The sequence below is a fragment of the Juglans regia genome, chromosome 6, assembly GCF_001411555.2.
Source record: "Juglans regia cultivar Chandler chromosome 6, Walnut 2.0, whole genome shotgun sequence".
NCBI lineage: Eukaryota > Viridiplantae > Streptophyta > Magnoliopsida > Fagales > Juglandaceae > Juglans > Juglans regia.
This window is the reverse complement of record NC_049906.1, coordinates 24,147,081-24,219,169: the sequence shown is the minus strand read 5'-3', so window position 1 is coordinate 24,219,169 and position 72,089 is coordinate 24,147,081. Positions and strand designations below refer to the sequence as shown.

At 37.4% G+C, this 72,089-nt stretch overlaps 3 protein-coding genes and 1 pseudogene across 5 annotated transcripts; 3 read left to right on the top strand and 1 right to left on the bottom strand.

Annotated features, from left to right (window-relative positions):
• Window positions 1-18,119: 18,119 nt before the first annotated feature.
• On the top strand, window positions 18,120-19,397 carry LOC109021373 (annotated as a pseudogene).
• Window positions 19,398-26,066: 6,669 nt separating this feature from the next.
• LOC109014547 lies at window positions 26,067-33,543 on the top strand. 3 transcript variants are annotated; one of them, XM_035690559.1, is made up of 8 exons: window positions 26,067-26,426; window positions 26,506-26,652; window positions 26,747-26,896; window positions 26,981-27,229; window positions 27,351-27,563; window positions 27,653-27,713; window positions 30,991-31,876; window positions 33,207-33,543. In XM_035690559.1, exons 7-8 carry the CDS (start codon window positions 31,001-31,003, stop codon window positions 33,234-33,236), a joined length of 906 nt encoding a protein of 301 aa, XP_035546452.1. In that variant the 5' UTR covers window positions 26,067-26,426; window positions 26,506-26,652; window positions 26,747-26,896; window positions 26,981-27,229; window positions 27,351-27,563; window positions 27,653-27,713; window positions 30,991-31,000; the 3' UTR covers window positions 33,237-33,543. The 3 variants fall into 3 exon arrangements, 2 of the variants coding, with proteins under 2 accessions (XP_035546452.1, XP_035546453.1); XM_035690560.1 differs by lacking the exons at window positions 26,067-26,426; window positions 26,506-26,652; window positions 26,747-26,896; window positions 26,981-27,229 and having other exon boundaries at window positions 27,240-27,563; window positions 30,991-31,715; XR_004801657.1 differs by lacking the exons at window positions 26,067-26,426; window positions 26,506-26,652; window positions 26,747-26,896; window positions 26,981-27,229; window positions 30,991-31,876 and having other exon boundaries at window positions 27,240-27,563.
• On the bottom strand, window positions 28,500-29,871 carry LOC109014548 (BAG family molecular chaperone regulator 1-like). Its single transcript, XM_018997050.2, has 2 exons — window positions 29,521-29,871; window positions 28,500-29,357 (listed from the first exon to the last, which is right to left on the bottom strand). Exons 1-2 carry the CDS (start codon window positions 29,795-29,797, stop codon window positions 29,125-29,127), a joined length of 510 nt encoding a protein of 169 aa, XP_018852595.2. The 5' UTR covers window positions 29,798-29,871; the 3' UTR covers window positions 28,500-29,124.
• Window positions 33,544-36,083: 2,540 nt separating the features above from the next.
• Window positions 36,084-37,352, top strand: LOC108984047 (receptor-like protein 56). The gene has a single exon (XM_035690708.1). The coding sequence runs from the start codon at window positions 36,084-36,086 to the stop codon at window positions 37,350-37,352; it is 1,269 nt and encodes a 422-aa protein (XP_035546601.1).
• The last annotated feature ends 34,737 nt before the right edge of the window (window positions 37,353-72,089 follow it).

Sequence of the window (72,089 nt, the reverse complement as noted above, 5' to 3'; positions counted from 1 at the left end):
GCATATATCTTGTATAGAAATAAATTAGACATTAGTATATAAAAAATGGACTAAATATGAAGCTAAACAAAAGCTCAAAAAAAGCCCAAATACGACTCCACTTTGACAAGTCGAAGTCGGAGTCGGGTTTAAGGAAATCTGACTTCGACTATGTCGATGCTCGCCCCTAATTGCTGCTAAGTGGATCACTCTTTGATACTAGATTGTTAGAATCCAGCTAACAAACTAACAATGTAATAGAAAAATTGCAGAAGAAAATAGATAAGCTCACTTCGAGGGTTAGTGCCTCCAGGGATTGCAAGAGAAAAGAGAGAAAGAGAGAATAATGGAATTTTATTTTGAGCAAATTCTTGTATGAAAAATCTATACTCTATGATGGAATGAAGGAAAATGTTAGTTAACGTTGGACTAATTGTGGTGTAAGATTTTAACATCAGTTTTTGTTCATTCTTATTTGCTAGATTATTTAGCATGACATAATTCAAGTCGTATAAAAACATTAAGAAAACTATGATAGTTACAATTAGGGCTGTGCAAAATTCTAAAATTTCCGACTCCGCTCGACATCCGCACCAATTCCGACTCCGACGGAGTCAAAGTCATTAAAATTCGGAGTCAGAATTCAGGAAGGGGGGGTCCTGCGTTTTGGACCCCCCAGTGTGATGAAACGATGCCGTTCCACATTTAGTGGAACAATGTCGTTTAATTGGTTTTTAAAAACCCAGTTGTAAAACAACGTCGTTTTACAGCTGGGTTTTTATTTTTTTAAAAAATAGGAGTCGAGTGACATGAGCATTTAATATTTATGTCAATGTTGTTATTACGTTATAAATGAGACTGTTATAACTTATGGTTACATCATACATGTTATTTAGATTTTAAATTATTGTATTTAAGCTTTTTTTTTTATTCTTTTTTAATCTTTTTAGTTTTTTTTTTTTAGAGGTTTGGACTTGGTTAAATTTTTAGTCTTAATGTCTTATATTTATTTTTAGATTAAGTCGTAGAACATCTACCTCTGTTAATAGTGCTATGTCATGTAATGGATTAAATTTATTTTTGCATATAATTTATTTAACAAAAGAAATTGCCATTACTATTATTAATTTTTTTTTAGTCCAATAGACGGCCGGAGCTCCGATCGGAAGTCTGAGCTCTGACCTCCAACCTCCGACCTCCGATTGGAGTCAGACTCCGATTCCATTTGGAGTCGGAGTCGGAGCAGAAAATTCGCTCCGACTCTTGTCGGAGTCGGAGCTCGAAAACGGCTACTCCGACTTTGTCGGAGTTAGAGCTCAGCCCTAGTTACAATAGAAAGAAGTAAACTTAGTATATTCAAAGCTATAAGTCGTGAATGACAATATGCAAGGTAAGTGTAAGATATAAGCTCATTATGTCTAAAAGCTAGTAGGCCAAGTCAATCCATTGCAAGGATTTCGATAAGTATTTTTTAGGACTGTTCATCCGGGTTCCTAACCCGGGCATACCTGGACTGGAACTTAGGTTTCAAACCCAAGCCAAATCCAAAACCTGACCTAGTACATTTTTTTTTTAAAGACTGAATGTTTTATTTTTTTTATTATTAATATTATAATTATGAGTTTTCCTTCCAAAACCAATGACATTCCTTCCAAAACCAATGCCACAATCTGCAAGGCGCTTGCAGTTAGTTTTCCAATTTGGGACATAACACTAGTAGTCATCAATGGGATTGGCGATTTCGCATGGGAAGTAGTCCAGTTTCCTCCTCTCAGTGCTGTTGCGGATGCTCCTGCCATATCAAACACATTGATTTAGTTCCCACCATTAACATCTTCGAAGCTGTTCAAAGATTTCCAAATTTAATTTCGACACATTTAAAGTTGTTTTTGTATATCAACCATTTAAAATTCCAAACCTCATAATTATAATTTTAATAATAAAAAAAAAATCAAAACATTCAACCTTAAAAAAAGGGGTACCAAGTTTACCTAGGTTTAGGCCTGAATTTGTTTCGGGCTGGAACTCGGAACCGGAATTCGGTTTCCTGGGTTCCGGACTGGGCCGGGAAAAAATCGGGCCCAGATGAATAGTCCTAGCTTTTTTGGAAACTGCGTAGGGGCATCATTCCTAGTCGCCCCAATGATAGGTAGCCAAACCTTGAGCTGGCAAAGGAGTTACCTTCCTATATACATGGGGGATTTCAAAAGAGAAAAAAACTATAAAAGATTAAAAATCTCATTCCAAAATTTAAAATGCTGCTCGGGTGGTTGAGAGTTAGATTCTACATCAAATTAACAATGCTCAGTTGGTAGCATAAAAACAAACCATCTAACTAAGAAGGCAAACAAAGAGAGATCCGTTAGAAGTTTTGAGGACACTAGCAAAAGCTACAGAACCAAGATTACCTTTGGAACCTTCATCTATATTAAGTTCTAGTCTGTCCACAGGAAGGGGGAACCATCTAACTAAGGTGGGCTTTAAGATGATCATAACCTACAAGATCAAAGGGATACATAGTTGGGACAAGCTAAAAAAATGTCTAGAAGTGGGTCTCAAAGGTTTTAACAAATAATTCAAGTCTTGCTACAATTTGATAACCCTAGCAACAATGAAGTCCACAGACCTGATTATACCTTCAAATCTGGAATATTTGTGTGCTAGCCAAAGCTCCTGTAGAATAAGAGAGGGCACTAAAGCATTATTACATGGAACTAACTAGATCAAAAGAAACAATGACATCAAGTAGATGCTTTGTCTCTACAATAAGATGTCACAGCTGAAAAACCAAGAATTCTTGAGAAGGATCCCCATACACTAATTGCCAAGTCACAAAAAAAAAAAAAAAAAAAAAGTTCTACAAAACTACTGCACTCGGATGCTAAGGAGATACTGTATTTCATAATGTTGACATCAAGGGGAATCGGCCTATTGTGTTACAGTTTCCATACGAAGACACTGATTTTGAGAGGAAGAGTAGGATTCCATAAAAATATTTTCCATGGGGGAAGATAGGATGATGGGTTCTAAGGAGCTGATCCCATGCTGATTTGGTGGAAAAGTTTCCATAATAAGTATGCTTGCACATTCCTGATTTTACACCATCCTTCAGTATAACATTATGTTTTGTAATAGCCTGCATTAGGTTTTGAATTCCAATAGCTGCAAGCTTAGGTAGCAATCAACCTGTTAAGGAACATGCTTCTTGTAAAAATAGCATGTCGATGACTAGGGAGAGAGACCTCACTTGAGTGAGAAATGATCATCAACTCTATAAAAAGCTTTGGCTATATCCACCTTCAAAATTACTTCCCTTCCCTAGTTTTGTTGTTCATATTATCTGCCAATTCTTAGGCCAAAGTAATAATATCGGAGATAAGTCTACCATTTACAAAAGCTCGATCCCTATTATAGGGATATAATTTTTTACATTATTGTGAATAATCTGCTACTCAACATCTTTAAAAGATTTTATAAGACACTGGATAAAGGTTGATTGGCCTAAGGTCAGAGAGTATACTTGGAGAATCCAACTTTGGAACCAAAGTAATAAATGAATGAGAGTATGAATGAGACCAACAGTTACATCTGAAGATATCAAGAGCATCATTATAAAGATCAGCATGAAAAGTATCCCAACAGTGCAGAAAAAAGAAGAGGAGAGTCCGTCAGGTCTTGAAGCTGAGTCCATATATAGGAATATAGGAAGACAATGCTTTTAACTCTTTCAATGTATCTAAAAAAGCACATTGGATGCCACAAGAAGTTGGATGACATGTCGAAAAAAAAGTTGCAGAAGGTTACAAGAATCTCATGCTTGGAAAAGAGATGCCAACAATTACATATGTGAAACAAGACTACTTTGGCTTGGGCTAGGAGGTGCCGAAACTCCACAAATTTTTACTCTTGAAAATTTAAGAGCAAAATGATGACTTCTATTACGTGATGGATGTTGATGATGAATCTTGATTGCAGCATAGGGCTAGTATGAATCTTTCAAGGAGGTCAAAACTTTCGTAACAACATATTCAATTAATGCCTATAAAATGCCATTTGCTCATTTCATGGTAGTAAGTTATCATGGCTAACCAATTCTTTCTTCATGTAACTTGATACCGAGGGAGGACACAAACACATTCATATGGTTGTTTAAATTGTGGCTAAAGCGCATGAATGGTTGAGCTCCATAAATAAAATCATATATCTAGATAAAGCAAAATAGAAAAAAGGTATTTCCACCATCTCGACACCGATTTTACTTGTATCATTTATGAAATAATTATTAGAGAAACTTGGAGCAAATTACCAATGTAAGGCTATTATGAGTGGCTTGCACCCATGTGCTTAGGACACTTTGAACAGTGACAACTTTGACAAATATTAGCTATAACTTATAACATTTCGTAGATAAATAGGACTTGAAACGCAAGGCCGAGACTGAGAGTGCGACTATTTTTAGTTCCTTTCACATAGATTGTGTCATGTACATCCTAAACTTATATATAGCATTACTCGAGAGACAATTCCAATAAGTTTATACAAATGCAAAATTTAGAGAAGTTTAAGAGGGATTTAGAGGTTTCTTATACTATTGTAAACTCATGGGACGTGAAGGCACAAGGATGAGTGACCTTCAAAATATAATTTTAATAGGTCGAGGAAATATTTGAAACAAAAGTATACACAACTGGAGTAGATATGATCTTTGGGTGGCAGCCCTAAAACACATCGATTGAATAAACTAGCGAAGGCTTTCTTCGAAACAAATTTAATTGCACTAAATAGTAATGAAAATTACTTGAAGTTAATGAGTCAGCTAGACAAGTTGACCATTTGGTCAATGCGCAGTAATAATATTGTTAACATCGTGTTTAGTACGCCTTGGTCCTGGTTCCAAAGCTCGGGCCTGAGACTTTGTACCTGCACACAAGAGAAGGCAAGGGTGGCTCGGTGGTGTTTGGGGAGCATCCGATGCCTAAGTTAATTTATCTTATAAATAAATCGTGTGGGAGTGTGAGAGCTCAGAGAGAGTCATTCGTATCGGGGTGTTGGCTTTTATACGTGGTTGCTGGGGGGACATCTCGTACCCCATGTCAGGTTGTTCACGTCATTTCCATTGCAGCTCAGTTAGGATCTTTTAATGTGGCATAAAGTCTGGGGTGGTACCATTAATGCGGCATGGGATTGTAGCACCATTCAAGTGGTGAATATGACACAAGAGAAAATCTATTTATAAGCATTATTTTTTACACATCGTTGATGTAGAAGTTTTTCAAATTAGCTATGCTAAAAAATGATTAGTGTTTTGGTTTTTGTAAAATTATAATGCCACAAACATGATGCAACCATAATTGGCATTTTAGTTGGTTACAGACCTGATATACATTTGGAGTTATGTAGATTTTGTGCAAATGGTTACATAAAGGGACTTAGGGATGATTTTGAGTCAATGAAGATTAATTTGTATATCATTACTTTAAATTTTTGATATTCTTTCTCTGACCATTTTGTGTTTTCACTATTTTTTGGAACAAACAGAAGTGAAAATTGAATGTGTGGACCAGACCTTCACATTTTATGGGCACGAACAAATAAGCTATATCCCGTGAGAGTAGCAAACGATTTCTCAAAAGCTTGAGGGGCAATGAATTTAGGGGCTCAACCTCAGGGAGTTAGTCTTGGATGACCTTAATTGATGACTACTCAACCAAAAGTTAAAAGTCTAATGCTTATAAAGATATGGTTGAGCCTAAAGAAGACCCGATGCATTGTTGCCCCTATAATAGCTCAAAACGGGTTTAGAAGAGTTGGGGTCAAAGTTTTCCTTTAAGAAAAGGCCCTACACACGAATACTTTAAAACTTTTCCATGCATCACACAAATAGCGACTAAGTTTTTGCATAAATGTTTTGCATTTCTCTTATACTTGGTTTGGACGGTAAGTTGAAAAAGATAATTTGAGATAATTTGTGAATAGTAGTGAGATGGTTTGTGAATAATATTGAAATAGTTTGAGTTAAAATGTTTTATAGAGTTTTGAAAATGGAGAGAGAAAAATTTGAATAAAAATATTATAAAGTTAAAATATTATTAGAATATAATTTATTATAATATAATTTTTTAATATAATTTTTATTTTGAGATTTAAAAATGTTGAATTATTTTTTGTGTTTTATTTGGAAGTTCAGAAAAGTTGTAATAATCAGGTAAGGATTAGATGAAAAAGTTACAGATTTAAAATTAAAAAGTGTTTGTGCTTATTGTGTTTGAATATTAATATGAGATAGAAACATCTCTCCATCCAAACCGGATCTTAGCCTAAACAAAGCACGATGCATTATTGCCCTTAGTGTACGCACAAAACACGTTGAACGTATATTACCAAACTTTGGACGACCTTGACTAATGATTCTATGATAGGCGACTTGGAATAATATAAATACGTATTTAAGGTGCAAGTCCTGTGTAGGAATTTTAATAAAAGTGGGACCATCGTGACAAAGTGAAGTTTTTTCATATGGGTCCCACTTTTTACAATGAGCAATACTCGCACACTCTAGACCTTGTACAAATCATTTTCCAAAATTCAGAAATTGAACAAAAGATATCTATTTTAGTGAAGTGCCAAAAAATATTATTTTTGTTTAATTTTTATGCAACATAACATGAAATAAGTATGATATTACAAAACAATGCAATGCAAGTTTGAGAATTGTAGCATCATTCAAGTGGTGAATATGCTGCAAGAGAAAATCTATTTATAAGCATTATTTTTTACACATCACTGATGTAGAAGCTTTTCAAATTAGCTATGCTAAAAAATGATTGATTTTTTGGTTTTGGTAAAATTATAATGCCACAAACATGATCGATGCAACTATAATTGGCATTTTAGTTGGTGACAGACCTGATATATGCAAATGGTTACATAGAAGGACTTAGGGGTTAGTCTTGGATGACCTTGACTGATGACTACTCAACCAAAAGTTAAAAGCGTATTGCTAAAGATGTTGTTAAGCCTAAAGAAGACCCGATGCATTGTTGCTTCTATAATTGCTCAAAACATGTTAATCTCAAACTTTAGAAGACTTGACTGATGGACTACGTGATGGGATGAAGACTTAAGGTCAATGCTTTCCTTTTAAAAAAAGCCCTACACACGAATATCTTAAAACTTTTTTATGCATCACACAAATATGCGACTATTTTTTGTATAAAATTTTTGCATTTCTCTTATGCTTGGTTTGGATGGTGAGTTGAAATGAAATGAATTGAGATAATTTGTAAATAGTAGTGAAAGTATTTGTGAATAGTATTGAAATGGTTAGGAGTAAAATATTTTATAGAGTTTTAAAAATGGAGAGAGAAAAAATTGAATAAAAATATTATAAAGTTAAAATATTGTTATAATATAAATTGTTAGAATATAATTTTTATTTGGAGATTTAAAAAAATTAAATTATTTTTTGAGTTTTATTTTGAAGTTTGAAAAAGTTGTAATAATCAGGTAATAATTAGATGAAAAAGTGGAAGATTTGAAATTGAAAATTGTTTGTGCTTATGGTTTTTGGATATTGAAATGAAATAGAAGCATCTCTTCATCCAAACTGGGCCTTAGCCTAAAGAAAGCACGATGCATTATTGCCCCTAGTGTTTGCACAAAATGCGTTGAACGTATATTACCAAACTTTGGACGACCTTGACTAATGATTATGTGATAGGCGACTTAGAATAATATAGATACGTATTTAAGGTGCATGTCTTGTGAAGGGTTTTTAAAAAATGTGGGACCATCATGACAAATTGAATTTGTTCATATGGTCACACCTTTTACAATGAGCAATGCTTGCACACTCTAGACTTTATACAAATCATTTTCTAAAATTCAAAACTTGAACAAAAGATATCTTTAGGGAAGTGACAAAAATTAAAAATGGAAAAAAAAATTACCCCATTTTTTTAAAATTTCCTTGCGCGGAAAACATAGATTAAGAGACTTATAAAATCTTACACAAATTACTCTCAAAAAAATCTTACACAAATTTAATTATATCAGGTTAAAAATATAAATATTGTGTTATTCACACAGACTTATAAGTAAAAAATCTCATATTTAATACTGAATGGCTGATAATTTGGCATTATACGGTCGAGATGGGCAGATTTTTGTCTTTTTGTCCCAAAGCTACTGTTAAAGCTTGGCGCTATGTTGACCATTAAAGTTTAAACTTTAGAAGACCTGACTGATGGACTACGTGATGGGCTGAAGACTTGGGGTCAATGCTTTCTTTTAAGAAAAGGCCCTAAACACGAATATTTTAAAACTTCTTCATGCATCACCCAAATATGCGATTAGTTTTTGTATAAAAGTTTTGAATTTCTCTTATGTTTGGTTCGAACGAGATGAATTCAGATGAATTGTGAATAGTAATGAAATAGTTTGTGAATAATATTGAAATTGTTTGAGTTAAAATGTTTTTTAGTGTTTTGAAAGTGGAGAGAGAAAAAATTGAATAAAAATATTATAAAGTTAAAATATTATTATAATATAATTTTTTTAATATAACTTTTATTTTGGAATTTGAAAATGTTGAATTATTTTTTGTGTTTTATTTTGAAGTTTGAAAAAGTTGTAATAATTATATAATGGTTAAATAAAAAAGTTGAAAATTGAAAAATATTTTGTGTTTCAGGTGTTTGGATATTGAATGAGATGGAAGCATCTCTCCATCCAAACTAGGCCTTAGCCTAAAAAAGCACAATGCACTATTGCCCATAATGTTCGCACAAAACACGTTATATTACCAAACTTTGAACGACCTTGACTAATGATTCTATGTAGGGTTTTTAAAAAAAGTGGGACAATCATGACAAAGTAAATTTTTTCATATGGGTCCCACATTTTCCAATGATTAGTGCTTGCACACTCTAGATTTTGCACAAATCATTTTCCAAAATACAAAACTTGAACAAAATATATCTATTTAGTGAAGTGCCAAAAAATGAAAATGGAAAAAGAAAATTAGCCCATTTTTTTTTTCATTTCTTTGTAGGGAAAACATAGATTAAGAGACTAACCCAAGACTTTGGCATCAATAACATTAAGAGTATTCCATGAAGTATTTGTAACGATGCTCACTAAACATATAAGTACACCACTTGTGATTCTACATTCAATTTTATTTAATTAAATATTTTACGTGCTGGACCAACTTATTAAGAATAAGTCTGCTCACACGTGAGCTCCCATCAACTAAATTGATGCTGAGTACTACTTTTACCTTGTCCACTAATAGCCTGTAGAAAATTTGTTTCCGATTGGAAAGTATTACTAGCTTGTTTATTTTTGTTTAGTTTATTTGTTAAATCAAGACAACTCGTAAAAAAAAAAAAGTGTCGTTCGTAATTCATATAATCTATTTTTGAACTTTCGCAAAGTAATGAAAATTTTCACAACGAAACCTTTCACCATACGAACTATCCCCTCCAATAAAAAACCATTTTTTCCATCTAAGCTGCACAACGATCACGCCAAAGCGCCGAGGAAATAATAATGGGAATAACCCCACGTAGCCATCCAACTTGTGAGGGCGAAGACACATGAAGCCACCATAAATTAACTACTACCTTCCAGCCAAGAACTTAGGGTAGGCGCACCCCAAAAACACCTGCAAAATAATCTCACACCTTCCTTGCCCTTACCCCATCACACAAAGCATGATCCAACGTTTCAATCTGAGGAGTATCACAACAATGGCACTAGGAGTCTATCTGAATACCAACATGACGAATTGCCTCATCAACAGGAATGGCATTTTCTCTAGCTCTCTAACACATAAATGACACTTTCTTTGGTTTATGTTGCTGCCAAAGCCATTTACGCCATGGACAAATAGTGTCGTGATTCCTTATGAGCTTCCAAGCCGACTTAAAGCTGAAAGAGCCATCAACCGAATGTTTCCAAATACATATATCCCGACCCCGTATGCAGCCTGGGTTGTGAATTAACAATTCTCTCCAATTGCTCACAATTAACCAACATTTGAAGTTTCTCAATATCACGGCCTGAAGAATTAAATCGTGAATACAACTTAAGCCCAGACTCCTCCACCACTTTCTATCCTTCCGCCAATGCACCATCCCCCAACCAGTTATCATACCAAAAATTAAGATCACCACCACGAACCAGCTAGCGTGAGTTCCATAAGACTTGCGACAAGAGACGCATAATACCTTTTCAAAAACGCGAACCCTTGTTGGATATCATTACAACCGCAAGATGAGAATTGCCAACATAGTTTGTAGTGAAAAAATCAGACCACAAAGAACCACCAATTAATAACTTCCATGCAAACTTCATTAAAAATGAGCTCTATACTTCTGAAAGATCACGAATGCCCAATCCAACATCCTCCACCGGTAAACAAATATTACGCCAAGAAACCCATTTCCATCACTTTTTGTCCATACTAGATCCCTAAAGAAAACTAGAGAAAATCGACTTGATACCCTTGATAACTCCTTTTGGCAAATTCATCACCAACAACAAATGAATTGGTATGCTATTCAAAACATGCTTGAGGAGAATTATTTTTCCCCCAAAGGAAAAAAAACTTACTCTTCCAACCCGCAAGTTTTTTATTTTTTGTTTTTTTTTTGTTTTTGAATTATGGCCATCAAAGGATCGAACATATGCGGAGTAGTTCTTCCGACATGCAGCGGCACCCCGAAATACGAACAAGGCCACGATCCCTCCTCAAATCCCGTCAGACGCTTCAACTCCAATTTCTTGGCACAAGAGAAGTTTGAAGGGAAAAAAAATGGAAGTTTATGAGGACTCACAAGCTGCCCTGACATGTTTTCATAACATCTAAGCACTCTCATCAACTGGCATATGGAAACCCTTCCCACCTTTAGCAAAAATCAAAAGATCATCCGCATACAAAAGATGACAAATCAAAGTCCCCCCTCCTAGATTGAACGCTTTGATACTCCCCTCTTGAAAATGCTTGTGAAGCATTCGAGAAAGCACCTCCTCCGTTAGAATAAAAAGATACAATGATGAAGGATCACCCTGACAAAGACCACGAGAAGGTTTAAAAAAACCTTTATAGCTACCATTTAACATAATCGAGTAAATCAGAGAAGAAGTCGAATTAAAAATAATGGATGGTCATTCTTTCAAAAATCCCAATCTCCTTAAAACTTCTGAAAAAGTAGTGGTTCTACCCCAACACAACACCTAGAGGGGGTGAATAGTTTTAGTTCAATTTTTCTGGTCTAATCAAAATTATTAACAAGTAAACAATTAATCAAAGAAACAAATCACACAAATAATTGACACAAAGATTTGTTCACGAAGTAGAAACTCATTTGTAGAACGTCTTCAAAATCTAAAACCACTCCGGGTGTAGGTCACCACCACAAAACCACTATAGAAATTTTAGTTCATTACAACCAATTTAGAAACACTCACAAAACCTTTGTGGTAGCTAAACTTGGCTTGCAACTCCGCGATTGACCCACTCGATCTCTACAAGCATGTAGTGCCGGAACTCCGACCTTTCTATAGCTTCCCACGAGAATCTCTCGATCTCTACAGCAACAACAGCTCCAGAAACCTTCCGGCCAATACACACATCCACTAAAATGGACACAATTGTGTTTAATCTTGAGTGTATATGGTGGAGGTATATTTTACAAGAGATGCAACTTGGAATGTGGGGGAGAGTTTCTCTCAAATGATCTTAGAAGATGGCTCAGTTTTTGGCTCTCTAATCTCTACCAAAGGGCAAAATAAAATGTTCTATTTATACCTCCCAGAAGTGAGGTGCTCAAACCCTAGGAAAAATTAGGTTTTCTAAACATTGGCTCAAGTAAAGTGTTGAGCATGGGTCAAACGCACATTGTACTTTTGAAGCTGCTCGAGTGCTATGTCGAGCGCTTGTTAAGCTAACTCTCTGGATGAACTTCGGTCAAGCACCATGTCGAGCACGTGTCAAGCGAACTCTCTGGATGGCTTTTGCTCGAGTTGTGTGTCAAGCGTTTGTCGAGCAAACTCTCTATTTGACTTCCGCTCGAGCGTTGTGTCTAGCACAAGTTGAGCAAACTCTCTATATGAGTTTCACTCGAGCAGTGTGTTGAGTGTCTGTTGAGGGAACTCTCTGTTTGAGTTCTGCTCGAGAGCAAGTCGAGCACAGGTCGAGCGAACTTCCTATATGTGTTCTGCTCGAGCCATGTTGAGCTCACTTGACCCCCTTTTTCACTTTAACACTCTTCAACACTTGTTACAACATAATTTTACAAATTTTTTCACAAGAATATGCCAACACACTCATTTTTACATTAACAACTTCCATTAAAAATCTGCAATTTACCTGATCATATGCTTTCATCATGTCAATCTTAAACAAGAAATTTCCCCCTGACTTCTGATTCAATCCCTTCACTGACTCTTGAGCAATGACAATATTATCAAAAACACTATGCCCTCGAATAAAAGCCGCCTGTTCCGGAGAAATAATTTTCTCTAGAAACGACGCCAAACGGAACACCATGATCTTCACCATAATGTTATAGACCACCATGATCTCTTCTCAGCCCCTCTTATGGCTTTGCTGACATAATACACCAGGTTTTGCTTCTAGCCCTCATCCCTGACTAGAGCGGTGGAAATCGCATCTGGGGTGGTGGCCAAATACAGTGACAAGGGTTCCCCCTGTTTGGTTTGACTAAGCAATGATGGGTGGGTCAAGTATTCTTTCAGCTATGCAAATGCTTCCTCACATCGTGCATCCCATTCTTGGCCCTTCTTTAATACTTGGAAAAAAGGCATGCACTTGTCCGTTGACCGGGACACGAACCTGCTGAGGGCCGCTATTCTCCCTACCAGTTTCTGGACTTCATTAAGAGTTATGGGCGACTTAATCTCAATAATCACCCTAAGCTTCTCAGGATTCGCCTCGATGCCCCTCTTGGACACCATGAAGCCCAAAAACTTGCCCAATTGTACCCCGAGCATGCATTTGGTTGGGTTAAGCTTTATTATGTATTGCCATAGCACACCGAAAGCTTCCTTCAGGTCTTCCATGGGCTGCCCAAACTCCATGCTCTTTACCAAAAGGTCGTCCACATACACTTCTATGTTTCGACCTATCTGATTCTTGAATATTTTGCTGGCCAACCATTGGTAGGTTGCTCTTGCATTCTTCAGTCCAAAGGGCATGACGATGTAACAGTACATGCCCCGATTGGTAATGAAGGTTGTCTTATCCTGATTTGGACCACCCATTTTGATTTGGTTATACTTGGAGTAGGCGTCCATCAAACTCAACACCTTGTAACCCGCTGTGACATCGACTATTAAATCTATCTGGGAGAGGGGGAAACTATCTTACTAGATTTATCTAGGGGAGGGGGAAACTATCTTTTGGGTAGGCTTTCTTGAGGTTCGTGAAGTCTACGCACATTCGCCACTTGCCATTGGATTTTTTCACCAATACAACGTTTGACAACCAATCAGGGTACTGAGTTTCCCTGATAAACCAGTCATCGATCCACTTCTTCTACTATCGCTTTGTACTTCTCAGTGTTGAAATTCCTCTTCTTCTGCTTAACAAGCCTTGTGTCTGGGTTGACATTCAGTCAGTGCTCTATCACTTCTTTGCTTATTCCAGGCATACTTTGATGATTCCATGCAAAGATGTCTTTGAGCTCCAAGAGGGGCTGGATTAGCCTGGTTCTTTCCTCCTTCACCATTGTAGTTCCAATCCTCAGGTGGTTATCCGGCTGGGTTGGATCAAAGGGAACGAGCTCCAATGGCTCATTGACTTCTCCTTGTCTTAGCATTTCCTCGTCCCTTATTTTTACTTCCGTCATGAGGACTTCAGGTGGAGGCAGTCGGAGGGTCCCTTAAAAAAATTTTATTTAATGATTAAAGAAGTGATTATTAATAAATTTGTATATTTTAAAAAAATATTTAAAATAAAAAATGAAAAATGAAAAATGAATTTTGAATTGATCGATAGACTGGGTGTAAAGGCATCGGTCCCTGTATCGTTATCCATTTATTCATACTACTGCTGTACTGCATAAAAATAATCCTAATAACTTAAGGTAAAAATTTTAATTGTTAATATTAATATAAATGTTTAATTTGGAAATTTTAATTGGTTTAAAATTTTTAAATTAATAGTGATTTAATTGTATGGTTTCAACATAGAAGTCTTGAGTTTTAATCCCAATTTTACATTCAATTTTATTTAATTAAATATTTTACGTGTTGGACCAACTTATTAAGAAGAAGTTTACCGATGTGTGAGCTCCCATCAACTAAATTGATGCTGAGTACTACTTTTACCTTGTCCACTAATAGCCGTAGAAAATTTGTCTAGTTTATTTGTTAAATCAAGAAAACTCTTAAAAAATAAATAAATTAATAATTGTGCCGTTCGTAATTCATATAATCTGTTTTTATATATTAATTTTGTGAAAACTACAAATTAAATATAATAAAAACTTTATTGTAGAAGTATTTCAATCAATAATTGAAAATTCTAAATTAGGAATAAAATAGATTTTGAAATAAAAAAAACTTAAAAAAATCTAGATCTTTTTCTGAGCTGATTGCCACGTATGATCAAATCTCGAAGGTGTAGATTGATACCATGCGTGGCTGCGTAGATTTGATATTCTTAAATATTTTTAGATATTTAAAATATAAATATTTTCAATTTTAAATTTTCAAATTTTCAATTACTTATATATAATGCATAAAAAACTGCATCAACGTTTTGAGATAAAATTTAAATTTCATTTCAAATAAATACTTTTAAGAATGAATTAAATTTTATCCCTAAAAGATTTTGTCTCTAAAGATCAAAATCTGCACAAACGGGTTGAGTCAAAAGCTTAGCTAGAAAAAAATTTACTCTATGCTTTATTTTATTTTATGAAACTCACCTCTGTCTCTCTCTCACGAAAAGATAGGAACCACAAAAGATGAATAGATAGATAATTAGACTAATAGAAAAAGAAATTTAATACCTTAGCGGATGTTTTAGGTTGCGTTTAGGTGGGTAGTTATTTTCAAATATTCTGTAAATAGTAGTAAAAAGGATAATAAAAAAAATAATGATAGAATATTGATTAGTAGTAAAAATTAGATAAAAAATAATAATAAAATAATCAATAATAGTGAGATATTTTCAATATCCAAACTAGAGTACAGACAACCGAACCACAATGGGCAATATACAAAAAAATACAACCGGTTGGAGCTTGGACAATAAACGTACGTAAGCCTTAGCTCTCCAGGCGACCAACCTCAATTGGCGAACAAAAACCAAGGCTAAAAAGCCTTGAGGAGGCTGCCAGGAAATTAGGAGAAAAAATGGAAACCTGCAACAGCCAAAAGACGTTCTCTTTTTCCAAAAAAGAAAGATACAGGTGCTTTCCTCGGATGAATATAGAGGATCTGTTTTAATAAGTATTCAGTCATTAACAATTAATTCAATATAACTTACTAACTCCTAATTAATTCAATTATTGGACATAAAAAATAATGGAAGTTCAGAAAAGTTCTAATAATCAGAGAATAATTTGATGAAAAAATTAAAGATTTAAAATTAAAAAATGTTTATGCTTGTGGTGTTTGATATTGAGATGAGATGTAAACATCTCTAGAGAAAACATGATGTATTATTGCCCCCAGTGTTCACACAAAACACGTTGAACGTATATTCCCAAACTTTAGAAGACCTTGACTAATGATTTTGTGATAGGCGACTTGGAACAATATAGTTACATATTTATGGTGCAAGTCTTGTGTAGGGTTTTTCAAAAAAGTGGGACCATCATGACAAAGTGAATTTTTTTCGTATGGGTTCCACTTTTTACAATGAGCAGTGCTATCGCACTCTAGACTTTGTACAAATCATTTTCCAAAATTCAAAACTTGAACAAAAGATCATATCTATTTAGTGAAGTGCCAAAACATAAAAATGGGAAAAAAAATCACCCCATCTTTTTTATTTCTTTGCGGGGAAAACATAGATTAAGAAACTAACCCAAGACTTTGGCATCAATAACATTATTAAATAAGACCATTCCATGAAGTACTTGTCGCGATGCTCACTAACACTGCATGGGGAATCACCTTTACCGGCGATTCACTTTTGTTGGCAAAACCAACAAAATCGCAGCGATTCACCTATACCAGCGATTTATAAATCGCTGGCAGTTCGCCGGTATTAAAGCCCCACTTTTGATCTACCCCAACAGAAGCCAAAAATCGCTGGCAAATATTATTTTTCCCCAGCGATTTTTATTCGCCGCAAATAGTACATTTTATCGACGCAATTGCACATTACGATTAAGTAGTTAATCGTTGGGAAAAATTAATTGCAGCGATTTAGTACTGTCGCTAAAAGATAAACAATCGCCGGAAATATAATGTCCCAGCGATTTTATAAAATCGCCATAATTGACTAAATAGCTTTGAAATAACAATTGCGGCGATAAAAGTGCGCTAGTATAGATCTATACCAGCGATTTAAAAATCGCTGCAATTGAGTTATTGGTTTTGTGAACTCATTTGCAGCGATCTAAACATCACTGGTATTAATCAATTGGAGCGAGTTATAGTCGACGCTAAAAATAAAATAAATCGCCACTAATCTGGCGATCTATTCCAATGGCTTAATTAAATCGATGGAAAAATATTTTGCTGCGAATAGTATTCGTCGCAAATGTCCTAAAATGCCGCTAAAAACTATTTCTGGCGCTGTATGATCGCCGGAAATATATTGTAGTGTACAAAATATATTTGCGGCGAATTTTTATCGCCGCAAAAGATGTTTCAGAAAATTTTAAAAAAAATGAAATTCCTGCTCATGAAGAGTCTTATTTCTTGTAGTGTACAGAGATTAGTACAAAGAAGACGTACAAAGATTTGAGCATAGTATGCAAATGCAGTGGAGCAGAACTGAATCACACTTAAATAGGATAAGCCAAAATTAAACTGATTTTCCATGTAATGGTACTAACATGACTGCTTATGGCCATTTTAGATGATTAATAATTTCTTCAAAGATGCTTCTCACCATGGCAACTCGATTCATAGGAAAATGAGGGATAGCTTAACTTAAAAGATAAAGGAGTGGTAAGAAAATGCAGATTCAGCATTGTTATACCGTTAAAAGCAAAGCAAGACATTTAACAGTTTTGTGGAAAAATGATTCATATGACCAGCTTTAAATAAAATTCCTAGCTCAAAACAATCATCACCAGCTCCAACATTAGAACTAATTAGTAAGAGTTCTACTTTAAACGTGCAAGTAAGAAATGAAACTATTGGAGATACTAACCTGATGGAGCAAAGAAGAATAAGACTAACATTAAACAGAAAAGAGTTCATAAGTGTGGCTCCCCACCTGTGAAAAGATCAACCTGATACACAAGCAATGAGAATCCTTAGGAAGACTAGACTTGTCATTGTCCAAATCATAATACTGAATGTGTCAAAAAATAATGCATGGTAGTACCAAAATAGTAGTACCAAAATAAGTGAATAAAGAATAAGCATCTATATCAAATCAGTAAAAAATCTAAAATCCACTACAGATATATGACAATATGTGCAACCCAAGCCACTGAAACAATCAACCTGATAGACAAGCAATTAGAATCCTTAGGAAGACTAGACTTGTTATCATCCAAATCATAATACTGAATGTGTCAAAAAATAATGCATGGCATACCAAAACAAGTAAATAAAGAATAAGCATCTATATCAAATCAGAAAAACATCTAAAATCCACTTCATCTAAATTGCTTGTGTATAAAACATCAAGAACCCAAGTTCAAAATATTTTAACTCAAGTCAGGTACTTCATGCATGCATTTTATGGTTGCAACTTAAACTAAGAACCCAAAATCTATAGTAACTACACTAAGAACTGCACCAACACTAACCATCCTGTGCTGCTAAATACTTTGTCACAAATATTTGCTCTGACAAATATTTTGTCACTCTAATGGTCTTTGTTCAACTACACTCTAAATAAGTTGATGTCACAAAAAGAAAACCCATCATCAAAACTATGCTACCTCGACCATTTCAAACTGATCCGATCCTAGTCGATGACAGGTAATTATCAAGTAGTCTTTCAATATGGCTGGCAAAAAAATTAAGAGGCTGACAAAAAAATTAAAAGGCTGACAAAACAATTAAAATGAAAGAGAGACAAAAAAATAAAAGATTGCATTTCTTTAACATCAAGAGCAACCTAAAAGACTCAATTGAGAGCAAAGCAGCTGCATAAATCTAAAAATTGCAAAACATTAGAGAAAATCTCATTAAATATAATCAAGAGTTAGACTTCTTGTCTTACTTCTGCTGCTGCTCCTTCTGTCGATTTATAGTCGTTTTATGTAAAACATTGGAGAACTATATTAGCAGCAGTAAAAGTCTTCGCACTTAAAGGCAAAAAAAAAAAAAAAAAGAAGCGTTTGAAGATATTTAAGGAAAATGTGGCGCTTATAGAATCTTTCAACAACATTGGGAGCAAACCATACAAGTTAGGAGTCAACGAATTTGCTGATCTTACGAATGAAGAGTTCAAAGCCTCACGAAATAGATTCAAGGGGCATGAGTGCTCAACAAAGACTTCTTCCTTCAAATATCAAAATGTGACTGCATTGCCTTCTTCCATGGATTGGAGAAAGAAAGGAGCCGTAACACCCATCAAAGACCAAGGCCAATGTGGTAAGTGTCTAATTTTGAGATGAATTATGTCCACTTCATGTTTGTAACACTTTCTGGTGATGAAATGTAGGATGTTGCTGGGCATTTTCAGCAGTGGTAGCCATGGAAGGAATTACTAAGCTAAAAAGTGGTAAACTAATCTCTTTGTCAGAACCCAAGAGCTGGTTGACTGCGACATTAAAGGAGTGGACCAAGGTTGTAGTGGTGGTTTGATGGACAATGCTTTCCAGTTCATCCAAAACAATCATGGTCCCACTACGGAAGCCAACTATCCTTACAAAGGTGTGGATGGAACCTGCAACACAAAGGGAGAAGCCAACCATGCAGCCAACATAAACGGCTACGAAGATGTGCCAGCCAACAGTGAGAAGGCACTTCTTAAGGCTGTAGCTAATCAGCCAATTTCTGTTGCCATAGATGCTGGAGGATCTCACTTCCAATTCTATTCAAGCGGAATTTTTACTGGAGAGTGTGGTACTAGACTAGACCATGGCGTTACTGCTGTTGGATATGGGGTTACTAGTGATGGGACCAAGTATTGGCTGGTGAAGAACTCATGGGGTGAAGAAGGGTACATAAGGATGCAAAGAGACGTTGATGCAAAGAAAGGCCTATGTGGGATAGCTATGCAAGCCTCTTATCCGACCGCATAGAATTTATAAATCATAATCAAAGTCAATGTGCACTACCTCACATGCAATATGATGCACTACTTTTTTTCGGTTGTTTCAATTATTCTAGTCAAATCTATGTGTAAATTCTCTGGTTTCCTTACACATGATATATGTAAACCTGTTTCTTAGTATGCTTATTCTCCCGAACAGAGCCCTATTGTTTGAAAAGGCTTGACAATGAAAATGCGTTCAAAGAAAGACATGCAAAGCTAGAAATATACTAGGAATATGGATGATCAATGAAAGGAGTATGGGTATTTTAACGGTACTATATTTGACATCAAGTTATTCCTTGAAATCGCAACCATAAATTGGGCCCATATCAAATTAAGGTATTAATACAATACTGAACTAGTTGTGTGACCCATCGTTAAAATGCAATGGGGGCTAATCCACTATCTCATGAGTTGCTCTTGTTTTAATAGAAGAGAGAAAGAATTTAAATATACACATCAACCATATTTTGAAAAGTGTGCTAAAAAAAAAGTGATTTTCTAGCTAAATCTAGATAAAGATCTTTATCTTTGCGGAAATGATAATGTTCCTGGCAGATGGATCATTAAATCCTTCTTCCACCCCTTTGTCAAACAATCCAAACAATCATAATAGCCATCTATATTCAAGAGACCCACCTGTGTTTGCAGCCAAATTATGCTTGAGTGTGATGACGGTCTTAATGGTACAACTTTTGAGCTTTGTTTTTCAAAAACTAATAAGGATATATATATATATATATATATATATATATATATATGGAGTAACACATGAAAATTCTGAGCTTAGTACGTGACAACTAGCTTAAATGTATTAAAGTCAAGGCTTTTTTTTTAAATTTTTTTACTGAAACATGCATGCATGCTGATCATCATGCTCATTCATTGGCTTCAATCTCACCAACTTCAATTTTGATGTGTACTTTCGAGCTTTCTCTTTTCTTTTTTTTTTTAAATTTGGAACCCATTTTCATTGAATGAGAGTGATTGATGTGACACTATGTATAAACTACTTTTTTCAAAGAAAAGATTAGGGTAATTAAGGGCCTAAAATGGGTGTTAAGTCTGATTCATTGCCATCTCTGTCATATTTGGACAGCTGTCAAGCTCGAGGGCTAGATGTGGCTAATGACCACAAGTAGCAAACATTAGGAATTGTTTAATGTACTTTGAACTCTAATAGGTGGGTTTAAACCTATTTATAGATCCTTCTTTCCTTATGATTTTACACTCAAATACACAAGATGCGAGAAATGGAAGGTGAAACTCACTACCCAAATTCTAGACAGCAGCAGCAGAAATTCAAGAAAACCCCACAATTGACCATTGCATGCTATATTGGACCATTGCATGCTATGCTCATTGTCAATTGACATCACACAGTCAGTGTATAAGAGCAACAAAATTCAACCAAATCAGTGTATAACATCAACAAAATTAACCAAATCAGTGTATAAGAGCAACAAAATTCAACCAAATCAGTGTATACATCAACAAAATTAACCAAATCAGTGTATAAGAGCAACAAAATTTAACCAAATCAGTGTATAACATCGACAAAATTACCCAAATCAGTGTATGTATAACAGCAACAAAACTCATCCAAATCAGTGTATAACATCAAAAAAATTAACCAAATCAGTGTATGCATAACAACAACAAAATTCAACCAAATTAGTGTATGCATAACAACAACAAAATTAAACAAATAAGTGTATAACTTTCAATGAGGAAACCAGGGATCCTTACAGGGCTCGGTGAGAGATCCAGAGGACTCGGTGAGAGAGAGAGAGAGAGAGAGGCTCGAAGGGGGTGAGGGAGATGGAGCTGCAGTCTTCTAGGGTTTCGGGGACTGAAGGGACAGGGTGGGGGGAATTCGCAGAGAAGGAAGAGTGAGGGTAGGGGGCTTCGGGCTTCACAGAGAAGGGAGAGTGAGGGTGGGGGGCTTCGGGCTTCATCTGGGTGAGTGAAGATTGAGGGCATCGGTGGTCTTCGTCTAGGAGGGGCTGCGCAGAGCAGGGAAACTGGGTGGGGTTCGGTCTTCGTCTGGGAGAGGCTGCGCAGAGAACGAAGAGTTTCGTTGGTCTTCGTCTGCGTCTGGGAGGGGCTGCGCAGAGAAGGGATGGCTTCGATTTCGTCTGGGAGGTACTTGTACTTGTGAGTGAGGATTGGGGAGTGGCTGTCGAGGTGAGGTGGCGGTGGCGTGGTGGGGGGTTCTGCGCGGTGGCGTGGGTTGAGGGAGAAGAGGGATTGGGATTCGGGAAGGCAAAGCGGGAGAGGGAAAGAAATGAGTGGAAATGGTAAGGCGGGTTGTTTAAATTTAATTTCACTTTTCAGGCGATTTTGATTTGCCGCTAATAGTATATAATTTATTAGATATGCTCTTGCGGCGAAAATATAAAGAATATTTTCGTTGCAAACAATATCTATTGTTCAATTTGCGACAATATTAAAATCACTGCAAAAAGTAACAGTAATTTCTTTTCCTCCAAGGGGCAAGCGGCGACTTAGAAATCGTTGGAAATAATGTTTATTAGTGGTATTTATATTCCAACAATATTAAAATCGTTGGCAAAGGCCTAAATTTTCTAGAAGACTATTCCAGCGTTTTTTATTCGCTGCAAAACTAGCTATTGTGGCGAATTTCCCATTCGCCACAATTAAAATATGGCTACAGTTCTAACATTATTTGCGGCGATTTTAAAATCGCCGCAAAAGATCAAATAGTCGCCGCAAATGAGTAAACAGTAATTGCAACATCAGATTTCGTATATATTGCTTTAAATTTCAGCGACGATAAGAAAATCGTCGCAAATAAGTGTTAATTGCAGCGATTTTTTTGGCGGCGATAGTAAAATCGCTGGAAAATGTGTTATAACCATATATAAGTACACCACCTGCCATATGCATTTCAACTAAAAGTTGACAACTCGGTTTCATGTCTATAATTAAAAATATGTATCATGCAGAAATATCTACACTTCAAAAATATTTATCTTAATTTTATAGATTCTTTTAAATATATTTTTATTCTAATTTTTAGATTTTTTTTTTTTTTTGTATGGGTGTTGACATGGCATTTATATGTCATGTGTCAAGTTGTGATTGATTAAACTAGTTTCGAATAGATGAATTGACGGTAGAAAGAAGAGGAGTTAATTGTAAAAATTTGCATGCTCATTGAGAAAATTATAAATAATTTAAATCCAATGAAATGATTTACAAATAGACTAAGGCTTCGTTTGAATGTTGAGAAAAGATGAAAAATTTGTAAATAGTAGTAATTGTAATAAAATAGTTTGTGAATAATATAAAATAGTTTGAGTTAAGATGTTTTAGATGATTTTGGAAAAAGAGAAAAAAAAATAATAAAAATACTATTAGAATATAATTTTTTAATATAATTTTTTATTTTGAGATTTAAAAAAATTAAATTATTTTTGTGTTTTACTTGAAATTTTTAGAAAATTATAATAATTAAGTAATTATTAGATGGAAAGAAAATTAAAAATTAAAAATTAAAAATTAAAAAATATTTATATTTATGATATTTGAATATTAGACTACCTTCAGCAAGAAGCTAGACACAATGCATTATTGCTTTCCTTTCCTTGAAGACTTGATTGATGACTCCGTGATGGGGCTAAAGACTTGGAGTCAATGCTTTCCTCTCCTTCCAGCCAAACCAAGACTAGTAACAGTGTGTGTATATATATATATATATATATATATATATATATATATATATATATGAGAATGGTGTTTAATTCCAAGCTGATTGCTACGCATGGATCAAAAATAAAGAAGGTGAAGACAATTGATTTACGTTTCGGTAGTGAGAATACTTGAGAAATGTTAAAAATATTTATGAATAGTTATGAGTAGAGATTGAAGTGGATTTGTGGATCCCATTTAGAGTATTAGTTGTTTGAATGTATGAAGTATATTGAGCTGTTGATTTTTAGATAAATAATTGAAAAGGGTGTGGGTCCCATTAATGATTACTTTTTTTTAATGATGATTTTATTTATATATAATAGTGATAAATATTTTAATGATTTTATTTATTTATTATTTATATATAATAATGATATTGAGTACTCATCATGAGTCTACAACCTATAATTGAGTCATCAATCACGGTCTTCCCAAGTTTATCATTTTTGCTTGAAATAATTTAATATATAAATTTTATAGTCTTTGGCCTTAATTTCTAAGTCATCGGTCAATGTTGAGGTGTTTATATGAACTCTTTAACAACAACTTAGCTTAGACGCTTAAACGTGAAATGGAGTTTGGAATTTTTGGGTGGTGGCTAATGTTCGCGGCCTTGTTGTTTCATATGGGTTCCACTTTTTATAGTTACGTATTTACGGTGCAAGTCTTGTGTAGGGTTTTTCAAAAAAGTGGGACCATCGTGACAAAGTGAATTTTTTCATAAGAGTTTCACTTTTTACAATGAGCAATGCTTTCACACTCTAGACTTTATACAAATTATTTTTCAAAATTTAAAACTTGAACAAAAGATATCTATTTAGTGAAGTGCCAAAAAAATAAAAATGGAAAAAAAAAATTACCCCATTTTATTTTTTAATTTCTTTGCAGGGAAAACATGAGACTAACCCAAGACTTTGACATCAATAACATTATTAAATAAGGCCATTCCATGAAGTACTTGTAACGATGCTCACTAACCATGTCTAATTAAAATTAAATTTGACAACTCGGTTACATATATATGGTACCATAGGTCGATCAACTTACAAGGAGCAACTTATGGCACCGCGAATTCACTTATACAAGCAAAAATAATTACACTTCAAATATATTTATCTTAATTTTATAGGTTCTTTTAAATATATTTTTATTCTAATTTTTAGAATTTTTTTTCTTGAATGGGTGTTGACATGGCATTTATATGTCATGTGTCAAGTTCTGATTGGTTAAACTAGTTTCGAATAGATGAATTGACGGTAGAAAGTCGAGGACTTAGTTATAAAAATTTGCATACTCGTTGAGAAAATTAAAAATAATTTAAACCTGATGGAGTGATTTACAAATAGACTAACCTCATTTGGATGTTGAGAAAATATGATAAATTTGTGAATAGTATTAATTGCGGTAAAATATTTTGTGAATTGTAATAAAATGGTTTTAGTTAATATGTTTTATAAGATTTTAGTAAAAGAGAAAAAAAAATGAGTAAAAATATTATAAAGTTAATATATTGTTAGAATAGAATTTTTTAATAGAATTTTTATTTTGAGATTTATAAAAATTAAATTATTTTTGTGTTTTATTTAAAAGTTTTATAAAATTATAATAATTAAGTAATTATTAGATGTAAATTAAAAAATAAAAAATATTTATATTTATCATATTTGAATATTGAGACTACCTTCAGCAAGAAGACACAATGCATTATTGCTTTCCTTTCCTTCAAGACTTGATTGATGACTTTGTGGCAGTGCTAAAGACTTGGAGTCAGTGTGTGTGTATATATATATGTTGTCATCAATGACCAATTTGACTTTTTTTTTTCATATTTTTTTAATATATTTAAATATTTTTAAAAAATAAAAAAATATATCAATACACTAAAAATCACTTACTTAATTATTAAATAAAAAAAGTACTGATATTTTCCATATAGAATTATAAAAATATAATTTTTTAAAATTATAAAATTATCCCTCTTAAAATGATATTTTCTCTTATTTAATAATGTGCCTGCACATGCAGTCACCACTTGAGGATTGTAAATAAAATTTCTCTCAATTTTATTTAATTAGATATTTTTCGTGCGCCAACTTATTAAGAAGATGTATACCCAAACGTGAGCTCCCATCAACTAAATTGATGCTGAGTACTATTTTTACCAAGTCCACTAATAGCCCGTAGAAAATTTGTCTAGTTTATTTGTTAAATCAAGAAAACTCCTAAAAAACTAAATTAATTAATAATTGTGCCATTCGTAATTCATATAATCTGTTTTTATACGTTAATTTTGTGAAAACTATAAATTAAATACATATAAAAAAAAAGCTTTATCGAAGAAAGATTTCATCAATAATTTAAAATTCTAAATTAGGAAAAAAAGAGATTTTGAACTAAAAAAAACTTAAAAAAATCTTGATTTTAAAAATATCGAAGAAAGAGGCAGGCGTTATACTTGAATGAAAAAGAGGATATGTTTTAATAAGCACTCAGTAACTAACAATTAATTCAATATACTTACTAACTCCCAATTAATTCAATTATTGGACATCAATAATAACAGTAAGAAAATCTATTTATTAAAAAATACAAACAAATTTCAAGGTTAATTAGGTCATTATTTAATTAAATCAACTGTATTTATTGAAGAAATATTTCAATTATAAGAAATATTCATCTTTTTAATTCCAAGTTGATTGAAAAGTAGGTGAAGACAATTGAAAAGTAGGGAGATTTAGAAATTGGATAGAACCTCATGATATATAATTAAGTACTCATGAGTCTACAGCTTATAATTGAGTCATCAGTCAAGGTCTTCCCAAGTTTATCATTTTTGCTTGAAATAATTTAATATATAAATTTTATAGTCTTTGGCCTTAATTATTTCTAAGTCATCGGTCAATGTTGAGGTGTCTATATAAACTCTTTAAGAATAACTTGGCTTAGACACCAAAACGTGAAATGGAGTTTGGAATATTTGGGTGGTGGCTAATGTTGGCAGCCTTGTTTCAATTATCTTCTATTCATGCTTGTTTGAGGGAGGAGAGAGAAGCTCTCTTGCGACTCAAAGCTTCCCTCGGGAACAACGTGTATGCTCATATCTTCACATCCGATCGGGAAGGGAGAAATTGCTGCAATTGAGAACGTGTTGTGTGCGACAACACTACAGGGCGTGTAATCGAGCTTCATCTTTTCTTCACTTACATTACCTTAAATGCCTCTCTGTTTATTCCCTTTCAAGAGCTTAAGTACCTTGATCTGAGTTATAATGCAATATCTGGATGGCTTCCAAATGAAGGTATGTTTATATCATAACAGAGTAATATTGTTTTTTGAATTATGCAATAGAAATCGGTTTATAATTGTCTAAATTGTAGGATTGAGCAAGCTAGAGGTGCTTGACTTCAGTTATAATTACTTCAATGAAAGCTTCCTGTCATCCCTTGGTCAGTTCTTATCGCTCAGGAAACTATATTTGAGACGGAACCTCTTATTTGATCCACCAATCAATATCCCAATCTCAGGTAATTAGTCTCTACAGTTAGATCGACTAATATACATCCATTTGATATTCTCTGTCCTATTTAACACATTTTAATAATTTTCGTACACATTTAGAGTTGGGAAGACTAAAGAACCTACAGGAGTTGTATTTGGATAATTCCTACATTGACAAAAGCTTCCTCAGCAACGTTGGAGTTATGACTTCCCTTAATGTATTGTCAATACAACGCTGTGGACTCAATGGAAGTTTGCCCATCGTTCAAGGTAAAAAGCCTTGTTTTCGCAAATTATTCCTTAGCAAAAATCTCTTAATGGTAGAACTTAATTATTACTCATTTCATTTTGTAGGTTTGTGTGAGCTTATGAATCTACGAGAGTTAGATCTCAGCTATAATCATTTTGAAGGGACACTACAAGAGAAAGCAGTTTTTGCTGCCAAAACCTGAAGAGGCGAACAAGTTTTGGCCGCAACAGACCATATTTTACTGTAGCCGCTTTTTTGTAGTGGCGGCAATGAAATTCGCCATAATACATACTTTTTGCGGCGACATTATATCATTTGCGGCGACTGTTTCTCTTCGCAAATAATATTACCATGTAAGTTGCAAAAACCGCAAGTTATTTCTTCATTCGGCGACATGTTTATCACCGATTTAAGTTAGAAGCGTGCATAGGTTGGCTTTCTCCGCAAACGTAACTACGGAAACCCATTTTACAGAAATTGATTTTCGCCGATACCGATCCCTGTCCGAAACCCAATTTTTCTGCAGCCATCGTGAACCTCCACCACCACCAAAACAGAGCAAAACCCCTCCATCAGTCCATCCCAGCCTTCACGTTGAACATCGCATGCGGAAACAACATCGATTCTTCTCTCTGTGATCAGATCGCCTTCCCTGCTGCACGCCGTCGCCTCGTTGCCTAGCCGCGGGTAAGTCTCCTCCGTCTCTTTGGGTACTGACTTCACCGTCCGTCTCTCTCTCTCTCTCTAACTTTCACTCAGTCCCTCTCTCTCTATAGGCTGCCCAATCGTGTCCCACTATCGCGCACGGCTTCTCCACTCGGTCCCTATTTCAGCAAGGTATCTCATCTCCTTTCAATCTGTGTGGTATTTCTCTCCTTCATTCTATGACTATCTCTCTGTTTCGCATACATGTATTTAGCTAGTTTTATTTTTGGGCTCATTTGCAAGAGAAGGGTAAAGCCATTTGCATAAAAATATTCAGATACTAGTTTAAATTGATTGTGAATTTATTATAAATTGCAGTGACAACTTTTGGAAACAACAATGAGAGAAATTTCTCTGCTATATTGAAGTTTTAGCATATAAGTGTAAATTGATTGAAATTTTTCTATGTTGTTTGGCGATTGTTTCAACGATTTTGTATACTGTTTCTTCTGTAAAGTAAAGAAGAAACTGATCATCTATATAATATGATACATATAAATATATGTGTATATATATATATATAATATCTCCATCGATTGGCCATGTGCATTGCTAATATTATTCATGTTCTGATAATTAAGATATTTAATTGCTTATTATATTATTTTATGCATTTGAGCTCAAGATAGGAAATTCATGATTAATTGCATAATGATAATTATATGTAACGAGCTAATTACGACAACAGGTGATGAAGGAGAGAGCTTACCTAATCTAAACAACAATGAGATAACATTAAGAGTTTTTACGTCTATAATAGTACTTATTTTAAAAGTACTATTATATGATGGGAAGAGATAAATATTAATAATTTATATTATATATATCCATTTAGCCACAGTATATATATTAGATATGTATGTGATGATTATATATCTACAACAAAGAAAAAAGAAATTAAAAGGGTGGGAGGTGAGCTTTGATGTTTGGAGAAGTGAGCATGCTAATTGAAGAAAGGGTGGAAGATGGCTGATCATGGTTATGATCAAAACTTAGGATAATTGGTTAAACTTAATTAGATTAGCAATACCAAGTAGTTGAGGGCGTGCATGAGGGAGGAGGTGTACGTGTGAGAATTTGGAATACCTAGCTGTCAATATTGGACCCCGTTGGCTGCCTACGTACAGTTTGAGAGCCTAAAATCTAGGATATGACTATATGCAATTGATGGAGCCATCTAGCTTTCAGCCTTTCAAGCAATCTATACTACTCTACAACCCATGATAAAAAAGGCCAGACTTTAGTAATAGAAATTAAGTAACTTGAGTACCACTTTCGCTTTATTAATTCCATAAATTAATTAGTCTATGTCTCGGTGTGCACGCATGGTTACAATATATCTATATATATATAATGAAGGAAAAAGCTGATCAGAAATAATTGAGGGAAAGAGGAGACCAACATGATTGATATAACTCCAGAAATCAACATTTCTATTAACATAGTAAGCCATTTGCAACTTGCACATGAGAAGATCGATGTGCATAATTTTTGCAATTTTATTGGTTTTAGGGTTAGTACTAATGAAAAATCATTTTACTTTTCATACACTAATGGTACAACTGCAGGGTGTTCCAATGGCTGGGCCCCCTGCCAAGCCATAGAGTAGTTTCCTCTCCTTGGTAGCTGGATCTTCCAGCAACAGCACCTTGTCCTTGTCTCTTACCCCAACCATGTGTAAATATTCACCATCCTCTCTCTCTTTCCCTTTGAACAGTAGCCTCTGCTCCCTCGTCTCCAAACCAGTCACCAATGACAATATCATCTTCAACTCTCCTGAAAATATTGATAAAACGGGAAGTTTAATTTATCACTCCAGAAGGAAGATCTTCAATGCTTATGAAATTCTTGACCCGAGGCCAAAAACAGAAACATGACGATCTTTCTGATATTAATCTAATTAAACAGAAACATGATGATGATCATCTTCAAGGCTTACCAAAATTCGAAGTGGCTTCAATGGAAATGTCATGCCATTTTGAGACAGTTGAGACCTTAACTGTGATCATCCCTTCTCCCACACTCTCACCAGTCATGTCTCTCATTTGGACAAGCATGCCACCAGGTCGGAGTTCCCACTTGATTTCCCCTAAGCCTTCAGACCCAGCTTTTTCACCTCCTAATTTCATGTTGCTGTTGCTGTTGCCATTACTACTACCGCCTCCACTGAGCTTTGAGCTGCTTCTGTAAAACTTCTTTGACCTCAACTTCATCATTTTTCAACCTCTATTTTGGCTTAATTCTCCCTAATCTGTCTCTCTCTCTCTCTCTCTCTCTCAAAACTCAAAAGTCCGTTGGGGAAGATAGATAAAAGAAATTAAAAAGGTTTCCATAAATTAAATTAAATGAAAACTAATATATATATATATATATATTTATATACCTCCATTTAGCCAGAGAAGAATAGGTTTTCCTTCTGGTTTCTTTGTAGCTTCAAAGAACTAGTACAAGAGTGCTCTTCCATGAGTTTGATTGACAGTAACATATCCTTGGTATTACTTTTGAAGTTCACCAAAGGCTGGCCTGGAAGTCTATGCACTCTTTCTGCATCTTGTTGGGCCAAGCTTTCATCAAGGAGTATAAGCTGGCTCAGACCTTGCTGAAGTTTTTGTATCTGAACAGATTAAAATTACAAGCAAATATTTTAAGTTGGAAATTCAGAGAGAATGGAGAGAAAGCCATTAGGACCACCTCTTTCGACCTTATCTTCTCTCTTTCTCTCTCTCTCTCAAAATTAACACGTAGAAACACACAATGAACATACAGACTGTATGAAATTAATAGGAAAGGATTGGAAGGCACATATATAAGAATCACATATATTCCTATATATATATATATATATATATATATATATGGCTGTCAATATCTTTTATATAATACGAAAGATCCATTCCATTCCATGATACATCATGATGACTTGATTCCATATAGCCGTGGAAGCGTTTCGTTTTGGAAGTATGCTTAGGCCAGTATATAGTTGGAATTTTAATTAACCGATATTTGAGATTATTGCTTCTATTAAAAACAAAGGTTATCCTTTTAACTTCTTGAACTTTAAAGTATAGTGCCTTTATGTAGAAGGGAGTGATCCTTTTTCTTTTCAATCCACGGCTAGTTTGAGATTTTTTGCTTCAATCAAAAGGACGAGATCTGCGGTCTATCTAGTCAATATATATATAATGCTTAATTTGCATGGAAATCTTTGAGGAGGTGGACTGCACTGACTTAATGAATGTTATGAATTAATAATGTACTGATCTGTAGATTATCTTTCAAACACATGCACCATCTTGAGAACTATCATTCTACAATATGACTGCAAACTATCAAAATAGACGTGCTCTAATCATGATATTTCTTCAGTTTAAGTAGACAACTATCCAACTTCTCTATTTTAATCTTACAGTGATTTTGACATGGACAAAAGCTGGATGCGTATTATCGACCGATTTAGGTCTGCAGAATATAGGGAAGGGGTATATCAATTCATTACACTGGCCCAAGCTCATGCAACAACAAACAATATAAGGTGTCCTTGTCGTACCTGTCGTAATAACTTTTTCCATCCTATTGACTTGGTGGAAAGACACTTGTTCACCATAGGAATTGATGAAAACTACACTGAATGGATCTTTCATGGCGAGGAAGAATCCTGGGATGCTAATGAGTTTGATGATGATGTCAATGAAGTGCAAAGGGACGAGTACGTTGATGACATGGATGAGATGTTAGATGACATTAGACTTGGATCATTTCCAAATGTGGAGCCAATGGAACCTGGTACCAGTGAAGGTCCCACCTATGTAGAGCCTAGACCAAAAAATTTCGATCAATTATTGGAAGATGCCAGACGTCCACTCTATCCAGGATGTGCTAACTTCTCAAAGTTATCATTCATTGTGAAGTTGTTGCATATAAGGACGATTGGAGGGTGGAGTGTTAAATCATTTGACATGCTACTAAAGTTGTTGAAAGATTCGTTCCCGGATGCACTTTTGCCTGACTCATACCGCGAGTCACGACGGATGGAGCGGGCCCTTGGTTTTGGTTATATGAAGATTGATGTATGTCCAAATGATTGTATACTATACTGGAAGGAAAATGCTGACAAGCATGATTGTCCCAAATGTGGTATGTCAAGATGGGAAACACCCACAACTAAACAAAAAAAAATCCCACACAAAGTACTTCGATATTTTCCGTTAAAACCAAGGTTGAAGAGGTTGTTTATGTCGAAAAAAACAGCAGTATCCATGAGGTGGCACAAAGAACATCGCGTTGATGATTCGAATGTATTTTCTTCAAAACCTCTAGAAACTGCATGTATTTTCTTCAATGGCTAAGAGAGTTGTTGATGCATATTCTATAAGATTAGTTATGATGCTAGTGATATTAAAACCTTGAAACTTGAGAGATGTATACCAGGTACAAAGAAATGTTTGGTAATTTTTTCTGTAATAGACTATAGGTACAGATTTATGTTGAATATACATGTAAAGATTCAGATATTTTATCACATGCTGTTATTTGCATAACTCAGGTACTATTGGAATTTAGAAGCCTTTGCATTATAGTTAGAGATTTGTATAATCAGCTCTAACAATGTTTCTTCACAACAATAGGTCATTGGGTCACTCTTTGTGAGTATTTAGGTTGCATTAAAAATAGCCCTGTCTATTTCATGAGATTTATGGTGGGGTCAACTTGGTTTTGTTTTAATTGAAGTAAGGTGGTGCACCTAGTTATTGGGATTTTGTAAAGAATGTTGCATACATTCTTTTTAACCAATTCCATATAATATTTCCGTATATTATATGGAAATCAGTCCTTGCATGCATACATAGTTATAATTTGGCTGGTGAAAACTAACTGCGTAGCACTGTTTTCAATATTTGGTGGGGTGGAAGAAACAAAAATGGCATATAAGATATCCTTTGCTGGAATTTTGGGCTTAGGTGGTAATTTCCACCATTCATTCCCCTGTTTTTTGCATGGCTATATACTTGCATATTTTTAAGCCTCAAATGTAGTGCATATGATATAGTACTTGAATATCATATCATAGGAAAGATATTTGGACAGGTTTGCAAATTTGTGCATTAGGTGTGTGCCATATGATATGTAGTTTTAAGTCACATATATAGGGCTGAAAATTGTATCCACCCTATAACAGTTTTGAGTTGTGACTATTGTTAAATCAAATACATGAGGCCAATTGGTTTAGGGTTGATATGTTCTCCTCCTGCAGCCCATGCCTCAAAACTGTTATGTTTTACATTGATAAACAGAGAAGGGTATTTATTCTTGACCCTAGAGCAGTGAACTGGAAAAAGTTAAGCCATTGCCTGATGCATCTTCTATTTTCCTATGAAATATGGATGATATAACAGATTTTAATGAATTATTGGAGGCTTTTGCTTAGTTTAGTTTGTTCATGTAATGAGTGACATAAGTTTAGTTCCTTGATGACATGATTGGCATGAATTGTTGTCTGCTTTAGTTTGCTGCAATGACTGCATAATTAGTTTAGTTTTTGGTTGATTATTTTTATCTTACAAGGTAGACATCAGCAATTACTTCAAGCACATGAATAATTGTTTTATTACCATGTATATTTTTCAGGTAGAAAGCAAATGGCATGTGTTGATATAAATCACCCAAGCTGGAATTTTTTGATGCAACACTACAAGAGCCTGCTGGATGCTACATATGTGGATTCACTCCCAGGTTTAAATTAATGTATAGGGTTTAAGGTTAATGTATAACCATGTTGACAACAATTGGTTGAGATGCACACATTCTTCATCAAGTGTTTAGTGTCAGTAAATGGAGATAGGAATTTAAGTAATTGCATGACAATTAGAAGGAACCTGCTATAATGTATGATGTAAAAAGTTAATGAAATGTTCACATTCAAGCTTTTTTGATGAAATCTGGATGGCAATGTACATGATAATTATTGGAAAAAGTGTATGGTGTTTGAATTATATTAAATCTAAAACAAAAGTCCTCAAAATCTGGTACTTGGCAGAGTACTAAATGAGAGGAATCTCAAAGATAATTTGCCATTGGTAAAGCTTAAATTCTTCCTTGGCTACATACGTACTTCTTGACAAAATCTTTAGACAAAATCTTCTTGAACTTCTTCATTTTTTCTGAGTTAGTGTGGTGTAAAGAATGCTTAATCTAATTAGATCCTGTTACCACAAATTGCAAAGTATAGATATGTAGTATCTAAATTTCTTTAATTCCCCTGTTTTTTATAAAGAATAATCTATATGCATTTAAGATGATGATCAGGACGTATGGTTTAAATTTCTAAATTCCCGTGAAGTAGTGGTATATGCTAATATATGCTATTTCCCTAGCTCTTATTATATATAATATTGCTCCAAGGTTGTAGTTTATTTTTGGCATTTTATTCATGAGTCACAGAGTACGTACTGATCAGCTATTGGGATAAATATAAATTAGATGCATCTACACATCTCTATCTAATTTTCTGATCATGATCTTTAAATTAAAGAAGAAGAATTTTTTATGATTGGTCATTATAAATTCATGAAACATATACTGGGGCAAGGAATCAATATAAATAAAATATATTTAATGATTGGTGGAGAATCAATATGCATGCCAAGATGCTATACATGAATTTATGCGATAGAGGTTGTTTCAATTCAGATTGAGTACATATTGAATGACTTTGCTAACTAACCTGGGTGAAGAACATCAGCTTTAAATAACGTAAAGCAGAAATTGAAGCCAGCGAATCCAAAAACCCATAAATTCCTGCAACGACGTGCTGCATCAGTGAAGCCAAAAACCCATAAATTTGCTCTGATCAACTATTGTTTGAAGCCACCGTTCAGAAAACCCATCAATCTAATAAACCGAGTGGGTTCTTATAATTTATTCACCGCATACCCACAAACCCATATGTGCCTGCTTTGTTGTAAATTTGTAAGCAAGCTCGCGGTGATATTAATTGGCATTTCCTGCGCCATACATGCTCACCGTATGTAAAATCCATCTGAGATTGCGGCGTGGTAATCTAATTCACCGCATGTAGAATCAAAACCAAATGCGGGGATCTCGCTATTTCACCGTATGGATCAGCACTATCTTCTTGCGGCGTCATAATCAAATTCACCGCATGTTGAATAAATGGAATTGCGGGGATCTCGATCTTTCACCGTATGTAAAATCCTTGAATTTGCGGCGTCTATAAATTCACCGCAACCTTGGGAAGAAAGCTTCTTTGTGGCCAGCCCCAAATTCGCCGAAATCTGGATTTTACGGACCCCCAAAATCGCCGTAAATCACCCCAAATTTGCGACGCCTCATCACCGTAATTGCCCTTCTCCCAAATTGGCAAGGCGATTTTGCTGCGAGAGATGAACCGCCGAGTTAGGTGCAGCAATTGCGGCCGCTGATGATTTATCACCGAAAATCAACTGAGCAGACGTTTTACTTTCGACCGATTAGCTGCGAGTAATTATCGCAGTTTCTGAAAATTTGCTGCGAGAAAACAGGGGAAATGCGGGGATTTCGCTCCCCGCAAGAAGGAAAATTTCCTGTAGTGGGATACTGCCTTCATGTTTGGCAAACATGACACAACTTCGAATATTTGATATCTCTTCAAATCGCTTTAATGGAAGCATTGATCTCTCCCCTCTACCTTGTTTGAAGTCACTTGAGTACCTTGATTTATCACATAACTACTTCAACCCAATCACATTCTCCTCATTTTTTAATCTCTCAAAGCTTGAGGTCATATTTAGTGATGGCAACAACGTCGTTGATGAAACTCTGTCTCAAAGATGGATTCCAAGCTTCCAATTGAAGGCTTTCAGTTGTTCAAGCTGCTTTTCTACCAAGTCTAGCAGAATAATTACTAGATTCCTTCATTACCAGTTTGACTTGGAACTACTACTTCTCCCTCACAGCAATTTGACAGGAAAGTTCCCCACATGGTTGCTAGAAAACAATACAAGGTTGGAGGTTCTTAATTTGAGAAATAACTCTTTTACAGGCACTTTGCAGCTGCCTAGTCATCATATTCCCAACCTTTCTTTTTTAGATATTTCATTTAATCATATTCAAGGTCCAATTCCAACTAACTTTGGTTTAATTTTTCCGAGTCTAGTGTTTTTAAATATTTCTAAAAATCACTTTGAAGGTGTTATTCCTCCTTCTTATGGTAATTTGATCTCCTTAAGTGTTTTAGACATGTCAAGCAATAATCTTTCTGGAACAATATCAGAAAACTTGACAATGAGTTGCTCCTCCTTATACTACCTTAGATTGTCCAAAAATCATTTGAGTGGCCAATTATTTCCTGCCAATTTTAATCTAACAGCCCTACAATCTTTGTATTTGGACAACAACCAATTTTTTGGAGAGATCCCACATAGCATATCTAATCTTACACATTTGTATGCAATTGATTTAAGTAATAACAATTTGTTAGGGATGATTCCAAGATGGATGGGGAACATGACGTCATTGATAGGTATTGCTATCGCAAGAAACCAGCTTGAAGGTCCCATTCCAGTTGAGTTATGTAACTTGAAATCACTTGAGTTTTTTGACCTGTCCCATAACAATATGTCTGGCTCAATACCCTCTTGCTCCAACTGGTCCGAGATCAAACATGTTCATTTGAATAAAAATAGGTTAACTGGTCCAATTACCAGTGCATTCAGGGGTTGCTCCACTTTAGTCACTCTAAATCTTAGAGAAAACTACCTTATTGGCAACATTCCTGATTGGATCGGTAACCTTTCAAGTCTGAGCATTCTCCTCTTGAAAGGAAATTATTTACATGGACAAATCCCACTTCAATTATGCCTTTTAGAAAAACTAAGCTTGTTGGATCTTTCCAACAATAGTTTTTCTGGTCAAATACCTCGTTGCTTGAGTAACTTTACTTGTGAGCCAAGCTACAAAAAATCTGAGTCATCAAACTCTATCCAAACATATTTCATAATATCCGACATGTTGTCATTCTTGCATTCCACAATAATAATGAATAAAAAAATCTTTGATTTTCACTCTGACGTAAAAGATTTTACGTTCTTCAATGTGGATGCACTACAAGAAGTGGAGTTCACAACAAAGAATACAACTCTCTCCTACAAAGGTGACATCCTCAACTACATGTCTGGGATTGACCTTTCATGCAACAAATTAGAAGGAGAAATTCCAACCGAGCTTGGAGATTTGAGTAACATCCATGCGTTAAACCTGTCGTTCAACAATTTAACGGGATCAATCCCCATTGAATTCTCGAAACTCAAACAAATTGAGAGCTTGGATCTATCACATAATAACTTGGATGGTATTATCCTCCCTCAATTGGTTGAGTTGAATTCTCTAGCCGTCTTCAAAGTGGCACACAATAACTTAAGAGGTACAACACCAGAAAGAAAAGCTCAGTTCGGTACCTTTGATGAAAGCAGTTACGAGGGAAATCCTCTCCTATGTGGACCTCCACTACTTAAGGCTTGCACTAAAACTGAACCATCATCTACCATTCCAACTGATAATGAGGGAGATGAAGCTTGTGGTTTTATAGACTTGGAAGTCTTCTATGTCAGTTTTGCGGTGTCTTATGTGATAATGTTGCTAGCAATTGTTGCCATTCTCTGTATAAATTTGCACTGGCGACGGGCATGGTTTAATTTTGTTGAAGTGTGCATCTACACTTGCTACTATTTTATTGTGACAAGCACTTGTAAGCTATCTAGGTTTAGAATTGTGTAGCTTTGTGTTTTGATGTTTGCTTTTTCGTATGCCTTATTTTTTTCTTTTCTCCAATCACAAGTTTGAGATCTTAATAACAAATATGAGACTTGTAATTAGTTTCCCCTTTGCAACGTAACTCTAGATGACAAATATGGGTACTGGATTAAAAGATCTACAAGCAATTAATGACCAAACAGGCTTCCTCAAATTCCAATCAGACAAGATGCTTGAACCATAGATATTGCTTTATGTACGAGTTAATTTGGTGATTTCCTTTTTGCTAATGTCAATTTAGGAAAGCTGAAGAAAATAATCAACTATTTCTTATCCAAGTATCGAAGCTCAACTTAGCAAAATACCATTGTGAAGGGAGAAAATCCCTTATGATTGGGCCTAATTATGGGCCCAAGTCACAACCCAGATATATGGTCTGGGTTGGATTGGGCCGGAGGCAAGGCCTAGCCATATCACCTGGTCTAGGTCAAACAGGTAATACCTGGATCAAGGCTCGGGCAGGGAACCATGGTCGAGCCATACTGACGGGACAGAAGATATAAGCAAAGCTTGAGAAGGAAGGAACACGGCATACATCACCAGATGGAAGGGACCTGGGACAGAAAGCATGCCGCATTTAATGCGGCCTAGAGCAGAAACTATGCCGCATTCAATGTGGCCCAGAGCAAAAGGTGTGCCACATTCAATGTGGCCCAGAGCAAAAGGTGTGCCGCATTTAATGCGACCCAAGGCCCGGGTGATGTACAGCAAGCCTGAGTCCTTCACAACTCGGCAAGGTCACAACATAGAAGCAGTTCGGTGAACCAATAACACAAGCATATTATCCCTTGCTATGCAACACCTTACTATGGTGAGGGCCTGGTCGGTAACTATAAATAAGACCCAACTCACAGCAGACGAGGTAATCAGTCAATCTATCACTATCATCTTTACACTCTTATCTTCATTGTTCATTTATCATCCCCTTCACGATTACCAACTTAAACATCGGAGGATCAACGGACCTCGAGGTCCCCCCCATAGTTACTATGCAGGTGATCGCTTGTATACCGGGGGTGTGAAGTTGCCAAGGCTTGTGAAACACGACATCAACAGTGGCGCCCATGGCTCGGTTCCTGTGCTTTATGCTTCGTGGATTGACACTTATAGGTTGGCAGAGCCCAAGGGCCCTGCTCCCTCACCAACGCGTTCTGTATTGCACGAAGCTCGGCAAGTCATTTAGACTACGTTGAGAATAGTTGTTAGTAGGTCAGAGCTTATGGCTCAGTTCCTGGTAACTGCTATTCTCAACACAGTCTAAATGATTTGCCGAGCTTCCTGCAATACAGGACGCGTTGGTGAAGGAGCAGGGCCCTCAACCTTTGCCAACCAATAAGTACCAATCCAAAAAGTATAAAGCACAGGAACCGAGCCATGAGCTTTGACCTGCTAACAACTATTCTCAACGCAGTGTGCCAAGCATCATGCAACACGGGACGCATTGGTGAGGGAGCAGGGCCCTTGGGCTCTGCCAACCTATAAGTGCCAATTCACAAAGTACAAAGCACAAGAACCTGATATGCTAACAGCTATTCTCAACGCAGTCTAAATGACTGTTGAGCTTCGTGCAATACAGAACGCGTTGGTGAGGGGGCAAGGTCCTCGGGCTCTGCCAACCTATAAGCGACAATCCATGAAGTATAAAGCACATGAACTGAGCCATGAGCTTTGACTTGCTAACAACTATTGTCAACGCAGTATAAATGACTTGTCGAGCTTCGTGCAATACGGAACGCATTGGTGAGGGAGCAGGGCCCTCGGGCTTTGCCAACCTATAAGTGCCAATCCATGAAATATAAAGCACAGGAACCGAGCCATGAGCTCTGACCTGCTAGCAGCTATTCTCAACGCAGTCAAAATGACTTGCCGAGCTTCGTACAATACACGTTGGTGGGGGAGTAGGGCCCTTGGGTCTGCCAACCTATAAGTGCCAATCCACGAAATACAAAGCACAGGAATCGAGCCATGAGCTTTGATCTGCTAACAGCTATTCTTAGTGCGATCTAAATGACTTGTCGAGCTTCATGCAAAGGTGCATAAACAAACGAGTAGGTACACAAAATTACTTTATGTGCAAACCAGGCCTTTGCAGGATGCAAGTTCGGTCTCCCAATTGAATGGAGCAACAGTTAATGGAAAAATGCCGGCTCAAAAGAACTTCACGTCGGCAGACCTTTCACTGCTCGAATTCAAACAGATATACAAAAATAAAGTCCTTTTATTTTTCGAACAGGGTTACAAAGAGGGCAACAAGGAGAATTTTACGTCAATAAGAGCAGAATAAAAGCGAAGAGCAGTGCAAACAGATATACAAAAACAAAGTCCTTTTATTTCCCAAATAGGTTTACAAACAGAGCAACAAGGAGAATATTACGTCAACAAGAGTGGAATAAAGGCGAAGAGCCATACAAACAGATATACAAAAACAAAGTCATTTTATTTCCCGAATAGGGTTACAAACAGGGCAACAAGGAGAATTTTTCGTCAACAAGAGCGGAATAAAGACGAAGAGCGGTATAAACAAATATACAAAAACAAAGTCATTTTATTTCCTAAACAGGGTTACAAACAGGGCAACAAGGAGAATATTACATCAACGAGAGTGGAATAAAGGCGTAGTGCCATACAGACAGATATACAAAAACAAAGTCCTTTTATTGCCCAAACAGGGGTACAAGAAGAATATTACATCAACGAAAGCTACAAAAATGAAAAGAAAAATCTCATCCGGATAAAATCAAGATAACCAGCAGTGCCATGTCTCCATCACAGAGGAAGGCATTAAGTAGAATCCCATTCTGGCTTGGCAAAAAAGAGAACTCGACAGTGTTGTCCTGGCCAGACAGAACAGAGAGTGAGCAGTGCAATATCTCCATCAAGGAGAAAGGTGTTTCAGTGGAGTACTGCCCTGGCCAGATGGAATAGGGAGATCAGCAGAGTGACTTCCCCTTCAAAGAAGATGGGTGCCCTATTGATCTGAGTTTGGCTAAGTAGAACTAGGATGCTTGAAGGTGTAGCAACATATCTCCCGAAGGGACGCTTATCTTTCTTTCTGGGGTAGAAGGGTGTAAGACCCAGCCCATTTTCAGGCCCAGGCCCGTGAAACACCTTCAGTTTTGACATCGTGTAGAATCCCGTCCACCTTCCTTTTTCATGCATGCCGTTCAGCCCTCTTCTCTCTAGGTTTTTCTCTTTACTTCTTATAGCTTACTTATATATGTTATCCTTCTTGACCTAGTTTCAGTGCCGCTACATTATCTTCATGCTCGCAGCTGCTCAACTATCTGTGTCTCCACCTCTCACCGTGAACCTCAGCCAGACCGCATCACGCGCACTAGCCATCACTCCCCCGTAAGCTCCAAACCAGTGAACTGCCACTTTCTAGCCAAGACACGTTCTGAAGCCACACCAGACGAAACTCACGCCGGTACCTAGGTCATTCCTAGGTCGTTCGGAGTACATCACCCAAGCCGCACGCCACCTCAGTCTCACGGTGCTGCCACCCAACGCACGTAGCCCCAGTTTCAAGCCCCAAAATACTCTGTTTTTGTTGTCAAAAATAGAGCATCGTCCAAGCCGCTGCGATCACCCTCCACCGTGAACTCCTCCATGTTGTGCCTCCACAGAAACTGCTGACGAGGACTTCCTATCATCCTAGACCACCGCACGCCATCTCTAGCCCTTGGTAAGCTCACGCCATTTTTCCGGTTGGAGTTCCTTTTCTCTCGGTCTCTCCCCGTCCTCTCACCGTGTGTCTCTCTCTCTCATTTCTTTCTCTTGCTCTCGCAGCTAGTGACCAAGTACCACCCTCATCCACCATAGCCAGCCCTAGCTCCACGCTGTCGTGCTTCCCCACCTCTCCGTAAGTGCTTCCACCGCACTGTGTAAAGTATTTTTCTGTGTACATGCATATACATATATGCGGAGATATATATATACGTAAATCCATTTTTCTGGTGTGTATATATATATATGTATATATATATATATGTGGATGTATTTGTAAATTATGTTAACTTAACAATAGGAAATAATATCGTTTTGTTTTTATTTTTCCGTCCTCTTATAGTACGCCTCCAAGGTTAGTGTTTAGGGTGTTAGCTTAATTAAGTTTATGTTATGTACTTCAGATTTGAAATCATGAGTATATCGCGTGGGTTGTAAAGTATGTTTAATTAGGCGTAGACGCATGGATTTATTTTGTTTAATAGACAATTTTTTTAAAGGGCTAATATTTTATTGGAATAGTTAGTAAGTAGACTGATAAGTAACACTTAAAAGGAATATTTTAAAATACTCTTTTAAATTATCCTTTTAAAAGACTATCTTTGTTTTATTATTATTTAAACAAAAGTATGAATTTCTAATTATAATGAATTTATTATAGTTATGTTACTTTGTATTATAAATTATAGTAAGATCTCTTTCGTAAATAAGTTAGAAGTAAATGTTTAGTCGAAGTTGGATATTGATGGGTTTAGAAAGTGATGTTGGTATTTTGAGAATTTTGAGTTTGAGGAATTAAAAATGGACTATTTTAGAAGTTGTAGGCTTGAATATCGAAATACAAGATTGATTGGAGACTTATGGAAATTTACGTGATTATCTTATAGGTGACGATTAATTTTGTTCAGCATTGTTGAGGAAATTTTCAAAAAAAAAAAAGAAGCTAAGAAGTCCAGGTAAGCGGGGTTCCTATGCTAGATTTGCATAAAAAAGAAATGAACTGAGGTTGGTTTGTAAAAAATGTGCATGTTGTTTTAAAAAGAAAAAGGTGAAAAACATTCCCTCATGAGATACGTATGAAAGAGAAAAGAAATGTTTTTTGACATGAAATGTCTAGACATGAGCAATATTTGACATGTTTCTGAAATATGCAAAAGAGAGAATATGATATCATTGAAATTTTATGCATGTGATATGAAATGATTTGGATCTGTTTTTGATCAAATAGAAATGATATGAATATGTTTCGCACGTGTTTTGATATGATATGGATATGATAAAACTTTGGCATACTTATCTGTTCTGAATATGGTTCTGATATGATGATATTGTTCACGTGATATGGTTGGTACCACCATGATATGATATGAGTGCACCCACTTTGGAAACAAAGTGGTCTTTTTACGTGTTCTTTCCTGTGTGCACACTCGGGGCTCCGAGATTGAAAAAGGGGAAGTTCACCACATGATACTGCCTGGTTTGGCCACCGGGGATAGCACAACCCTACCACGGGGGTTAAACATGGTATATGATATGATATGATACGATGAAGATGTTCAGTTATGTTATGCCAAAGCGTTTTTGAATATGAAATGGATCCTCAAATATGAATTGTTGACTTGAGTATGAAATGTTTGAAAAGTCGCTCTGATTTTCTGATAACACGTTTTCTGAGATCTGCATATAAAAATAAAATGTTTTGTTTCTGCATATTGAACTTTCTGAAAAGGCTCATGTTTACATGCTAGTATGTTCTCTGCTTACTGAGTTGTTGATAACTCACCCCTTATCTCCACCATCTTTTTCAGATGATTTGAATGTTTCAGTTGAGGATCAAGGATTTGGAGCAAGGGTGAGAAGAGTTAAGAATGATGGTTTAAGCATAGAAGGTTTATATGGGTATTGAAAATTTTCATTCAGTAAGCTTGTTGTGTTCTGATGTTGTGATTTGTCCGGAGATTGATGTTTATATTAAGACTTTTTCTTGTCTTAGAATCGTTATTCTGGAGTAAGTGATGTAAATATATGAGTATTTTGTGCGATAGAGAAAAATTAGAGTATGTACTATGTGGAAGAAAAATGATTTTTAAGTGACATGAGTTAACTCTCCGGACCCTCGGGTACGGGGCGTTACAAAAGGAATCCGGCAGCACCCTACCCAGGTTCTCCGAAGGGCGAACTGGGATTCAAGGTTGAGCAGGGGGCGGCATCTCAGGTAATAGAGGGTCAGTAAGGAAGCAAGAGGAATCAACTCCGAAGATTTAATTGCCCCATTGAACCATCTGTTCCTGCCCTCCTTAGCCGCTCCTGCCGCACCACCGCCTTGATCAAGCACTGTACAGAACTCATAGGAAGTGAGTTCTGATGCAATGCTTACGGAGGTTGACCCCAGTAAAAAAAAGGGCAAGAACCAGCGATGTGCCATAAGCAACAGGGCAACAATAAATGGGAAGTTTGTTTTGTCTTCGGTATTCGAACCACCATAACCAGCTGCAACCTGAGCACGAAAGCAGAAGGCATCTCCCTTCATAAAGCACGAGAGTGATGAAGAAAGCCATAAGAGATTGTCAAGATTGGGAGGATGAAAAAATGCAGGGTGGAGCGAATTCCCCTGGAAAAGGGAAGAGCCCCTTTTATAAGGGAGAGCAACGTTTGGCGTCCCTGGGGCACCATAACTCTTGGGACCTCCCTGGGCAACCACATGTCACTAAGGCCTCCCCGGTTGTCCACCCAGCCATCATGGGAAAACATAGGCCCTTGAGATTCGAGAATACAGGAAATCCCAATAGGTGTGTTACACAGAGTTCATGGAGCAGTTAATGAGGAGGTTAATAATGGGAAATCCCAACAGGCGTGTTACACGAAGTTCATGGAGCAATTAATGAGGAGTTTAATTAAGGGAAATCCCAACTGGCACATTACGCAGAGTCCGTCGAGCAGTTAATGAGCAAATTAAGTATGGGAAATTCCAACGGGCGTGTTATACAGAGTTCATAGAGCAGTTGCTAAGAAGGTTAAATGCAAAGCTTCAACCGACATGCTACGCAATGGACGTGGGGAAATTAATAGTTGGCACAGTTGCTCCAACAGGAGTGGAACAGCATTCAAATCAAACAAGGAATGAAGAGACATCAGGAAAAGTAGTATTAGTATAAACATGAAATCAATAGTAGATCAAGACGCCTACGTGCGTAAAAGTGGTGCCGCCCAGTAAAACACTTTGGATGAAGAGAATTGTTACATGGTAAAAAACCCAAGCATGGGTTCAACAGTAAACGAACTACAGAATACAATAGGTCCAAGAACGAAGAAAGTAGAACATGAATTGTCAGCATGCGTCTGCATGTGCGTGAACACTCAACAAGAATATAAACCGATGTGTAGAATTGCCACTCCATGAGCACCACAACAGGAGTATCTGCTCGGTACCTACAAAGATAACTGTGCAGTAGACGCCCGAACATAGACTCAGCAAGTAAAAGACTACAGGATACAGCGGGCGAAAAAGAGGAAAAATCAAAAGCTTCAAATCAGCCGAGCCCAGACAAAGCTTAAGGTATATTATTTTGCATGGAGTTATCAAAATTATATCAAAAACCTAATGTAGGCCTAAAATCAGCAAAGGTAGCGCACAAAATGGAGGCATGCCTCCATACAAATATGAAGACTCGACAAAGATCAAGATCGGTGTGAAGAACCGCAACTTGGCAATCACCCTACAAGGGTACCTGCACGGCACAATCTAAACAGGAGGGCCTCGCACGCCACTCTATTCTATGAGATTCAACACCAACGGAGTACAATAAGCAGTACATAAACAAAAGATATATGCCAAGTTAAAGGGGATAATTTTCATTGCTATTGTCTATATTACAAAGAAAAAGAAAATCAGCAAGTACATGCAAACGACATGAAGAGAAATTGGGAACTAAGGGGGAGCGTCGCGAAAGGCTAAGGGCATCTTCTTTACTCCCCACGTCAGTATTTTCATGTAGGCATTCATGTTCGTTGAGATCTCTCGAAGATTCAGAGTACGAAGATCGATCTCGTGGTTCTGAAGAATTATTTCCTAAAGACGCTTGAGACCTACCTTATATCCATTGATCCAGGCTCTATTGTGAAGTTTGGGAGCCTTTCTGAGTTGGGACTTCAGCTGGTCTGCGCAGTCTCAAGCTACCTTTAAAGAAGACTCCATGCGGGAAGTTGAGGCGTGGGCTAAAGCCTTAGTTACATCTCCTAGTTTGGCTATTCCCATGTACCTGTGGAACATACTAACTCGAACCTAGGTAGCATGCTTCTTCTCGCTCGCTAGCGTCTCGATGGTTTCCTCACTTTGCCTCAGTGCTTCCTGAGCGAACTCCACCTCGAGCTCTAGCTCAGTTGCACATTTCTCCTCATTCACCAATGCTTTAGCGACCCCTTCGCTCTGCCTCAGAGCTTCCCTAGCAGACTCCAGCTTGCGTTCCAGCCTCTGAATCTCGGAACGGGCACTTTCTCTCTCAGCAAAAAGGGGACTAGACTGGACTCGAAGATCCTCAAGATCTTTCTTTATAGACTCCAAATCTTCAGTGGCTGGGGACACCATAGCTCAGAGTATGTCCAACTCCATGTTCTTCAGTTGGAGCTCCTTATCCCTAATCTCAAGCTCCATGGCCATAACCTTCAACAAACTTCCCATCTTCTTGGCTTCCTTCTACTGGTCACGGATCTCTGGCGGTAAAACGCGTTGTTCCCTTTCAGGGACTCATTCTCTGCTTCCAAAGCACGTAGGTCGCCCATCAACTTCTCCCCTTGAAGGTTCAGGAGATTGTTCAACACCCTCTCAGCTCTGAAATCTTCTTCAAGAGCCTCTTACTCTCAAGAAACCAGGTCGGCTAGTTGGTTGGTAGCCTGTGAAATCAACAATAGCAAAATTCATTAGCAGAGTACGAAAAACTGAAACGACGATATAGGAAAGGTACTTACATTGGCAAAAAGGGGTCTGAACTTCTGGGCATGCGCTTCAAAAGATTCTGCCCAGGCCTTCTTATAGCCCGGCCAAGGACCTTGTGAGTTCCCTGGCCTAGAAGAGATAGATGGCTCGACGCAAACCAACGGCAGAGGGGCTTCGGCATGCATGGAAGGTAGACTGAATCCCTCCTCATGCAGATCAGGAACTTCAATGAGAGGATCATGCCGGAGGACAAATTGGGAACCTTGCAGCCCCTCAACTTGGGCTGAACTCCCGCCTTGGGCAACACCCGAGTAGGGAGGACTACAAGCAGGGGAAGAATCATCCTCCACCTCCACTATTTTGATATCTTCTTGCAAAGGAGAAGACTCAGTTTGAGGGGCATGGCTTTCCTAAGACGAATAAGTGGCTAGGCATAAGATAAAATAAAAAAGGGAATGAATAGAGAAAAGCAAATAGGGAAGAACAAATACCTGAGCAATGCCAACTGATAGGGAAACTCCTGGAATCATTGAGGGACCTAGCTCGACAGCCTACTCCAACTGCTGAGAGCACTAGAACTTCAGGAGCATTGGGTTTTGTAACCCCCTCGGAATGTTGCTCCATGGTCTTCAACCGTTCCGCATCCTCCGAGGAGCACGGCTCCGCAGTCTCAAAAAAGGTTAACCCCTCGCCTTCGGCAGAAGGAACCACTGTCTCCAATGGCAGAATGAGAGGATGGGCAGAAGGAACTTCTGTCTCCAAAGGCAGAACGGTAGGAACGGGGATCGAAGAGCCACCAGGGTAAGCTGGGCCAGCGGGTTCTAAGGTTGGAATAGGGGAGTTAGTGAAACACTCCCCAAAGGATGCCTTAAACTCGGCAAGCATTTCTTTGAAGCAAGGTGGACACTTGCGCAAGGGGACTTCTCCTCAAGAAGAATGTCCTCGAAGGAAGGAAAAACACTCGTCACCTGCCCGGAACCACGAGACTCCAGTTCTTCAAAAGCCGAAGCAAAAAGAAAGGCAACAGCAACTTCTACTCCTTCTCCCCTTGCGAGGCCTGCAAAAGAAGGCTCAACACCATCATTTTCTACTTAAATAAATTTAACAAAATGAATGAATTTAGAAGCCTAGAAGAAATACCTTAGGGGAATTGTTTCCTGGAACGGCTCAGTAGGAGCCCTCCGCAGTTCTTTAAGTGTCGCCACCGAAGGAGCTTGGCAAGAACTACTCTTAGGAGCAACTCAGTGGGAGCTATTCTCCTGAGTAGCTCAGTAAGAAACACCCTCCGAAGCAGCTCGGAGAGAGCCACTCCCTAAGGCAGCTCGGCCAGAACTGCCTTCTGGGGTGACTTGCTGAGAGCCCTTTTTCTTCTTCTTACGAGGAGCATCTTGCTTAGTAGGGGCGGCGAAGTGGCCAGGATCTCCTAGGCAAGAACCGACTAGGTGGGAGCGGAAGTCCTTCCCTCTGTACGGGACCGCTTGGCGCGGTGACCTTCGGGAGGAGAAGTTGCGCGAAATTTCTCTCTTAAGGGAGAGAGTGGACACGATAAGAAATCCCGACCTAACACATGAGCACAGTGCAGGAGAACAAGGTAGCACCGAATGTAGTCACCATTCAGTAACGCGTCGATTTCGGCTAGGTCTGGATGGGCCATAACCCAGGATATGATAGAGGCAACTCTGAATTCCTTTATCTCCAATAACGTAATAGCAAGAGAATTGGTGGTCAAAACCTTACCCCAAATGGATCAAACTGGGAACTCATTGTATTCGAGCTCCCCCTCAGGGCATTCCCAGCCAGAGCCCCTCATAAAAAGAATCGCCGGTGCCATTCCTTTATTGAAGAATAATGCCTCTCCAAATTAGTGAAAAACCTTTCAGTAGAATAGGACTGGAAGCTACAACAGTTAGGTCTGGGTAATCCTCTAAACCGCTCAAAACAATCTATAAAGGCCACACAATTGGCCAGAACCAAACGCCAAACGTTAGGGCTGAGTTGCACTGAAGCAAGTTTCAGGAAGTCCAGAATGTCGCGCACCAGAAGATAGAATGGCAGATGCAACCTAATAGAAAACATGTGAGGATAAAGGGCCACCTTCGTTGACAGACCCTGCCCGTCTAACATTGTACGAGATTGGGGAATTTCCATAACAGTCCCAGTAGGAATGGGAAACTCTCGGCAGAACGATCGGAGTTCGTTGTTAGTCAGTTTTCCAACGTAATAGTTGAAATGGGCTTCGCTCGCTCTTCACTTAGTCATGGTGAAAGTAGACGAAAGAATTGGGAAAACTCTTAAGGCTTCAGAAAGACGAAAGGAGAAGAGCAATATGAAGACGAAAGGGAAGAAAGAGGAGAAGGAATGAGAAAGAAGAAATAAATAGGGACGGTATGATGGAACGGTTACATATCCGAAGCAACGGCACAAGATTCGAAGAGACGCCTCGACTGTAGGAATACGGCATGACGTTTGCCTACCGCACGCGTATGTGGAACAAACCAATCCAAGGTAAGGTTGGCGTGCCACAAAGCAGCATTAATTAATAAGGTCGGCATTAATGATTACAGAGAGATCGGTTCACATCGACAGTTAACAAGCAAGTGCTTATGATTGGGCCTAATAATGGGCCTAGGTCACAACCCAGATATATGGTCTAGGTCAAACAGGTAATACATGGATCAAGGCTCAGGCAGGGAACCTGGGTCGGGCCATACTGACGAGACAGAAAATATAGGCAAAGCTTGAAAAGGAAGGAACACAGCATACATCATCAGATGGAAGGGACCCAAGATAGAAAGCATGCAGCATTTAATGCGGCCCAAAGCAGAAGGTGTGCCGCATTTAATGCAACCCAAGGCCCGAGCGATGTACAGCAAGCCTGAGTCCTTCATAGCTCAGCAAGGTGACGACATAGAAGCAGCTCGGTGAACCAACAGCACAAGTGTATTATCCCTTGCTATGCAACACCCCACTATGGTGGGGGCCTGGTGGGTAACTATAAATAAGACCCAACCCATAGCAAACGAGGTAATCAATCAATCTATCACTATCATCTTTACACTTATCTTTATTGTTTGTTTATCATCTCCTTCATGATTACTAACTTAAACATCAGAGGATCAATGGACCTCGAGGTCCACCCCATAGTTACTATGCAGGTGATCGCTCGTATACTAGGATTGTGAAGTTGTCTAGGCCCGCGAAACACCATCAACAACCATTAATTCCAAAAGAACTAATAAAGTCAAACTTAAGTGGGTTTTTCTTCTCTCTCTCTCTCTCTCTCTCTCCCCTCAAGCCATTGTTGAGCTCTCTATCCCGGCAATATTATGTTGTCACATTCTTGCAAGTTACAGGTGCTCATTGAACAACAGAATGATACATATCATTTTACAACTTGGTCATCTCTCTACACAAGGTAAAAAATGGGTTTGGAACTCAAAGAAAAACTTCTCATAAACTGGGGGTCTATTCCTTCAAAAAATCTAGTATCAAAATCGAAGATAATTTAAGACTCAAGCTATTAACACACCATTTAGATCTTTATCAACATATAGCAGTTCTTGCCCTTGATGCCTCCACTTTGCCAATCAACTACTGAGATCCATTAGCATCACTACATCTTCATCAATTGTGAGCTGTATTAGCTTCTTATGATCTCCAAATTGAGCCCAACAATTAGAAAGAGCTAAGGAGGGAGAAAGGGAGAGAGATGGGCTTCAGCACACACACACACATAGAGCGAGAGAGAGAGAGAGAGAGAGAGAGAGGGTGACTACGAGAGACAGTTTCGTACTCAAGTCGCTTCTACCTAGGGGTGTAAAAAACAAACCGGTGAACAGGTAAATCGGACTGAAGCGGTGGGTTGAGTCCGGTACCGAGTTTGGTTCGGTCCGGTACCGGTTTTATTTTTCTTAAAATCGGTCAAAATCGGTCCGGTTCTGATTTTTCTTTTTCTAAAACCAAACCGGACTGAACTGGACAGGTTTATATATATATTATAATTTTTTATATTTTATATAATTCTTATCTATAATATATAATTATTTATAAAATTGTTTTGTGTTATATGATAAATTACTAATTAATATAATATTAAGTTTTAAAATCTTATATCATATAGTCTATTGTCTTAATAGTTATACTAATACTATATCACTATATATTATAATATACTACAATATTTTATCACTATAGTATTATATATATTATATAATATATAATATAGTATATTAAAACTGGAAAACCGGACTGGAACCGGTGAAACCGAAAGTATCGGCTTAGGGGAGTAATGGGTGCGTAATCGGTTTTTGAAAATGTAAAACCAGTGCATATTGGTTCGATCCCAAATTTTGTCAAAAACTGGACTAAATCAGACCCGTTACGCCCCTACTTCTACCGTTAATTACATGGACCGCTTACGTGTCGAGTTTTTATTGGTGGGTATAAAATCAAACTTCACACCGCAGAGTTAGTCATGGAATTCACAAATGTAATTTTAAGATCATGTTGGATAGAAATCTTGGATTAGGATGAAAGAATTGTCGCAAGTGAAAAACAACTCGCCGCATAAAGCAACACTACAACTATAGAGTATAAGTGCTGACCATTTTTTTTATTGGAACTGGCTCCGTTTGAATATAGAAATACTCTCAATCCATTTCAATTTATCTCATCTCATCATTATAATTTTTTCAAATTTCCATACAAAATATAATAAAAAATTCAAACATTTCAAAGCCTAAAACAATAATAATATTAAGAAATAAAATTCTAACAATATTTTATTCAACTCTTCTAAAAGCATCTCATCTCATCTTATTATCCGAACGAGGAGACTTTAAAAACAACTCTCTCAAATCTGTACCTTATGATTCGGTGTAGAACAAGTTAACATTAAAATTTACTGCTATACCAATTAAATCTGTCCATTTTAAATTCCCATGACGCTATCTTAGGCTTGCTGGCCAATACTCATGGATGGCTTCCAACAGTAGTCTGAAATCAATTCTTATATACTACGCGTCCCAAATACGGTGACATAAACCCCAAGCTGATTGCTATGAACATATCAAAAATCAAGAAGGTGAAAGACGATTGAAAAGTAGGGAGATTGAGAAATTGGATAGAACCTCTTATTGAGTACTCAAAGTAGGGAGATTGAGAAATTGGGTAGAACGTACCTCATATTCCCAAGTTTATTATTTTTGCATGAAATAATTAGGACAGGTTTGGAGCTCAGGCGAGACATAAAATTCATATAATTTCACTTCATCTCATATAATATTATTTTCAAATATAATTCAAATATAAAATATAATATTATAAAACTATATTCTAACAATATTTTTAACTTTATAATATTTTTAATTCAACTTTTTCTCTCTCCTTTTCCAAAACTTAAAAAATATTTAACTCAAACTATCTTACTATTATTCATAAATTATCTTACTACTATTCATAAAATTCTCATCTCATCTCACCAAAATTGGCATGTTTGCATATAAGTATTTTTATATTTTTATTTTTTAAAATTTAATAATTTTAAAGAGGTGCTTTATGGAGGCTTAGAATTCATTCTCACCAAAATTGGTATGTTTGCGTGTTATTGGAACAAAATATAAGAATAAGCGAATATACAATGCAAATTATCTAATTCACTTTATTTGGTTCCACAAGGTTGATTTTCTTGTATTGCTTGTTCGCTTATGATAATATATCTTCAATTCGTCAAGTATTAATGCCATTGTCCTATATGCAAGACGAATAGGTATATGTCATTAATGACATATATAGTGCTGTAAGCCTTTAACTAATCACCATCAATATTCCAAGTGCATAGGCTGGTCTTAATTATGCTATTCATTACTCATAATTCAGATTTCAAATGTATTTGTTGGTGAGAAAATCATTATCTTGATTTGATTTTCATAATTATCAAATCACTTTGATTTGATTTTCATAATGTTTAAGATATTTACCTTTTCTTATCTCAACGTAATTTTCCTACAAAATATTCCAAAGCACATGACGATCGCATTGCTTTTTTACTAGTTGTCACTTAAAACCACAACTAATTGATCCAATAGTTGGATCAAAGTAAACCATCTCTGACAGTCAGTCCCCCTCTCTCTGAATGCTGTAGTTACTGTAACTTTAATCTTGTATAGGGGATATATATAGTGAATCAACAAATCCTCTCTTAGGGTTTCCCCTGTAGGGTTTCCTCTATAGAGGTTTTTTGCCTTCTACCGTGGTGCAGGTCGTGATATACTTCTGGTTTTTTGACTATGGAGGACGATCTCCATGACCTATACACAAAGATGTCTTTAACGGGGAAGGAGAGTGAGGATGTGGTGGTGGACACGGGTGATCTGGAGGATGTGCTTCCGAGTGGGGAGCGCTGTTTGTTTATGAAATTGTTTACTGAAAAATATTTTAACAAGGAAGCTTTCATAGGTACCATGCGGAAAGTTTGGTAGACTACCATGGGGGTTCGGTTTCAGGAGCTCTCTTCGGTTCTTTTCTTGGTGGAATTTGAAAATGGTAGAGACAAGACGAAGGTTTTACAGGAATGGTCTTGGCTATTTGAAAAGCATTTGGTGTTGCTAAAGGAAATGTTCAGCAAGTGCAAATGATGATGGCTTCATTTTGGGTTCGACTTCATGATTTACCTCTTCTGGCGAGGAATGTGTTTGTTGGCAAAAAGCTTGGAGAAAGATTGGGTTCTGTTGAGGAGATGGATTTGGAGAAGGGGGAAGTGGAATGGGGTGAATATTTGAGGGTGCGGGTTACGTTCAATGTAATAGAACCTTTGTTACGTGGTGCTAAGTTATCTATTGGTGGAGGTGAGTCAGCGTGGATCTGTTTTTCTTATGAGCGTCTTCCGAATTTTTGTTATTGGTGTCGTAGAATTGGTCACACTGATAAAGATTGTGCTTTTCGGAATCAAGATTCTAAGGTGCAAAAGATGGTGGCTCAGCCCTATGGTGTATGGCTTTGGGCAGGAAGTTTCATTGAGCGTACCAACCAGGCAGGTTCCGGGCCTCTAGTGGTGGGAAAATGGGTCATCCTTCTAGTGTGAGGGGTGGTCCTGGTACATCTCAGCCCAAGGTTGCCTCCATGTGGAGGGAAGGTCGCGGTGAAGACACAGTTGCTGGAGGAGGCTCCAATTGTGCAGGTAGGGGCCGGGATGGGGAAGATTCACTTGTAATGGACACAGAGTTAATGGCACCAATAAATGCGGAGGTGGGGGCTGATGTTCAAGGGGAGGTTGGTGGAACCGCTGAGATAGGGGTACTCAAAGATACGTTCTACGTAACTGACGCTGGGGTGGTTGGAGGTGATAACCAGTTTGCTAATGAATTGGGATTGAAACGGCAAGAGGTAGAAGGTGCGGGCCTTGGTTGGCCTTATAAGGTGTGGGATGTTAGTCATAAGGTGGGTCAAGGCTCGTTTTCAAAACCTGATCCAGTAGAGTGTAGCAAATGGCGTGAAGTGTCATCGTTTAGCAAGGATGGTTTAAAACCTAACTCTATCAATAGTGAAGGGCTTCTCTCTGTGGGGGTGAAGAAACGAAAACTGAGAAAAGGGGAAGGTGCGGCGCTATAGCCAGCAGGAAAGAAGCAGAAATCGGGACGTGCGGTTTTGGCAAATGGCGTTACTAAAGCTCCTGTGGTTTCTACAGTGGTATCGGCAGTGGCTGTTGACCAGCCCTGCCGACAACCATGAGAACACTATGCTGGAATGTCCGTGGGCTTGGGAACCCACGGGGCATTTGTAACCTCTGTGATCTGATCAAGAGGGAAAGGCCCAACGTGTTGTTTTTGCAAGAGACAAGTTAGTGTTCATGAAGTTGAAAATTGTAAGTTTTGGTTTGGCTTTTCTAATTCTTTAGCTGTTAGTGCTATTGGACGAAAAGGTGGTATTGCGTTATTCTTGGGGTAGGATGTTGATCTAATGGTGCTTAGTTATTCTTTCCATCATATTGATGCAGTTGTAAATGATGAAGAAGTAGAGGGGGGTAAAATGGTTTCTTACTACAATTTATGGTTATCCTGAGACCCATTTACTTTTTTGAACTTGGGAGCTTCTTAGGGGACTATGTAAGTCAAATGGGAATGCTTGGCTAGTGATGGGTGATTTTAATGAAATTATGTTTCAACATGAGAAGCAAGGGGTAAACCTCGAGCTGAGCGTCAATTACAAGCCTTTCAGGATGCCGTGGAGGACCATGGGTTACGTGATTTCGGTTTCTCTAGTTATAAGTTTACTTGGTCTAATAGAAGGGAGGGTGGTCACTGTGTTAGTAAAAGACTTGATCAATTTCTAGCAAATTCGGTTTGGTGTAATTTTTTTCCAACAGCCAAAGTGAGTCACGGTGTGGTGGCATATTCTGATCATCTTCCACTTTGGGTTCAATTGAAAGGGGAGTGTGGGGTGAAATTGCATGCCTGGAATAGGAACCATTTCGGTCTTGTTCAGACGAAGTTACATCAAGCAAAAATGGAGTTAAAGAAGCTGTATGAAAATAGTCGGGGGTTGGATATTACAGTGGTGAACAGGGCAAGAGATGAAGTACAAATCTGGTTGGAAAGAGATGAGGTCATGTGGTGCCAGCGGTCAAAGGTGTTGTGGTTAAAAGAAGGTGATCAAAATTCTAGATATTTTCATATGAAAGTTCACAAAGGAGAAGAAAGAACAGACTGGTGCGGATCCAAGATGCTAATGGACAGTGGCAGGAGGGGTCTAGAAAGGATAGGGTGATTCTTGATTACTTTCAGGACTTGTTTACTACTGCCAATCCGAGTGCCTCACGAGATTTTCTACATGTCTTGAGCGGCAAGGTTACTCCCGCTATGAATGAGGATCTGACTCAAGAATACTCTAAATCTGAAGTAAAGGAAGCATTGCAACAAATGAACCCTTCAAAAGCTCCAGGACCAAACAACATGTCTCCCATTTTTTTCCAAAAATATTGGCATGTGGTTGGGTTTTCAGTTACTACAGCAGTGTTACATGCTCTCAATTCAAGTTCTTTCCCGTCATCTTTGAACCACACTTTTATTACATTAATTCCTAAAAAGAAGTCCCCGGTTCGAGTGGCTAATTTTAGACCGATAAGCTTGTGTAACGTGGTCTATAAGTTAGTTGCAAAGGTCCTTACATATAGGCTTAAAGCTGTTTTATCTTCCATTATTGGGGAAAGTCAAAGTGCGTTTGTTTCAGGGCGTTTAATTACTGATAATGTGTTGATAGGCTATGAGGTAATGCATTTCTTGAAGCATAAGAAACAAGGAAAGAAGGGCTTTATGTCGTTGAAGTTAGATATCAGTAAGGCGTATGATAGAGTTGAGTGGGGTTTTTTGAAATCTATTATGGAGGTGTTGGGGTTCAGTCAAGAGTTTGTTAAACTGATTATGTTGTGCATTCGATCTATGTCTTTTTTTGTCTAGATTAATGGTGAGCCTAAGGGCCCACTTATTCCATCTAGAGGACTTAGACAAGGGTACTCCTTGTCCCTTTATCTATTTCTTTTGTGTATGAAATGGGCTTATTACTTTATTAAAAGACGCTGGTGTGAGACAGAAAATATCAGGCATAAAAATATGTCGAGGGGCTCCAAATATCAACCATTTGCTATTTGTGGATGATAGCTTGGTGTTTTTAAGGCTGAGGTAGAGGAGAATAGGAGAGTTCAAGCTATTCTTAAGAAGTATGAGGCTATCTCTGGGCAGCAAATAAATCCTGAAAAAACAGCCATGGTTTTTAGTGCAAATGTGCCAAGGGAAGTTCAGTTGGAGATTAAAAGCTTGTGGGGAAATTCTGAAGTACAGCAGTATGAAAAGTATTTGGGTCTTCCTCCAATTGTTGGGAGGTCAAAAGCACAAGCCTTTCAATCCATCAAGCAGCGAGTTTGGCAGAAATTACAAGCTTGGAATGAGAAGTTGTTGTCACAGGGGGGTAAGGAAGTGTTGTTAAAAGCGGTGGCTCTCTCTATACTCTCTTACACTATGAGTTGTTTCCTTCTTCATTCAAGTTTGTGTGCGGAATTGGAAGGTATGATGGCACGATTTTGGTGGGGTCAAAAAAAGGATGAGAGAAGAATTTATTAGTTGAGCTGGAATAAATTATGTGTAAGGAAGTCGTGGGGAGGGATGGCTTTTAAAAATTTGAGAGATTTCAACTTGGCAATGTTAGCTAAACAGGGGTGGCGATTATTTCAAGATGAGAATTCATTACTGCATAGGTTGTTAAAAGCTAAGTATTTTTCGGATTCAACTTTTATGCAGGCTGGTTTGGACAGATCTCCTTCATATAAGTGGCGAGGTATTTGGGAAGCAAAAAAGTGGGTGGAGGTGGGGTGTAGATGGAGGATAGGGGATGGGAGTGCTGTTAACATTTGGTTTGATAAATGGATTCCGGGTCATAATGCTCTAGCGAAGGAGGGGAATTTAATTACGGAAGGAAGCAGGTATGAATGTGTGAATTCCCTTTTCTGTGCTAACTCTAGAATTTGGGATGTGGGTAAACTTAGAGCTCTCTTTAATCCAAGTATTGTGGTGGCTATTTAGAAGTCTGTTGTGTGTGCTGGAAGTGGAATTGATAGGAGAGTATGGGGCTACAAGAGGAATGGTCTGTTTAGTGTTCGAAGCTGCTATAAATTTATTTTGGAGCAGCAGGGTGTCCGAGAAGCTGAATCTTCATCTGCTACTGACCAGCGTGTTGTGTGGAAACACTTATGGAAGATGCCCATGCCCAATAAGATTAAGATTTTCACCTGGCGTGCTTGTAAGGATGGGCTGCCTACAAAAGAAAATGTACTAAAAAAGCATGTACCAATTGATGGGAGGTGCAATATGTGTAATGTGGAAAGAGAAGATTTATACCATGCATTGGTTAGTTGTGTGGATTTAAAGCGAACCTGGTCTGTTTATCTTCCAGATTTGGTTATTGATAATTTTTCTAATGTTTTTTATGTGGCTCTGGCTATTTGTGGTGCTAAAAACTATGATATGTTGGCTACGTTTTTTGCTTTGATGTGGGGGTTTTGGTATAGGAGGAATAAGTGGTTTCATGAGCAGGTGACACTCATTCCTCAACAAGCTGCGGCACATGCAAGCTCACTACTAAAAAGCTATAGAGGAGCACTAAAGTTATCAAGGAAGCAACTGAGAGATGTGTTCAAATGGGAGCCTCCCGACCCAGACGTGCTAAAGTTGAATGTGGATGGTGCTGTTTTTTCAGAAATGGGGAAAGCAGGGATGGGTGCAAACATGAGGAATAGTGCTAGCCGTGTCTCATGGCTACAAGTATCTTGGAGGGTGATGTTGCGGAACCTAAACATATTGAGGTGACTGCGGTTTTTCTGGGTCTTCCGTTGTGTGCTAGTATGGGTATAGAAAAGATTCAAGTGGAGAGTGACTGTCTCTTGGCTATTGAAGTTGTTCAAAAGGATAATATGGTTAACTCGTTGTTGGGTGGTCTATATGCCGAAATTAACAAGTTGTCTTCTTGTTTCAGGGAATGTGTTTTCATCATGTTTATAGAGAAGCCAATGTGGCTGCTCATTGTCTTGCTCAGTATGCAAGAAATGTTGATAGAATGACTTTGTGGGGGGATTGTATTCCGGACTTTTTATCTCAAACCTTGTGGTTTGATTTATGTATGTAATTGTTTTGTTGATTTATTGAAGTTTCTGGTTTTGTTATCAAGAAGGTAAACACTGCATTGTTAATTCCAAGTTGATTACTACGTACGTATCAAAAACCAAGAAGGTGATCAAGATAATTGAAAAGTAGGGAGATCAAGAAATTGGATTGAACATCATATTGAGTACTCAAAGTCTACAGGAATTGAGGCATCAGCTAAGGTATTTCCAAGGTTATCATTTTTACATGAAATAATGTAATAATTTATATAAATTTTAAAGTATTATATATTATAATTTTGAAAATTTAGTAATTTTAACGATCGAGGTCATTTTTGTGGAGGCTTAGAATTCTTTTCTCACTATATATAATTGCTTTTTTAATTGGTATGTTTGCGTTTCATCGGAATACAATACAAGATCGAGGTCATGTTATGTTCAACTTCACATTCATGTTATGTTTCAATTTCATGTCACATTAAATCAAGTCTCAGATCAAGTCCATATCAAGTTCCGTTCATTCACGTTCATGTTATGTTTCAAGTTCATGTCAAGTTAAGTCAAGTCTCAGATCAAGTCCATGTCAAGTAAGTCAAGTTCAAATTATGTTATGTCGTATGTCAAGTTATGCTATGATTACTTATGACTTTGATTATGTATTTATGTTTTTACTGCCATATATGCATTATTAACTTGTGTGTAGGTTTTCTATTAACTTGCTAAAATTTGTAATCAAATCTCACAATGGTAGTCCCAATTACCATTCCCTCCCCCCCTGAAATGGTAGATCTTGTTACAAAATCTGAAGAAGAATTGGGAAACAACCAACTAGACACGGTTGACTAAGCGACAGTGCAACTTCAAGGTTAATATAGTAGTTAACTTAAATCACACTACTTGTACTATGGAGTTGCATCTCCAGTACTCTTTTGATCACAACTATTTTCGACTAGTGTAGTGATCTCTGATGTTTAGTATGTCTTCATGTATGAAGTATGTTTTAAGCATTTGAGATATTTTGAGTTTGGTGCATAATATTGCTAAAGAAAAAAATTATCCGCTACGAATATTACATAATGTTATATGCATGTTAGGAACATTGCATCTTATATGTCATGAACGGGGGTATGTAACCTTGTGTTGCATGTCTCAACTCTTCAATTGTCCGTCCAATCCCAAGCGAAATATGGGGGCGTCACATGTGGCAAGCTATGATGCAAGTCCTCATAGAGCATCAGGATGTGTTTGCATAGAGCCACAAAGACATGTCCGGGATTGACTTAGACATCATTCAGCATCACCTGTGTGTGAGCCCATAAGCCAAGAAGGTCAAGTAGAAAAGGCAATGCTTCAATGTCGAGAAAGGCATAACCATCAAGGAGGAGGTCGACTGCCTCTTAGCAGCTGGATTCATACACCAAGCATGCTACCCAGACTGGCTATCTAATGTTGTGCTTGTGAGGAACGCCAACGACAAGTGTAGAGTGTGTATTGATTTCACAGATCTGAACAATGCTTGTCTCTAAGACAGCTTCTCTCCTCCCCAGATCGACCTGATAGCAGACTCTATGACGCCTCTAGATTCCGCTTGGGATCGGACGGACATCCGAAGCGTCGGGATATGCATGACAATGATACCTGCCCCTGTTTATGATATATAAGATGTAATGTTCCTAACATGGATCTAACATTATGCAATATTCGCAGCAAATAACTTTTTTTCTTAGCAATGTTATGCACCAAACTTATAATATCCCAAATAGTTAAAACATAAACCATGCATACTTAAAACATCCACGATTACATCACGGGTCTCAGAAGACTGTAATCACAAAACAACGGAGACTTGGCTTAATAATTACATTGTCAAAATCCACTATTGGGCTAGTTCGTTTAGTAACTTGAGTAACTCGACTAAAGATGCCAGAAAACTATCCAAAGACCTAACTATGGAGGCTGCAAGCTCCGTGTTGTGTCAACGACGTTTAGTCAACCTTCTCCAGTCTGTCAGTGTCTGCTCCCTGCTCAAATCCTGACACATCACTTACCATTCGGGAGGAATGGTAGTTGCGACTACCACGGTGAGATTAGATTACAAATCTCAGCAAGTTAACAGGAAACTTCCACACAGGTCAATGATGCATGCATGGCAGCAAAAGTATGAATGCATAATCAAAGTCATAAGTAAGCATAGCATAACTTGACTTATAGCATGGCATAAATGACATAACTTGAACTGAAACTGAAATTGAAACTTAGTTTGACGTGACATGGCATGTACGTGAACTTAAAACATAACATGGACTAGCAACATAGCATGAACTTGAACTTGAAACATAACATGGACTTGAAACATAACATGAACGTGAACATACATAATTTGAACATGAACTTGAACATAACATGAACCTGAGCACAACATAACATAAACGTGAACTTGAAACATAACGTGAACGTGAACATAACATAATATGAACGTGAACTTGAACTTGAACATAACATGAACATGAACATAACATAACATAAACGTGAAGTTGAAACATAACGTGAACGTGAACATGACATAATATGAACGTGAACTTGAACTTGAACATAACCTGAACATGAACATGAACATAACATGACATAAACATGAACTTGAAACGTATTTTTATCTCATGAGGTCACCATGATTGAGTAATCTTATCTCATGGGGTTACCATGATTGCGTATTTTTATCTCATGGGGATACCATGATTGACATGAACTTGAAACTTGATATGAACGTAAACTTGAACATAACATAATGTGAACCATGACTTGAACGTGAAATACATTAACTTAGAATCTTATTCAATAGACTTAATTAATAAAGTGACCATACGGGTGCTTTACGGGTACCCTTGAGCCGTGTGTTCCTGCCGATTACCGCATCACAAGATAGGTGTCTATACCAGTTGTGAGTGCGTTAATACATGCACCACAGTTGTTGCGGCCCCACGTATTCTACTTGTCACAATTGATGTGTCTCACGTACTGTATGCTCCACAATTATTATGGCCCCATACTTCATGCTCCACAGTTGTTGTGGCCCTATGAATTGTTTGTGCCACACTTGCTGTGGACACACATAACATAATGTGTGGCTTCAACGGCGTTCGTGCCTGGTGCGCTCTGGTGACCAGCTAGTTAGGCCACATTCGCAACCTGTTGACTGTACTTCGTCAACCCATGAAATTTCACACCTATTTAGACACTCCAGCGTGAACAAAGGAGTTTCACTAGGAAATTACCGCATCCTAACGCTTAGGTCGTGATTGACTTGAATAACTTAACTAGCATACATGATATTTCGTAACGTGACATGACATAAACATAAGACGACATACATGACATACTATATAACAGACAACATTTCATAACATGGCATACATGTAACATACGATATCTCGTAACATGGCATAACATGTAACAGACAATATTTCATAACATTGCATAACATGTGACAATGAATATTAAGTAACATGAAATACATGTAACATATAGCATACATAATGTGACATACTTGCAACAGATAGTAACATGAAACAAAATATATTATGTAACAGATAAATATTTCGTGGCATAATAGTTTGTGTAATAGATAAACAAGTGCTGACATGGCATATATAACAACATACGAACATAAATTGTAGTTCTCTTACCCATCACACATACATAGTAAACTGATAGTAAGTTACGAGCAAACTTACCTCGATCGTCACGTTTTACGAGAATAAAGCACGAAACAAAAGAAATTATAAGAGGGTATTCTAAAAGTTAGAAATTTAATTACTAACAATTAGAAATGTGAAAAGAGAAAACTTAAAGTAAAGTTATCATTTTACCCTCTACATATGAAAAAATGACCATTTTACCCCTAACTTAAGGATTTCAATCCTAACTCCAAAAATTACCAAAATTTATATTCCTCGTGTAAATTTTGTCCTAGACTCAAATATCAACACATAAAAATTAAAAATCATTCACAACTATGGAAAATTCACAATGGCCAAAACATTCATACGCCATTTCTCTTGATTTTGGTTGCAATTTCTTCTATCTTCAAAACCCATGATTAAACCAAAATTTTACAACAAGGATCTTCTTATCTTAGGTTTAAAAATATACTTAAAATATCCATTAAGAAAAGTTAATCATCAACACCAAACTTTTTGTAAAAAGACCCAAACTTTTTAACAAAAAGTAAACCCTTAAATCACGAATTTTGACCTTAATAAAAAATTTCAAGAATTCCAAAAAATCAAATCTTACTTCTAACATATTCATAACATCATCCTAAGATCAACCATGATTTAAATTATCAAACAAAAGTCACCAAAATCACAAAACAACACTTGGAGGTTTTTTTATTTTAAACATAGTCCAAAAATAGAAACTTTTCTCTCAACTAACTTTGATCAATATCTTGATCCATAGTTTAAAGACAAGTGATCTTCAAACTAAAACATCTCATAGTTCAAATATGTGTCTTAAAGAAGATCCAACCATCAAACTTAAAAGCACATGACTAAAATTCAACAAAACATGGATCTAACCCAAAAACATCAAATCTTAGGCCAAACCGAAATCCATTTGTATAGAAAATCATATCTTTAAAAATAATACTAAATATCTTCGAAATAACATCCTAACATGTATGTAAGAGGCTTAGAATCAACATAAAAAAATATCAAAACCTTTGGAATAAAATTAAACCACGAAATATCAAAACTTTGACATGACAAAAATGGTTTTTCCACTTCCAGTTTTCAAGTTTTTAAATCTAAGAAACTCTATCATCAAAAGCTTTATTCATGCAACAAAACCTCAATGAAAATTCATAAACACATGCTAACAACACTCCATAAAATTTTTGGACCATGATATGTCCACTAGTTTGGTCAAAAATTCCAAAACATATCATACTTTCCAATTTCACGCCCAAAATGACATTTCCATGGTTAAAAATACTTTTTACCAATCCAATAAGCATGGAATGAGACTAATAAGATATCCACAAAAACAAGACTAAAAAATGAACAACTTTTATGAAGGAATCATCACGATAAAATGCTTACAAAGGGTCGAAAATGGCTATGCAAAAAGACCCAGAATCTGCCTAAGAGAGCTCTTTCGAGTTTCTCTCTAAGAACGGGGGAAATAAGTGATAAAATGGAGAAAAGTGTGTCTTGCATGACTTTAGACTCCTGGAGGGGGAAGTTTTGGGCTTGAATTACCCTTGATTGGAGTTGGCTATGTGACATAAAGTGGAGAATAGAGAGGAGCAAGGACTGCCTGCTGCAGCTATAAGAGATGGAGGTTGATGGAGTGGATTTCTTCTTCACATCAAGGCACTATTGGGCGCAGCCAATTGCAGTAGATGGTCTACCATGCGAAGGAGGAAACTTCTTCAAGAAGCTTTGCCAAGGTGGCCAATTTCATGGGCCTTGGTGGGCCCCAACCAAATGGGCTTCAATTTGGGGTTTAAAGGGGGTTTGGTTAGGGTTTGAGATGCTATCAAGCCCAAAGCCAATTTTTCTTGGCCCAATCAAATTTCTAGGGTTTAAAAGGTTGGATACTGATGCCATAACAAGGATTTGATTAATTAATAGTATGTGAAAGTGATTTAATCAAGTGATTAAACATAATGCTAAAAACCAGATTAAAATGGGTTTGGAGGCCAACTTTAGGGTTTGGGAAAACCGTTTAGGATTTCAGTTTCAACCAAGTTTTTGGGGTTTCAATTGGATTCCAACCATTTAGGGTTTCACTAAGATTGAAATATTCTTTGGTCTAGCACAATTTGATTGATCAGATAAAACAAAGCTTTGCTTTGGTGACATGATCTCACACCTTGACTTCCTTCACAAATCCATCTAATGGTTCCTCTTTGTGCCAAGTCTCTAATATTATTCACTATGTGCGGCTAAGATATTGCCAAGTGTCCAAATAAAACTTCTCTAATCTAATTTAGACATTTCATACTGTGATTTTGAAAACACTACACTGTGTGCGCTTATCGAGGTTACTAATCACTTAAAAAAAACATAATAAACTTAGTACTGAAAAATTCTAAATATTCATATTAACCTATAGTTAAAATCATTTACCGAAATTCAACCCCGAAGTGCCCCTAAAAATAAATTCACAATTTCGAACAGGCGTTTCGTTCGGAATTATGAAAATTAGCTAATGTGCCATAAAATTCTAAATAATCAACTAAATTAAAAAGCATAGACCATAATGCATTCTGACACTTTTAACTACCTCAAATAATTAAACTTATATTTCTAGCACCATAGCGAGTGATAACATTGACTATGTTGACAGACTAAAACCTGCGCAATTGGTCGATTCGTAAAAACTTATGGAGTTTTCACGAGGTTCCTAAAGTCAATAGGAATTCCACCAGTGAATTTCTAGCGGGCTGTTATAGACTCTAAGGTGGGAAATCGCATGCTCATTTTCGTGGATGCTCACTTAGGGTATAACTAGATCCGCATGAACCCCGATGATGAGGAGAAAACATTGTTTATCACGGATAGGGGGTTGTATTGCTACACGGCCATGCCCTTTGGCTTGAACAAAGATGGGGCCACCTACTAGTGGTTAGTCAACTGAATATTCAAAGAACAAATAGGGTGGAGCATGGAGGTTTATTGTGAAGAGCAAGGCCCCTGAATAGCGCTTAGCCGATCTACGCGAGGCCTTCAGAGTACTAAGGTGCTACCAAATGAAACTTAACCTGGCAAAGTGCGCGTTTAGTGTAGAGTCTTGGACGTTCTTGGGTTTCATGGTCTCAGAGCGGGGAATAGTGGCCAACTCGGAAAAGGTGGAGGTCATACTCAACATGGCGCCACCTCGAAGCATCAATGATGTGCAAAGGCTCGCTGGTCGAGTGGCAGCTCTTAATCGATTTGTATCCCAATCAACAGACAAGTGACTATCGGTTTTCAAAGTGCTGCAAAATACACAGACTTGGAATGATGAATGCGACCAAGCTTTCGAGAACATTAAGAAATACCTCTCTAGCCCTCACCTACTCAGTCAAGCTAACTTGGGAGAAGTCTTGGACCTGTATTTGTTTGTCTCCTCATATGCAGTCTTAGCGACTCTTAGAAGCCGATGTACTACACCAGCCATGCTTTTCGGGGTATGGAAGAGAGATACCTTCGAATGGACCACCTTGCCTTTTCCCTTATAACAATTGCGTGCCAACTCATACCACACTTCTAGGCACACCCGATACGAGTCTTGACTGAAGCCCCCCCTGAAAAAGAGCTTATAGCGATCAGATGTCTCGGCTGGCTAATCAATTGGGCAGTGGAGCAAAGTGAGTTTGACATTGAGTACATCCCCAAGAGCTCTATTAAGGGACAAGTACTGGCAGACTGAGCACAACTACACCAACAGATTAACTTTCAAATCCACCAACAATGAAGTAGGATATGAAGTGTTGTTGGTCGACTTGGCAGTCGTTAAGTTGCTAGGCACGAATGAGATAGAGGTGAAAGCCGACTCCCAGGTAGTCGTCAACTAAGTCCTGGGAGAGTTCATTATGAAGAGCGAAAAATTGAAAAAATACTTGATGCTGGTGGGAGTTAAGCACGGTCACTTCAAATATTTTTAGATTTAACAAATACTAAGAGTCGAGAACTGAAAGGCTGACAAATTGGCGCAAGCCGCTTTTGAGCAGGAAGACTCACCCCTACCAGAGCAGATAGTGGTCAGCACAATAGAGATGCTCGTGATAGGGGTCGAGATCTCGAAGGTGAGGCCAGGAGCTCCAAAATGGGCTACGATTATAATCAAGTACCTCAACACCAGCACTTCATCATAACTGATCGGGTCCTGTACAGACAGGGTTATTCCATGGCCCTCCTAAGGTGTGTCTCACTTGAGCAAGCTTAGTAAGTCCTGGCAGAAGTACATGAAAGAGTAGGCGGCAACCACTCAGGAGGGAAAGGACTAGTGGGTAAAGTAACGAGAGCCGGATACATTCAGAGGTGAATTTCAATTCGACCTCACCACTCCCAACAACCTTGGTTTTACTTAAATCACCAAGCATAATAGTTTTTTCTTCTTCAAGGGGTTGATAATTTTTTAGCCAATCTTTATCATAGCAGACATGACAATTGGCACCGGAATATGCCCACCATCCATCAACAAATCGAACCATGTTAATGTCTGTAACCATTGCAACAAATGGTTCCTTAGTTACGTTAACTTGAAGGTTATTTTCTTGCTTTCAAAACTTGCAAATTGCCCACTTTTGCCACAGACAAAACAAGATTGATTTTGTGAAGGGAGTCCTTGGTTCTTTCTTTTGTGAGGTCCAATACATTTTTAAAAACTTTTCTTTGTGGCTTCAAATGACTATTTCTTGAATCCCAACCTTTGGACAAGACACAATTTTCATAAATTAAATTTACTTCTGTCGTGAGAACGTACAAGATGTTCAAAAGGCTTAATTAGAAGAGCACATATATATAGTAGTGCCATCTATTGAAATAAGCTGGCTCCCTTGAAATGGAAGGACTTGTTGAGACCTCCAACACGTTCTGTCCATTTTTTTATTATAGGCTCCATCTAAATTTCATTAAAATTGTTAGTGAAATACACAATAATATAATAAAAATTACAATGAAATTAACATTCAAACGAAACCAGTTTGGATTGAGACATGGAAATCTCGCTCTCTTTATGGAGAATAAAGTCATATGTGGTATAAAAATATTTCAATTTAACCAGTGCAGCAGACCTCCTCTTGACTTGTTTCCTTTAGGAAATGATACAACGCCAATCCAACTGATCATCATATAGCTCAAACCTACTCTGCACAAGTGGTTGAGTGTAAAACTCCACTTAAAGAACACCTCTCATATGTCTAAATATGCTCTTAAAAAAAATCTACACACTGGTAAAGGTTTTGGTTCAAAACCTTTAGCATTGGTCCTTCTCTCTCTGAGTGTAAGGTTTTCTCTCTAAGTTTCTTTGTAAACCTAGAGACTGGTCCTCCTAGACTTTTGTCTGTGTAGGATAGAAAATGGATAGTGATTTGTCAAAGTTATGCGAGGGTCTGAAGCTGACGGAAGAAGAACAACAGGAGGTGGTGGTTAGCAGTGAAGAAGTGATCATATCAGAGGAAAAGAGTAAACACTGTTTCATGATGATGGTGATTACAGATAAGGAAGTAAATAGAGGTGCTCTTAGAAACACTATGGCACGAGTGTGGCAAATAGAAGATAAGGCTGTCTTCAAAGAAGTAGGGAGAAATAAGTTCCTGGTGGAGTTGAAAGAAAAAGCTGATAAAAAGAGAATCATGCAGGGACGCCCATGGTCTTTTGACAAAAATCTAATTTGACTGCAGGATTGTGAAGGCCACGAGTCTTGGAAGGAAATGCAATTCCAGTATGAACCTTTTTGGGTGCAATGTCATGACCTTCCTTTTGCTGGGATGAATGCTAACACTGGCTTTAATCTGGGCAAGTCAATGGGGGATGTTCTCATGGTGGATACAGACAGTAGTGGGGTATGCTGGGGTAGCTTCCTAAGGTTAAGGGTAATGATAGATCTCACAAAACCTTTGGCGAGAGGGAGATTTTTAACTCTCGGGAACTCAAAGCACTGGATTCCTTTCAAGTACGAAAGGTTACCAAACTTTTGTTATCATTGTGGGAAGATCAAGCATGTCACTGGAATGTGCGACAAACTTGATAGAGGAAAACCTAGTTTGGAAGGCTCCAACCAACAGTACGGTGCATGGCTAAGAACCAGTCCAAAAACCTCATTTTCTAAGGTTTCTCAATCCAGAAGGGAAACAAGTCAGGACAGGGTGGAGGGTCATGACCAGAGAAAGGGAGATGGAGAGGTACAGTAGGAAAAAGTTGTACCAGAGGGAAGAGAGGAGAGTGTAATGGCGGGAACTGAGGAGGAACAAGAGGCAGGAAACCAGGGTGGTAGGTATGGCGCTCAGAGTAAAGCTGACATATCCTGCGAAGAGGGAGGAGTAAGTGTAACAGTAGAAAAAGGGGACCAGAGTCCTAGTTCTAAGATAAAGACTATTGAGAAGTCAAGGGTGGACCACGTGCAGTCCCCTGAAGAGGGAGATCCTTCTGCTCAGGTCACTAATGTAATTTCCCAAAGAGGGAAATTAAAGTGTTTGAGAAGTACCTTGGCTTACCCTCATGTGTTGGAAGGAACAAGCTAGCATCATTTAGACCAGTTTTGGACTCTATAAGGAACCGTATGCAGAATTGGAAAGTTAAATTCATTTCAAAGGCTGGAAAAGAAGTGTTATTAAAATCAATAGTCCAAGCAATACCTACATACTGCATGAGCATTTTCAAGCTGCCAAAAACTATTCTCAATGCCATTAACAAGCTTATGCAAAAGTTTTGGTGGGGCAGTCAAGAAAATAAAACCAAGACTCAGTGGTTGCCATGGAAACTACTTGGAAAGAACAAGGCAGAAGGTGGATTAGGTTACAGAGATTTTGAACATTTCAACGTTGCTTTACTGGCCAAGCAGGAATGGAGACTAATACAACAGTCACAATCTCTAGCAGCTAAGGTGATGAAAGCTAAATACTTTTTCAGGACTGATTTCCTACATGCAAAACTGGGCAACAATGCTTCATTTCTCTGGAGAAGCTTTTTGGAAGCCAGGAAGGTGTTAGAGGAAGGATTGATATGGAGGATTGGTAATGGGGAAGGGGTTAGCTTATGGAGAGACAAATGGATCCCTCAACCGACCACATTCAAAGTGCAGACCCATTTAGATCAGAGGCATGCACACTGGAAAGTCAGTAATTTGATTGATGAGCATTCCAAAACTTGGAACCTGACGGTTTTGAGGAGCATATGCACAGAAGAAGACATCAGTAATATCTGTAAGATACCTATTACTTGGTGTGGCAACCCAGATAAGCTCATTTGGAGGTGCTCCAAAGATGGCATGTTTACTGTCAAGAGCGCATACCATCTGTTGGGCACAATGGAGCAATATCCAAAGGGGCAAAGTTCTGCTCAACCCAACCAGAAGGAAGTGTGGCCCAAAATATGGAAGCTGAAGACCTCAAGTGCTGTTAGGATGTTTCTATGGAGAGCTACTCACGAGTCTTTACCAACTAACCTTAATCTCAAGAGGAGGAAAATTAAGGAAGACCCTTCATGCCCCATCTGTAGACAGGAGCCAGAATCTGTTATGCATGCATTATGGTCATGTTCTGCAGTGATGGATGTATGGTCTGTCAGTTCTAGAGGACTTCAGAAAATGAAGGCTGGGTTCAAGTCATTCAAAGAAGTAGTTGAACATGTAATAGCAATCCTCAGTGAGGAGGAAGTTGAGCTGTTTGCCTGTACAGCTTATCATGTGTGGAGGAGAAGAAATGTTTTTTTGTTTGAAGGAAAGTTTGAGAACCCATCTCGGATAGCTCAAGCAGCTCTTCAATTGACTAAGGACTTTAAAGAAGCCAATTACAGTGAGCAAGTTAGTTTGGTTCCTGGAAGGCCTACTGGTATATATTCCTGGAGTCCTCCTCTATTGAATGTCTATAAAGCAAATTGGGATGCCTCAGTAGATCGAGTACATAGAAGAATGGGGGTGGGGGTAGTGATCAGAAACTAGGAAGGAAGGGTAACAGCAACTCTGAGATCATCAAGGAGTATATTTCCTGATGCCAAACTTGCAGAAGCAATGGCTGCACTAAGAGCAGTCCTCTTATGTAAACAGTTAGGCATTTCAAGAGTACTATTAGAAGGGGGTGCTCTCAATGTGGTTAACGACATCAACTTAGAGACAAAGGACTGGAGCTCAGTAGGTCTGATCATCCAAGACATCAATGCTGAACTTCAGAACTTGGAGTATGGATCGGCTCAGTTTATATCTAGAAACTCTAACTGTATTGCTCATTGTTTAACTAAGGATGCACTAAAACTCTCTCAGCAGAGTATAACTATGAAGGGAGTCCCTCTTTGTATCCAACACTTGCTAAATTAATGATGAAAGCTTGACTATTAAAAAATAAATAAAAAATCTACACACTTTTCTTTTCTTTTCTTTTTCTAAAAAACTTTACACTTAAACGAACACCACATGAACGAACAACAGACACTCACACGTAAAAATCAATACCATGTACGGTTTATATAAAATATCAAGGAAACAATAAAAAAGAGAATTGAAGCTTGGAAAATTTCCGTTAAGTGCACTGAACGTACATAAGTCTTCCTCAATTTAACAAAATTGAAGGAACGATTAGAAACAGTAATGATATTTTAATAGAAACATTACTATTAAATACTATTAATTATTAAAAAATACCAACAAAATGTTCCAAACCACACGATGGCATTGTCCCTGTACTAGTTGTCGCTCCAAGCCACGACTAATTGATTTGCCAGTTGGATCAAAGCCAAACCATCTTTGACAATCCCCTTCTTGGCTCAGCTATAAGCAATACGGGAATATGGGGCCATTCCATTTATTGCCCTTCTTTTTATTTGATCCCCCGTCTCTCTTAGGGGTATAAAAAAAAACCGATAAACTGGTAAACCGGACCGGACCTAATCAAAGCGGTGGCTTTGGTCCGGTATCGAGTTTAGTTCGGTCCAGTACTAATTTTATTTTTCTTAAAATCAATTAAAATTGGTCTGGTTTCGATTTTTTTTTTCTAAAACCAGATTGAACCGAACCGGACCGGTTCATATATATATATTATAATTTTTATATATAATATATAATTATATATAAAATAGTTTTGTATTATATGATAAATTACTAATTAATATAATATTAAATTTTAAAATCTTATATCACTATAGTCTATTTGTATTAATAATTATATTAATACTACATCATTATATATTATAATCACTATAAAAAAAAAAGGCCTTTTGCGGCGATTTTAAATTTGCTGCAAATAAAATCGCCGCAATAAGTAAGCTTTTGTAGTGAAAATAAAAATGTCGTAGCCTTTTTACAATTTAAACACGGTGGTATCCAAACTTTTGTATTTGCAGTGATTTGATGCCTTTTAACGGCAAGAAAAATCGACTCAAGTTGGAAAAATTAGTCGCAACGGGGTAAACTCGACGAGATTGAGTCTAGGTAATGGGGTAAACAAACAGGGTTGTGCTGCGCATCAGCCGGAAGCCGCAGCACACCCTTCATAAAATTATTTTATTTTTTTTTATTTTATTATTTTTTTTTCACCCCAACACGTTAGGTGTGTTGGGGCTTCTTCACACAGTAGTGTGTGAAGAAGATTTATTCAAACAAACAGTAAACATGTGATTCCCCCCCTCCCAGCCTTACTCAATCTTGATCACAGTACCCCCTTCTCCACTTCAACCTTCTTCCCCAATTCAGGTACCTACAATCAAATCCACCCACTTCATACACACGGATTCATCTCCATTATCGACTACGTCCCAAAGCTTTTGCACTGGCCAGGGTCATGGTTTCCTCCCCACACAAAATCTGTCCTCCATCTACAAATCTTGGAGTGATTTTTTGTGAGATTTTCAAGTATCGGAGGGTGAGCCTAATTGACTGATACTCTTGGAGTGAAATCCTTCCGTCAACACAAGTATATTTGCAACTCTATCTCTCCCTTCATCCGCGGTCGTTGCTTTACAAAAATTGGCCTTTTTTTGTAGACTGCTATTATCTCATCAAGAGTGATGCAATTGGTGAAGAACTTGTCATTCTATATATGCTTCATTAAATCAGTTCTGAACTCATATAGAAAAATTGTGGCAGATTCATCAACCTCTAGTTATTGCAAATGTAACGTCCCAAACCCGGGTGGCTTGGAGAATTACTACTTGTCACTCATAAACATGTCTCCCAACACATCCAAAGAAAAATTCTCCAAAAACTTTATAAATGAAATCAATCTAAAATCTTCTCAATAATCTCATTACAAACTCCACACAAACTTTAATGCAATAATAATAAATCAAAGGGGTCCATAACCTCCCGGTAATAGTAACATACCAAACTGAAAGCACCATAGGTCCTACTAAACCCAAACATATAATTAAAACTCAAAAGCATTAAAAACTAAGAACATCAAGAGTCTTTGTTCCAACTACATCTCCTCAGCTTAATTCATGTTCACCAATCTAATCCAGGTCCTCATTTGGACTCTCCACATCATCTGAAAAATATTATCATGATAGGGGGTGAGTTATCACAACTCAGTAAGCAGAAATCATATGCTAGCGTGCAAACATGAGCATTTATAAAGTAGAGTATGCAGAATAAAATATTTTCCAGAGTTATCATGCAGAACAGAACATATTTTCAAAATAACAGAGCGATGGTTTTAAAACAAGTAAAACCCATGGTACTTTGGCATAACATAAAC

Coding starts and splice junctions, on each gene's coding strand:
- LOC109014548 (XM_018997050.2), bottom strand. CDS start 29,797: ATGATGAAGTTGAGGTCAAAGAAGTTTTACAGAAGCAGCTCAAAGCTC. Junction 29,358..29,520: donor TGAAGCCACTTCGAATTTTG/GTAAGCCTTGAA, acceptor CAATATTTTCAG/GAGAGTTGAAGATGATATTG.
- LOC109014547 (XM_035690559.1), top strand. CDS start 31,001: ATGGACAAAAGCTGGATGCGTATTATCGACCGATTTAGGTCTGCAGAA. Junction 31,877..33,206: donor ATCGCGTTGATGATTCGAAT/GTATTTTCTTCA, acceptor TATATTTTTCAG/GTAGAAAGCAAATGGCATGT.
- LOC108984047 (XM_035690708.1), top strand. CDS start 36,084: ATGACGTCATTGATAGGTATTGCTATCGCAAGAAACCAGCTTGAAGGT.